Below are 70,432 nucleotides of genomic sequence, written 5' to 3'. Positions count from 1 at the left end.
TCTCCCAGCCAAGAAAAGGGAAAAAATCCTGTTTCCTGGGCCAAAACCGCTTCTCAGGCAAACAGAAACCCACGGTGCACAGAGAGAACCGCGGAAAACCCGAGCAGCGAGGCTTCAAAACGCCCGCGGAATGAACAAGGAGCCTCTCCCCGCCCCGGCCCCGCACACATCCCCTCCCGGGCTGCCGGGGTTTAGATACAATAACCATTCTTTGGGCACAAAGCAGAGGATCATGGAATTACCATCACAATAACTCACTGCAAGAGAATCGTGTATACAATAATCACATGTAAATATTTATCTATAAAAGCATGTACTGAACTCTGAATACAGCAATGTGCTCTAGGACAGGAGTGGAGAGGCTGAACGGAAACCAGGAGAGATGGGGAATATACGGACACAGCAAACCCTCCAAGGTCTTTAACCTCATTCCCAGCTTTTCCGTGTTTCAAGGGCATTGACTGCTGGAATTGAATGAACTGAGATGTCACCGTGAAAAGCAGAGCAGTCTGGAACCAGACACTGCTGCTGGAGTCAAAGTCTGGTCTTGTCACATCTCAGATTTGAAAAGATATTGAGTAAAAAATTCCATTTCCCACGACCTTTCCCGGCACATACCTCTTCGCACATTACAAAATACAACGGAATTATTTCTATAGGGTAAAAAATAAAGTAAAATGAGCATTGAAAATATTCCCTGATAAAAAGTCACGTTGAGAAAATACAAAATAATGAAGTGTGTTTAGAAAAGCCGGCTGTGATTTCTCAGGTATTGGGCTCAGTGTCAGCCCAGAGCCGGGCTCTGTCTCCCAGGTGCCCAAGTGCCCGGGCCAGCTCTGAGCAGCCTCTCCCGGCTCTCCAGCCCGGCTTTGCCCCGGCTCTGCCCCGGGCAGGCACTCGGTGTTTCCGTGGTGCCCCTGCCCCGCTCAGCTCCCCGTGCCCTGCAAAGGCGCCGAGGCTGCGCTCGGTGCCCCTGGGTGTCACTGAGCGAGGCACTGACGAGCCCCGGTGCCCGGGCACAGCCCTGAGGGACACCCCTCGTCCCCGGCCTCCCGCGGGACACGGAGCCACTGCCCACAAGGCCCTGGCACGTCCGGCCCGGCCAATTCCTCCTGCCCCGGCCAGCCCGGGCTGCAGCCCCAGGGCTCTGCAGGCCGGGGCTGGGGCTGCCGGCTCCCACCGTGGCCAAAGCCTCCCAGGGCTCTGGCCATGCCAGGGGCTACAGGGACACGAGGCCGGGGCTGCTCCGGGCCGCTTCCAGGCTGTCCCTCTGCTCTTGGGTGCCGGGGGTGGCCCTTTGTGACACGGGCGTGTGTCAGGGCCCTCGGTGATGCGGGACATTGTGGTGCTGTCATGAATGAGAGCGTTTGAGATCGCTTAAAAATCGGTGACAAGGGCATGAGCAAAAGTCAGATTTAATATTGAGCGACAAAATAAAACAAGTTTAATGGCAAGATTTACTCTACTGCCTACAGAACAGCTGAGGCACAACAAGGGAAAACAAGCAACAACAAAACCAAACAAAATCCAGGCAACCAAAACAGAAATGAACTGAGAACTCACTAGGAGAGTGTGGGTGGGTGTGTGCTGTGTTTAGGTGCATGGAACAAAAGAGAGTGCAGGCAAGGATTAAAAGGAACAGCCTAAAAACTAATCTACACTAAGCAGCACTTTAACTTCTCTCTTAATTTGTCACTTAACTTGTACCTTAGCCCCAGCAATCCAACAGAGGTACAACAATGAACTAATACCTGACTTAGCTTATAACTTAACGTTAACAATTCAACAAAGCACTAACACTTAACAGCATTTAACCTAACTTATAGCTATAACTTCCATGTTGTACTTAGTAATTTAATGGAAGAACAACACTTAGCTTATGATTACATTTAAAAACTTAGCAAAACATTTAACACTTACAGCATTAAAGTAAGTTCATAACTATAACTAAACCTTGCTTACAGGCCTAACTTAGATATCCACAGTACTTCCACATCTAGGAAAGCTGTATTTCTCCCAGATTTGCTATAGCAAATGTGCAGGGGCACACACACAGACAGGAACAGTCAGTGCAAGCAATTCCCCCGAGAGCTCAGTGAAATCCTCCTTTCAGATGTTTTTGCATCTCCCACTGGCCGAAGGATGGGGCCTTGAGCAGTGAGGGTATGGGCCCAGGACACGTCGTGTTTCAGCGATCCTCCAGGCACAGCAAAGCCGAGGGTTTGCTGGCTCTGAGAGGCCCCTCAGAGGGAGACTGCTGGTCACAGCCCACGGTGGCCCAGGAGAGCTCAAAGGTCTCCTTTTGGATTTCTGCTGGCAGGGTCACAAGAGAGTGGGCTCCAGTCATAACCATGTTTCATCCTGGCCTCAGTCTGGGTGGGCACTTTCTCTAGGAGTGGGGGAATGCATCCCCACACTGGGATCTCAGGGGTGCCCATGGCCTGGGTGATGCTGGCTTGATGCCAGGCACCCACCAAAGCCACTCTGACCCTGCCCCTCCAGCTGCAAAGGAAGAGAAAGTTAAACCAGGAGCTCCAGGATCAGATTAAGACAGGATAAGCAAAGACACCAAAGAGCAAAATGGGCAACACAGACACAGCGTGGGCACAGCGAGGGAATTTATTCCCAATCAAATCATAGCAACAGAAGGAAAAGAGAGAGAAATCTCTCCAACAACTTCCCCTCACACAATGGGGATCATCAGGACCACGGACCACCAGGGCTCTGCCCAATGGGGGTCACTGGGGATCATCCAACACCAATCCTCCCATGGGGGATGGAGCTGGAGCAGAGCACGAAGCTCTTCCCACACTCGGGACACTCACAGGGCTTCCCTTAGTGGTGACTCCGTTGGTGTCGGGTCAAGTTAGAGCTCTGTGAGAAGCTCTTCCCACACTCAGGACACTCGTAGGGCCTCTCCCCAGTGTGGATGCGCCGGTGGACAGTGAGGTTGCCATGTTGCTTGAAGCCCTTCCCGCAGTCGGGGCAGCGGAAGGGCCTCTCCTCTGTGTGAATCCGCTCGTGTAGGAGGAGATTGGAGCTTCTCTGAAACCTCTTCCCACACTTGGGACACTCGTAGGGCCTCTCCCCACTGTGGATGCGCTGGTGGTATCTCAGGGAGGACATCCACCCAAAGCTCTTCCCACATTCCAAGCAGGTGTAGGGCCGTTCCCCCGTGTGGATCACCTGGTGCTGGATCAGGGTGGAGCTGTTGCTGAAGCTCTTGCTGCATTCCCCACACTCGTAGGGCTTTTCCCCAGTGTGGATCATCTGATGCTGGATCAGCCTGCACTTGTAGCTGAAACCCATCCCACATTCTGAGCACTTGTGGGGCTTCTCCCCTCCAGGAGGCTTCTCCACCAGCTCTGAGCTCCACCTGGATCTCCGGCCGCCTTCCCGGCTCAGGGAGGGTCTTTCCTCCTCACAGCTCCCTGGGCTGGGTTTGCAGCCCCTCCTCGTGAGAGATCTCTGGGGCTTTTCTGCCTCCTCCATCCCTGCACACCTGGGGAATGAAAATTCCTGGTTTAGGGGGAAATAACAAGAAGACAGCTCCATAAATTGGGTGTTCCTCCTTGCCCAAGTCCATCTCTGGAAGTCATTCAGCATCTTGTGTCTCTAATAACCTCCCAAACAACAAGATTCCCAACCAAAATCCCCCAAACTTTAAGACAGGGATCAAAAACAACCCCAAATATCAAGATTCAGCCAAAATCCCCTCCAAAATTGCGCTGGATTGAAAGCAAAACCAGTGAGACACTCCAAGTCAGAAATACAATTTTATAGGAAAAAAGAGAAGAGAAATAAAATCCATGCAATAGTACAGAAGAAAACAACTGACAGAATCAGAATACAACCTGACACCCCGCTAGTTAGGGTGGTGGTAGCAGTCCCGATGAAGTGGTCTTGTTGTAGTAGTGATGCTGTAGCTCTTGTCCTCTGGAAACCAGTGGGTGAGGGCTGCCTTGGTGTTCCAAATCTCAGATTTTATCTAGGTAGGAAAGGCTTGGCTCCTCCCCCTGGCTGGAGCATCTCCCAATGGGATGTTGGAATTTTATCAGTCATGCAGTGGCACTCAATGGCCCATTAACAGAAGATATCTTCCTGGAGGAAGGATGGGTTGTGGAAAAGATAAAGAACACTGCCCCACCTGGTTTTAACAGATGGCCCATTAGCAGAGGATATCTCCCACAGAGATAAGGATCACTGCTCCACCTGGTTTTTTCCACTACTCTTTGTTCTTTTGTTTCTTCCTGGGACCTCTGACTGGTTACTTCATGTTTGCTGCTGATTTCTTCTTCCTTTTGAAGATGAAAATGGTAAAAGTGTCTTTGACCTGCCTTGCTGGATATTGTGAAGAGGAACAGTCATCTGCTGCAAGTGGAAGTGTCACAGGTGGAGCAGAGTTCTGTGAGTGCTGTATCAAACCAGACCTCGTCAGACCTGACAGAACAACTGGTCCATGCTGCCCTTCACTGCTCTGCCTGTTCCCCACTGTTTCATGCCAGAGTAATTTAACTGCTGTTAATTGGGTGTGTGTTTCACTCGAGCCAGTCCAGCAGAACCAGCAGAAAGCAGCCCCAGAATGAATGGGGCTCTGCAGAGGAGCCCCAGACTATTCATCAGCCTGCCCGCAGAACTGGCTCCAACTCTGAACCCTTGTGACCACACTCTGAAGAAGAAGACACACTTCTGATATTTCTGAGGCACTTATGACTGAGGCACTGCACGTGCTTGTGCAGGTAAGAATCCCCAAGTTCTTTCTGTCAGGAAAATTAATCCACAAACACCAGAGGTTTAGGTCCAAAAAGGAGACAGAGGAGTCCGTTTTGCTTTATTCGAATAAAGGGAGAGGCCATGGGATATTCCCCTGGGATCTCTCAAATTTTTGGAGGACGCAGCCTCCTTTTTATCCTATTTTCCCGGCCGCATTTCCCTCTCTCTTTCCCCATTGGCTGAGGTACTTGAGAGGCACAGACTTCTCGGAACGCCTGATACCTGAAATTCCCCTCTAATGTATAACCCTCCCTTTTCATTTTTATTTTTTATAGAATTCATAGTTTCCCCCCCCCGTTGCTTCTTTCATCTTTTGATATCCAATTTGATTTATCAGCAGCCCTACAGTTTGTTTGTAAAGGCAAATATCTCTTTCCATTCATCAATCAGTGGAATCCATCCCATTGTTTCTTTTATCTCTCAGTGCTAGCCTTATCTACAGGCAGATCCAGAGCTCATTTGTAAAGACAAATTCAACATTCCTCTCAGCCCAGAGGAGAATCTAGCACAAAATATTCTCCCTGTGTACTGCACGACAAAAAATATTCAGAGGAAAATACAGTGGCAGCTGAGGCTTGTGGAACTCCCAGAATACTGAGCCTGCAGAGGAGGCAAACAGCCCTGGCAGTGCCTGAGGGGACTTCTCCTCGCAGACTCCTCTCAAAGTGTGTCACTTCAGCACGGGAAGGCTTTCAAACCTTTGCCTTTCCTTCCTCCTGTGATAAAATTTAAGGCTCCTCCTGAGAAAATACTGACCTACAAGTAGTTCTCCATTCCTCAACAAAGCTACTCAGGTGCTCAACTTAAGAAAGAGCAAAACAAAAGGTATTCAGTAATTTCCCATCAAGGCCTATTTGCAGGGAAATCCCATCATATGGGACCGAATATTTATTAACACCAGTTCACTCAAAAGAAACCCAACCCTGTATTAAGCAGCGTTTTAAACGAACTTGAATTCTTTTTCCTCACATATCAACTGGACTGGTTTGTTCCTTTTTTGTCCTAGAGAGAATATTAGAACGATTTGCTCTTGACAGGACTCCTTGGGTGGTCCCCAGCGCTGGCTCCTCACCACGCCTTGCCTGGGCTGTTAACGCAGCCTGTCAGCACCACCTGACTTTGGCAGCCTGTTCAGACCTCGGGCACGGCTGGTGCCACTGTCCCCTCTGGTGCCACGGTCCCCTCTGGCTCCTGGCGTGTCCCTGCTGCTGGAGGAGCCCTGCTCGTGCTGCTGCCTGCGTTCAACAATGCCGGTCCTGCTCCCCAGGCAAAGAGAGACCAAAATCACTGCTTTGGGCAGCTCGTTTGAACGAGTTGAACACTTACTCATCTCTAACACAGACCTCTTAACACCCACACACCAACACCTGGAAGTCACCTCATCTACAGAGGTGAGGAAGCCTGAGAGAACAGAAGGTCGACGTTCAAGCACATTTGTGGGACACATATTGAGAAAGTAAGAAAATTACAGCCTGAATAATATTCCAGGCTGGAGCTTTTCAGCTCTGTTCCCAGCCGATAAGCTGGTCCAGCTCAAGGCTAGGGAGAATTTCTCCCAGGCTGATAATTTGGTCAAAATAAAAAGGAATTAGTAACAAAGATAGAACAGCTGTTGTGATGTGTGACCAGGCCCTGGGAATGGGGTGTCTTCTCTCTGAACCAATCACCTTTTCTCTACTCTGGGAATTACGAGTCATGCTATAAACCAAGTGTATTTCTGAATAAACTTGTCTCTTTTTTCCTGTCATGAAAGATGACCATGTAGCTGTGCATCTTATTTCCGCCGCACTTAAAGGGTTAAAACCCGATTCCACGGCTACACACATTGGGTTTTTAATTTAGTGGAAGCGCTCACTCGTTCACAAGCCTTACTTGTCAAACTGGATTGTGCGATGCTATTGTCATGCTTGTGTCAGAGAGAAACCAGGGAGAAATTAGCTAAGAAATAAGAACCACACTTGGGGCTCGGGCTTGTCAGACAAAGGGATCAGGGCGGCACCTGCCCGCTTTGCCCGAGTCCCTGCTCCTGCCGGACAAAGGCGGACGCGGCTCCGTGCGGGGCGAGCCGGGCGCTCCGTGCCGGGGCCGGGGCCGAGCGCTCGGGCGGGCGGCGCTCAGGATGCTCGGGCAGCGCCGCGGGCCGGGCGGGCGCGATGGAGCCGCCTGAGGGCTGGGACCCCTCCGGGCGGCCGGCCCGGCGCACGCAGTGGCTGCTCAGCGCCCTCGCCCACCGCTACGGGCTGGAGCGCGGCGTGGAGAACGAGATGGTCGTGCTGGCCAGCGGCCCGGAGCAGTCCCTGCAGGAGATCTTCCAGCAGCGGGACTGCGCCGGGCCGGGCCGCATCCCCGGCGAGGAGTCCCGCACGCTGTGCCGGGCGCTGGCGCCGGAGGAGGCGGCGGAGCCCGAGGAGTGCGCGGGGCTGTGGGACGGGCTCTGGGCCGAGCTCACCTTCCGCCAGCTCCACGCGCGGCTCTGCGGCCACTTCAGCACCCGCGCGGGGCCGCGGCTGCCGCTGGGCCGGGAGGGCGAGCACATCGAGAGCCACATCCGCCCGCGCAGCCCCCGCCGAGCCCGAGCGGCGGCCGCCGGGGCCCTGCTCCCGAGAGCGCTGCGAGGAGATGGTGTTACCGTATGGACTAGAAATCCTGAATATTAGAATATAAAGTGTATAAACCATAATAGTAGTAGTAATGCTAAGGCTTGAAGACTGCAGTTCCCAGAGTAGGCCCTGGGAAACTAACTTAGGAATGTGCTGTGCTGAGAGCATGCAGAACCGTTAGTGATAAGGTTAAAGTATAAACATAAATAAAGTACTGGTGGTGGGCAGTGGCGTAAGAGAGAGATTGAGGGGGAGAACACTATAGTCCTAAGATAAGCAACCATGTAAGATTTATGATGCAAAATGCTATCTTCAAGGTGAATGTATCTACAGAAGAATGTGTACTTCTGCACATAAACCATTTGTAAAAGGGTATAAAAAACCCTCTAAAAAGGGAACCAGTGGGATCCTGACTTTGGACCCGAGTCCGCAGGTCCCCGGGCCCTGAATAAAGCACCGCATAAACTGACACTCTGTTAGTTTGTGTTTTACTTGGGGTTTCGGGCAGCAGTGTGGGGAATGTGGGAAAGGTTTCAGCCGGAGCTCCAAGCTGATCCAACACCAGAGGATCCACACTGGGGAGAAGCCCTACGACTGTGGGAAATGCGGGAAGGGCTTCAGTGAGATCTCTGACCTGCTCCGGCACCAGGTGATCCACACTGGGGAATGGCCCTACACCTGCTTGAAATGTGGGAAAAGCTTTGGATGGAGCTGTGACCTGAAAAAACACCAGTGCATCCACACTGGGGAGAGGCCCTATGAGTGTCCCAAATGTGGGAAGAGGTTTCAGACCAGCTCCAATCTCCTCCTACATGAGCGGATTCACACAGAGGAGAGGCCCTTCCGCTGCCCCGACTGCGGGAAGGGATTCAAGCAAAATGGCAACCTCACTGTCCACCGGCACATCCACACTGGGGAGAGGCCCTACGAGTGTCCTGAGTGTGGGAAGAGCTTCTCACAGTTCACTCACTTGACCCGACACCAACGGAGGCACCACTAAGGGAAGCCCTGTGAGTGCCCCGAGTGTGGGAAGAGCTTCGTGTTCTGCTCCAGCTCCATCCCCCATGGGAGGATCGGTGTTGGATGATCCCCGGTGACCCCCGTTGGGCAGAGCCCTGGTGATCCGTGGTCCTGGTGATCCCTGTTGGGTGAGGGGGAAGTGGTTGGAGAGATTTCTCTCTCTTTTCCTTCTGTTGCTATGATTTGGTTGGTAATAAATTCCCTCGCTGTGCCCAGGCTGTGTCTGTGACGCCCGTTTTGCTGTTTATTGTGTTTGCTCGTCCTGTCTTAATCTGATCCTGGAGCTCCTGGTTAAACGTTCTCTTCCCTTGCTGGAGGGGCAGGGACAGAGTGGCTCTGGTGGGTGCCTGGCATCGGGCCAGCGTCACCTTGTATTGGTTTGAAAGACAGGTATTTTTCTAAGGAAAGGTGAGAACCCCTTTCCTGAGATGCAGAATGCAACCACCTCCCTTCTAATTATTTTAGTTTCAAATCAGAGTTGAAGAGGGCTGGGTGATGGCAGCAGCGGCCCAGGGGTGAGAGGGATGGGGGAGTGACTCCCCCCTCACGGTGTCGGTCGTGGTGCTCAGCAGAGTGTCCGGAGGTAGCAGGGTGAGGTGGGAGAGCAGCAGAGCGATGTCCAATGGCAGGGAGCGTGGATCTCAGCGCTGGGATGGCAGGGGAGATGCCAGATCCGAGCACGGGGCATCCTCCTCTCACTCCATGGGCGAAGCAGGAGAGCAAGAGTCCCCCCCCAGACCCCTCTCCCACCTTTTCCTTTTCCGGTCTCCCCCCATCCCCCCAACCCCCTGCAAGAGAAAACTATTGCTACTAAGGTGTAGCCACAAATACTCAGCATAACAATGGGAAAAATTCCACAGAGAGAAAAGGGAACAATTCAACCCCCAGCAGGAGGAAAGAGTCGTCTGAAGATCTTATTCTGTATTTGCTTTTCTTTCTTTGTGTAGTTAATAAAGTTTTTATACCCTTTTAAGTTTTAGGCCTGACTTGCTCTTTTGCTCCTGGTTCTGTCTCACAACAGAAAATGAGTATATTTAAATTGGCAAGTCAAAACTATAACATTATTTGGTGTGTTGGCTGGGAAATTCAAAAATTCAAATTAAACCAAGACATTAGATTATCCTATCTGGATGAAGATAACCAGAACTCCAGGGAAGGAATTTATTGATGGGGAGTAGGACAGGATGGCTACAAAAAAAGTTGATTTGCAGATTAGGGTTGATGATTTTGAATAATGAAGTTCTATGAATATGCAACACGTTGATGCATTTAAGGATGTGTTTTCTGAGTGTGTGCCCTTGGCTGAATGCCCAGCACCCAGCCACATTAACCCTTTGCTTTACTGTCTTAGTCTCCTATTTGTCTTTTTTTTTAATTAAACCTTGTAAAATTTACCAGGAAAGTGATCCTCGTTTTTCACATCACTATGGGCAGGGAGCTGCTGCTCCTGAAGCTCCCCTTTCCTCGTTCCTTCCAGGAGGAAAGCTGGGTGTGGGAGCGCTGCATGCGCTCCTTCAGAGGCTGCTGAGGGCAGGGCTGGGGAAGGGGAAGAAGTGGATGAAGAACTGCGTGCAGTGTCCTGGCCCTGCTCATCCTCCCCATGAATGACGAGGCCCCCAGGGTGGGCCAGGCACTGCTGCCAAGGCTGAGCACTGACACGGAGAGGGGTGGCTGACCCCCCCTGGGGCTCCAGGCCTTGGGCAGCATTCCCCAAGCACAGCCCAGGGAAGGGTCCCTGCAGAGCCAAGTTGGCATTGCCAGCACCTGCCCTGCCCACTCCAGCAGGGCTCAGCACCAGGCCAGGACACCGAGGTGTGGACAGGTGTGTCCCCAAAGGTGTTGGAGAGCAGGCATTTGGGCCTCAATCCCTGTACCTGGGGGCCATTCCCCGATGTTTTGGCAGCTCCCTAAAGGCAGAGTCACCCCAGGTCAACTTTCCCAGGCCCTGGAGCCATCTCCCAGTTCCTGCTGTTCCACAGGCCTCCAGGAATGCCATCCTTGCTATCGCAGAGCTCCTCAAGTGGAAGGAGCTGAAGCACGTGGTGAAGACAGGGCAGACGTGGAGGATGGCTGACTGCTGGGTGAGGATGTGCCCCAGGGACTGTGCTGGGCCGTGGGCTCTGCAGCTGGGCCTGGGGAAGAGACCCCACAGCCTGGAGCTGCATCCTTGTTCCTGGCTCAAGAACAGAGCCCCAGGGGCTCTCCTCCAGTCCCATCTCCCCTTCCTGCACCCAGTGGGAGGGAGGAGGGCTCTTGGTCATGGGGCTGCTGCCAGGAGGGGCTGCTCCAGCCACCTGGAAGATGTGTGACAATGCCACATCTTTATGGTCCCTCCAGATGGAAAAGGACAGCAGCAGGGCTGAGCAGCACCTTCATCAGAGCCTGCAGTACCTGAGGGACCCTCAGCAATGTGTGCAAGACTGGACCATCAGGTTCATGAGCCCCAGCCCGGGGTCCCTCTTTGGGCAGCCCCTGTCCCCCCCAGCCCCTGCCCAGTGCCACATCCAGGCTGCTGGTGGTCCCTGGTTGTTTGGGATCGTGCTGGGGAACAGCAGGGGCTGACAGAGCTCTGTGCCCAGGGACCATCGTGTGACATCCCCAGGACCAGAGCGAGGAGCTGCCTGCTCTGGATTTCAGTGGGGAGTGAGGGCTGGGAGAGTGGGGGGTCTCTACAAACACGGGAACTCATCTCGGCTCTGTTTTGGTCACAGAACTTCAGGCCTTGCAGAAAGATGGGTGTGAACTCACGCGTTGTCTGGCAGCTCAGAGCAGCTCGATCCTGAGGAGCCGAAGGAGCAGCGGACACCGGGACAGTCCCTGCGAGCTCTGTGGTGCTGGCACTGCTGAGCTGGGGGCCTGTTGTGCCCAGAGTGGGACATTCAGGCTCGACTGATCAGGGACACCCTCCTGCTGATTCACAAGGTGCAGAAAGGACTCCTTGACTTCCCAGGGTTCTTCTCAGAGAAGGCTCTGGGTGTGGCTGGATCCAACCCCAGCCCCAGACTGGGGCAGCACTTTAAGTCTGAAGGGTCACACAGGCGTCCCTGAGCCTGGAGATCACTTTGTCCTAAGGATTATGGATGGCAAGCCAACTATAGTTTTGTAAATAAAGTTAGTTTTTTTAAGTTTTAAGTAATTGCTTTTCAAATTTCTTTTAAGACATCCCAAAGGTACCTGCGGGCAGGTGGGCACACAGGTGTGATGGGGTGGGTGGGATCAGGCCAGGAATTAGACCCTGATTTTGTGATTTACAACAGGACTTCTCCTCTGATCCTAATTCCCAGTGTTATGGTGCTGCCAGGTGTGCTGCTGGTGGGTCTGGGACTCTCACACTGAGATCTGATACCCCTAAACTGGGGTTTGGGTCCCTCACATTGGGGGTTTAGGTCCTGGACTCCTAAACTGGGGTCAGGGGCCCTCAAACTGTAATCTGGGTTCTTTAAACTGGGTCTGGGAGTCTTAAACTGAGATCTGGTTCCCCCAAACTGGGATCTGCAGCCCTCCAGCGTGATCTGGGATCCTCACACTGAGGCCTCAGCTCTCCACCCTGGCACCTGGGCCTCTCAAACTGGGGTCTGGAATCCTCAAACTGGGTCTGGACCCTCCCCCCACCTGGAGTTTGGACCCCTGAAAAAACTGGGGGGACAAGTGGGGGAGGTGAGGTAGGGGTTTATTTGGGGGTACAAAGATTAAAGGGGGATGGGGAGACCTCAGGGTGGAATTTTGGGTCCACTTTAGAGGGGGGAGGTGAGTGGGAGTAGCCCAGGATGGAGATTTGGGATCCTCAGGTTGGGCTTTGTAGAGTCTCAGGGGGGATTTGGGGTCCCAGGGTGGGTTCTGGAGGGCCTCAGGGTGGAATTTTGGGGTCCCAGGGTTGATTTAGGCAGTTCTAAGATAGATTTTGGGGTGCAAGATGGATTTTGTGGGTCCCAGCGCCAGATTTCACAGACCCTTTAGTGGGGGGCCTTTGGGGTTTGAGGATTCCCAGGGTGGATTTTGGAGTTTCACAGTGAGTTTCAGCCTCCCCAGGATGGATTTGGGCATCTCAGGTTGGGTTTTGGGGTTCCAGAGTAGGTTTTTAGGATCCTAGGATGGATTTTGGGGTCCTAGGCTGGGTTTTCAGGGTCAGGGGGATGGATTTTAGGGTTCCAGCACCCGCAGCGCAAAGTCCAGGGCGGGGGCACTGTGGGTCAGACACCCCATGGACACCACGTCGATGTGGGGCCCCAAAAACTGGGGGAGGGTCTCCAAAACGATGCCCCCGCTGGCCTCCACCGTCACTCTGGGATGTGCAGCCTTGACCTGCGCCGCAGCCGAGTGCAGCTCCTGGGGGGACACCCTGTTAGCAGGGAGCACCCCCTCCCCAAAATTTGGGGGTACACTGGACATATGGATGTATACTGGATGCTACATAGTGCAGAATCCCCCCCCAAATTGGCCCAAATCTGCCCAATGTGGGACCTCCCCCACAGGAAACCCCCAATTCAGGGATTGTTCTACCCACTGAGCTCCAAAATTGGGGTGTCCACCCCCAACCCCTCCAAATCAAGGGTTATCCTGATTAAACCCAATAAAAACTCAATAAAAATAGATTCCCACCCAACATCTGCCCAACTGGGGGTACCACCCACCACTGACCTCCAGAACAACCCCAAATTTGGGCTCTCCAATCCAAATAGCTGTCCCCCCACCCAGAACCACCCAAAATTGTGGCCTCCTATTCAACACCTCCAATCCAGGCATTTGCCCACCCCTGACCCCCAAATTACAGTCCCCCCACCTAAACTCCCCAAGTTAAGGGTCCCTTCACCCAAAACCTCACAAACTGGGATTATCCAATCCTCTGACTCCCCCGAAATTGGGATTATCCCTCGTATCTTTGGGGTGGCCCACATTTACAGCAGATTCCCATTTTACTGGTGTAGCCTCACCCCGGGATGTCCCCTGTGTCCCATTTTTGGGATTTATCCCCATTTTTAGAATCTAACCCCCCATTTTTGGGGTCCAGCCCACACTTGGGGTCCCACCACTATTGGCCCCCCTCCGGTTTTGGGGCTCACCTGGGGTCTCAGGTTGTCCAGCAGGACGATGTCAGCTCCAGCCCCAGCAGCCGCCAGCGCCTCGTCCGCACTCGAGCACTCGACCCCCAACCGGCGGGTGAAGCCCCCGGCCCGGCGCACCCCCAAAATCATCTGGGGAAGAGGGGGGTCAGGGAGAACCCCAGAGTGACGCCCCAGTATGGGGCAGGGTAAAATGGGGGCTCCCCCACAGTCATTCACTTAAAATTGGGGTCCCCCCACTGCCTTTCCCACATTGATCCCCAAAAATTGCGGTCTTATCTCCCACAGTCTCCCAATTCAGGAGTGTCTACTCCCCAAAAGGTGGGGTTCTCTCAACTACAAACACCAAAATTTAGAGTTATCCAACACATGATGTCCCGCCAGTTCAGCAGTGACCTCCCAATTTCCTTCCAAAGTTGGGAACCCTGCACCCATCCCCCCCAATTCATAGGTCCTCCCACATCAGTCCAGCTTGCTCCCTACTGACCTGGAGCTTTTCCAAAGCGTTTCCTCTGCAGGTGACCTCGAGGACAGACTGCAGGACACGGTGTCCTGTAGCCTTCCCAAGGCTTCTCTGTTGCAGCTGCCTACAAGGCACAACTGCAGCACTTGCTCATCTGGAGCTTTTCCAAGACATCTCTCCTGCAAGCAGTCCCAACTCCAAACAGTGACATGGAGCAGACACCACCCAGAGTGCCCAAGCTGGCCTGGGTGAAGGAGGAGGAGGAGGCTGCAGCTCCCTCAGCACAGCAGCCTGAAGAGCTGGAGCAGATCCAGCTGCTGCAGGAGGGTGAGTAGCAGAGCTGGGCCACAGGGCTGGTGCCTGCAGCCAGCTTAGCCCCATCCCATCCCATCCCATCCCATCCCATCCCATCCCATCCCATCCCATCCCATCCCATCCCATCCCATCCCATCCCATCCCATCCCACATGCCCATGGATAGGACAGAAGAGGAGCTGGGGCTGAAGCCCAAGGCAGCCACCCCCCATCCCTGGAGCATCCCAGGGCTGTCCCTGCCTGGGATTGCAGGGCTGGCCTGTGTTCTCCAGCCTCTCCCACAGCCCCTCAGCCCTGGCTGCGCTCGCTCTTTGCCAGGTGCCGCCATGGACCCGACACAAGAGCAGGACCCTGCCCGTGGCCGCTTCCGCAGAACAGCACAGGTACTGCAGCCATCCCCACCTGGGCTGGGCCTGCTGTCACTGCTCAGCCCAGCACCGTGCTTGGAGCACTCCATGGATTCTTCCTCTCTTCCTTCCCTTCTCCTGCAGATGATCTATGAATTCATCATGTGCATTTGGCGGGAAGAGACCACCGGTGTGGGCACTGGGCTCTTGGCAAACTTTCCCCTCTTCACTGCTGAGACCGGGGCTGCCATGCTGGATTTGCTTGTGGAGAAGGGGGTCTCCAATCCAAAGCAAGTAAGCAGCCTGTGGCCAGGATTTGTGTGGTGCCTCAAGCCAGCTCTGCTGGGTTCCTTCAGTCTTTGAGGCCCAGCCGAATAGGGTAGGAAGGGCAGCACTTCTCAGGGGAAGCTGGGGAACCTGCTGCTCGGGCAGGTGTCCAAGTCTCCCCGGGCCTTCTGCAGGTACCATGGTGAGGTACATCCACAAGTGGCTCACGGCCAATGAGTCTGCTGGGCACAGGCTGGACAAGGCCCTTCTGGAGCTGACCAGGGAATACCCCTGCGATGTGCTGATGACTCTCTTGCGCTGGGCCCCATCGGGTGACAGGTACGGCAGCCCCACCTGCCATGAGGGTTTAGGGTTCCCCGGCCCGTTACCCTGTAGAGCCTGTCCCTGGTGACTGCCAGACAGGGGGACAGTTCCAGGAGCCTCTGGCTCCTCCGTTTGCCAGTGCTGCCATGTCAGCCCCTGAGCGTGCTGCCACGCTCCCTCCCTGCCCCTCAAGATGCCTGCACCCCCGTGGGCTGGCTGGGTGCTGCCAGTGAGGGCCGGTGGGCAGAGGCAGGGCTGACAGCCAGCGCGGGCCCCTGCAGCAGCCCAGGCCACAGTGCTGTGGCCCAGACCCCCCTGACACAGAGCTCTGACCCCACAGAGCTGCTACGGCCATGTGGGGAGTGATCATGTCCTCCACTGGGACTGCGGAGCCGGCGCTGCAGATACTCCTCAATGTGCTGAACGCCTGGCCAGTGGACAGTGTGTACACCTCCGATGGGGACAGCACAGGAGTCTTTGCCCTGGCTGTGAGTTCCTGCAACTGACCTTGGCTTGCCCCTAGGCCACCTCTCCAGCAGCTAGCTCTCTGTCCTCCCCCCAGCTGCATCTCTCTGCCTCAGGCACTGCGCTGAAACCTGCCTTAGGGGCAAGGTTCAGGGGCACCAGGCTGGGTGACCCCGAGGTGTCTCCCCCGGCCTCTCCCTGGCATGCTCGGGCCCTGCCACATGGATGTCTTGGCACTGAGTGTTGTCTCTGGGTGGTTCATTTTTTACAGGCAACCGTGACACTGTGGAGTGTCTTCAACCTGACCTGGTGCCCACCTATAGTGTTGGAGTATTTTCCCCGTCTCTTTCTGTGTCTGCTCTTCCAAGTTTACATCAGCGCACTGGATACGCCAGAGGAGGTTGATACCTTCTGGAAGGGGTGCCAGGAGCAACTGGGCCTTGCCACCAACCCCCAAAGGTGCTCCATCCCAGTCCTCCCAGTGTCCCCATCCCTTCCAAGGCAGGAGCCAGGGCTGCCAGCATGACCTGGGCTTTGCTCTGCACACAGGTTTGCAGTGCAGACCCTGAAGGTCCTGCTCTGCCGAGTGCAGTGTGAGCGTGTTGTGGTAGCCATGGAAGGCAAGGCTGGCTGGGACACGCTGCTCTGTACTGACACCCACCACTATGCAGTGGGACTCCTGGCCAGGTGAGACCCCCTTCTCCCTGCTGCCCCCGGCACTTGTGCCCAGGGTGCCCCACACAGTTCCCATGGGCATGGGTGAGAGGGCTTTGTCACAAAGAGACGGACGAGCAGACTGGAAAAGGCTGGCACAGGAGGGTGCCCGGGAACAGCCGCCTCCCAAAGCACCCACGGGGTGCTTGGGAAAAGACCAGAGCTCCGTGGGTCACTCCTGGGAGAGCTTTGCCCTCCCGGCTCAGGGGCAATGATGCCTTTTCCCCCCACCAGGGAGATGCGCTGTGTCTCCATGATCTGGTGTTGCAGCTTCATCTCCTGCCTCTTGGAGCTCCTCAGCCAAGACATTTCAGACTGGCAGCTGCCCGCCATGGCGTTCCTTGTGGAGGTGAGCCCCATGGGCAGCACAGCTGAGCTGCCTCCCACCTCTCTGCCCTCTCACAGCCGCAGCTGCCTGGGACGGTGCCCGTGCCCTGTGCTGCTGCCTTGGCTCAGGCCTGTGCAGTTCTGAGCTCCTGCCAGCTGGGCACCCCGGTCACTGCTTTGTGCCTTTCAGGTCCTGGACTTCCTGGACATCAAAGAATGGGGTGACAGCCTCCTGGAGATCATGGCAAGGCGCCTGCAGAGCACGTCCAGGGAGATGCTTCGCCTGGTGCTCAGAGGCCTCGTGCAGCTCAGCAAGGAGCCCTCGATGGTGAGAAGACAGCAGCGGCTGAAGCTGTGCTGGCAGCGTGGGGCTGGGGAAAGCAGCCCCTTGGGCTTGGCTGGGCTTTGGGAGCTGTGGCAGCTGCTCCCAGCTCTCCTGCGTTGCTGTTCAGCTGCCCGAGTGCTTCAGGACAGGCCTTCGGCCCCTGGGCTTCACGGCAGCAGCAGCAGCAGCAGAGTGGGCTTGCCCTGCCTTGTCTTCCATGCAGAGCATTAGAATGTACAGCCTGACAGAAAGCCTTGTGGAGCTGTTGCGGGATGCAGATGAAGACATCGTTGAGATGACCGTCGCGGTGCTCAGCTTTCTGCTCTCGCACAGACACCTCGCAATACCCAGCCCCATCGCCCTGCGGCTGGCTGGCGTGCTCTGGCCACTGCTGGACAACGTAAGGCTCTGTGCCCCCAGCCACGGCCACTGGGTGCTGCCCCCAAGTGTGGGGCCCCGTGGATTTTTGGGCCTGTGCACAGAGGGGTCTGGAGCAGCTGATGAGGAGGGCTTTTGCTTCCTTTCCAACAGGACAACCGCCATGTGCAGCTGCTCTCCATTCGCCTCTTCCAAGAGGTGATGAGGTTGGTAGCGGCCAAGGGTAAAAAGCCCCTCAAGATGCTTGTGAGCAAGAGCCTGCTGCCACTCTTCTTCAACTGCCACGATGAGAACATGCGTGTGGCAGAGGTGAGGACTCCTGGGCGCTGCTGTCCTCCTGGCAGGGGGCTCAGCTGTCTCCCTGCACCCGGGCACCTCATGGGCTCCAGCCTCCTCCTGGCCTTGGCACAGAGAGGCAGGTCCTGTGCCCTGGGCTGCGGTGCCATCTCTGGGTCTCTGCTGTTCTGCAGGCCTCTTGTGAAACGCTGCTTTCTGCACTAAGCTTCCTGAAGAGGAGAGATCTTGAGCACCTGCTGATGGCGGATCAGATGTGGAGGTTTGGCGAGTGCTTGGTAAGAACGCTGCTCCCTTCCCTGGGCTGCCCACGCGGGCTCTTCTCCAGGCTCCTCTGGCCCCAGGGCCGCAGCTGATGGAGCCCCGAGCTCCATCAAGCCCGCGCCTTGCCGGGCCCTCTGCCCCGCTCAGGGCTGTGCGGGCAGGGCAGGCCGGGGCCAAGGGACAGAGCCCGCGCCAACCCTTCCCTCCGTGCCCTGCCGCTCTCTCCAGCTGGCACAGGACAGGAGCCGAGCGGCCGAGCTGCTGCGCCAGGCGCTGCCGTACCTGCGGAGCCCACAGGAGCCCCTGCGAGAGGCGGCCCTCAGGTTTCTTGGTGAGCCACAAGCCCGGCTCCCTCCCCGCCCCGCCGCAGCTCGGCCCCAGCCCCGCCTGCTGCCCCGGCAGCGCCATCCGGGCCGGGGCTCTGGAGCCCCGCCTGCCCTCGGCGCCGCTGCCGCCCTCTCGCAGCCGTGTCCTTGGGCGTCAGGATGCGGCGAGGGCCGGGCCTGAGCCCTGCAGGGGAAGGCGCTGCTGTGGCCGCAGGGCTGGCAGCGCCGCTGCGGGGCAGCTGTGCGGCTGGGGCCGTGACAGGCTCTGTGTTGGCAGGGATGGCCGGGCGGTTCCTGAGAGAGCAGCAGCGAGAGTTGCAGCTCATGTGCAGGGGTGAGTGAGGCCAGCGGGCTGTCAGCGGGGGCTGGCGCTGGCAGCTGCGTTCCCTGCCCCGGCTGGGAGGGCTCTGCTCCCTGCGCGCACGAGGGGCGGCGTGGGCAGAGCACAGAGACCTTCCAGGGGCCTGCGGGAGGGACATTCGTGGCCAGCGCCTTCCACCTGATCCTCGCTGTCTCCTGCTTCCTTCAGGCTATGGCAAGAGCTGCCGTGTGGGAGGGATGGGGCAGGAGGGTCTCCCCAGGTCCCTGCAGATGCAGGCTCTGACTGTGGCTCTGTTCCTCTCTCTTCCAGCCCTTCAGGACATGACAGATGACACCAGCCCTGCCATCTCATGCCTGGCTCTTCAGACTCTGTACATCAACAGAGCTGTACAGAGCATTCCCTCCTCCGGACTCCAGCAGATGCGAGATGGATTCCGCCGCCTCTGGAAGTCACGGCCTTCCCTGTGTCGCAGGGGCTGGTTGTCCTGTGTGAGCACTGTGGAGAACTGATCCGGGAGGCTGCGTCTGCTGGGGCCACCTGAGCCTGCAGGGAACACCTCTGCACTTCAAGGACGTTCTTTCACCCCATTGTAGGATTAGTAAATTGCTGTTGTCATACACAGAGGTCCAGGAGCTTTCTTCTGGTGCCAATGGGGAAGAGGGCAAAAAGGGTGCTTGTGCTCGCCAAGTTGTCCGAGCGTGCGGTGTGGAAGGGAAAGTGGCCAAAAGGCCCTTGGCCTTTGGTGGTTCTGTGGAAGCCTTAAGGCTTCTGACAGAGCGGGCGGGCAGAGGCCGGAGCTGCGGCGGGGATCCCTGAGAGACCGGTCCCTGGAGATGGCCAGCACCCCTCTGCCAGCCTGGAAGCGCCATCTGTGTCCTGCCCGTGTGTTGCTGGCTGGATTGCTGAGGGCTCTGAGGTGCCTCTTGATGCGGCTCCTCTGGAGCTCCTTCAGCAGCCAGGCAGGCCTGGGGGAGGCGTGGAGGGCACGGGACAGTGGGAGGCCATGAAGGGCTGCGGTGCTGCCAAGGCCTGCCCGGAGAAGGCAGTGGGAAGGCGTGAGGGGGATGCGTGTGGCGCTGGGTGGCGGGAGGCTGTGATGGGCCAGGAGGACTTGTGTGGATGGGTTGGTGGGAAGCCCTGAGGAACTGGGTGGCAGAGGCCATAAGCAGCCCCCAGACAGCCACCTTCTTCCTGCCAGCCGGCTGCTCTGGCGCTTCCCCGACGCGTCTCTGGTGCCTGTGGCAGAAGCCCTCGAGGCCTGGCCTCAGCAGGACGGTGGGGACAGCCCCGAGGTGCCCAGGCTGCTTGGCCAGGGACAAGGAGGGACAAGGACCCCAAGCAGGCCCTGCTGGAGCACGGGCACTGGCTGCTGCAGCCGAGGAGCAGTGGGAAGTGGCAGCGCTGGCGATCAGCCCGGGTCCCCAGAGCTGTCCAGGCCACTGTGCTGTGTGGCCAAGACTCCCCTGACACTGAGCTCGGGACCCACAGAGCTGCTGCCACCATGGCAAGAACGATGTCTCCTGGAGCTGGCCTGTGGAGCTGCTGCTGTCAACGTGGCTCTGGACAGCAGAGAAAAATCACCAGAGTGTGCACAGGAACAGCAGCACCCAGAAGGCTTGTACCTCCTCAGGAAGACATCCACACCAGAGGGGATGCTGTGCGCACAATTTTTCGTGGCTTGGCCAAGGGTGTAAGGGAAAGTGGTCACCATGGTTTTCTCTTGACTTGCCAGAATCACAGCAACGCTTGGCAGCTTCAGCTGCAGCCTGTCCCCCTGACTGACCTCAGCGGCTCTGCTCGAGGGCACACTCGCCTTCCAGAGTCGGCTGTCCCAAGGCAGCAGCGTTGGTGCCATCGTTAGAGACTCTGATGGGACACGAGCCCTTAGCTGCAGCTGCTGACACTCTCCTCCATTCAGGCACCTTTCTAAAAACAGCGTGAGCGTCTACACTGGAAATGGAGACCTTGCTGAGAAAGAAGGAAGAAGCAGCAGATGCTGAAGAAAAGCAGGACTCGTGTGGCTGAGGTTCAGGGATAGAGGGAAGTAAGGACTTTGGTGTCTGCTGAACAGATGGCCCAGGTCATAGGCTCAGGCTCTGCTGAGTGAGGATTCTGCTCTGGTCTTGTTGGAGGCCCTCCCTTATTCCTGGATCAAGTCTTGTGGAGCTGTGGGAACAAGTGTGTTCCGTGCCCATCGAACAGAAGAAAGTGGCAGGATACGTTTGCTCTCAGTGCTTGTCTTGGCTGTTCCTTCATGGGGCTGGCACCATCATCGACGGAGACACAAAACAGGTTGTTTCACCCCAGAGTTATCCCTATCTTGCCCAGGTTCCTTGCAAGTTCACCAGGGAAATTCACCGCGAGTTCCTGTCCATTCCCTTGCCCAGCAGGCACCCAGTTGTGTTTGGACGTGAGCTGCTGGCCACAGCCAGACAAGCAGCAACCTCCAGCATTGGGCATCACGTGCTGGGCTGATGTTTTTTACCAGAAAGCAAGAAAAACAGTCAGAAGGACACAAGGAAACTTGAGAGGATCTCCGTAAGAATCTAATTGTGTTGTGAAAGTCAACAGTGGATGGGGTTTTTGTGCTGCAGATAATCACTTCCAAGCAAAAATCATTCCAGGAAGGAGTAACAGCTTCTGACAGAGACCAAGTGTTGCCACCAGGTGCTCCTGCCAACAGCCGCCTGCAGAAAGGAGCACACACACCAATGCACGTGGGCTTTGGCTGTCCTCTGGCAGAGAAGTCCCCAGGGGACACAGGTCTCTGTGGCAGGAGCAGGCACCAGCATTGGCAGGCCTTGGGGGCGGCAGGTCTCCTTTGGCGGAGACTCTGCCACACCTGCTGATTTCACTGCTCCCAGGACTCAGAGCAGCATTCGTGCCCTGGGCCATATGTCCTGTGTCTGTGTGTAAGGGTTGGTCCGAAGTTCCCCTCGATTTTGCCTCCCGACCGTCGCAAGGAGACCTCGAGGACCCCCACCCAGGCTGACTCCCAACAATGGTTTACTGGCCGGGCCAGGTGGAAGCTCATGACTGTGTGCTGGTGTATTGTGTTCACTGGACTGTGCTGTTGTGGCACCAACCAGAGACTGTGTTGTACCAGCTGAGGACTGCTTGTCCGTACCTGTCTCCTGCAGCACCACACAATGGTCCATAAATCTTCCCACCTCTTGGCCAGAAGCCACTCGCTTTGGAGAAGGACTATAAAAGAGCGACCCTCTGGAGAAGACCCTTTGAGATCTCTCCACTGATGAAGACCCCTGAGATCTCCCCACGGACGAGGACTCGTCTATCGGATGACCCGTGAGGACGCCCGTCTCGTCTGTTGGTAGCTATTTCCCCATCCCTTCCTTTCCTTCCCCTTTCCTTATCCTGTACCTCTCCCCTTTACTGTAACTGAATTGTTGGCATTTGATGAAATGCATTGCTGTTGTTGACTAAACTGATTTTCTGTTGTTGAATAAACTGATTTTGTCCCCTGCATTTTGCCTGTTTGCACCTTTGAGATCAAAAGAACCATCACGACCCCCGCTCTGCATTAATAGCGGATCGTGACACACTGGGCTGGCACTGGGAGCACTGGGAGGGAAGTGGTTTGGTAACACTGAGATGGTGACATTGGTATGGGGACAATAGGGTGGTGGCACTGGGAGGGAACTGGAGACAGATTGAACTGGGAGCACTGAATGGTGACACTGGGACACAACTGGTGGCATTGGGATGGAACTGGTGACACTGGGACACAACTAGGAGCACTGGGACAGGGACACTGGGACAGGACGGGGGACACTGGGATGGGACTGGAGACACTGGGAGGGAACTGGGAGCACTGGGATGGTGATATTGGTATGGTGGCAATGGGGCAGTGACACTGGGATGGCACTAAGACCACTGGGAAGGAACTGGGAGCACTGAGCTTGTGACACTGGGACAGGACTGGGGACACTGGGATGGGAGTGGCTTGGTGGCACTGGGTTGGTGACAGTGGGATAGAACTGGTGGCAGTGGGATGGAACTGGGGACACTGGGTTGGTGACACCTTGGCAGCCCTGGTGCCACTGGGCTGGTGCCACTGGGACAGGGCTGAGGACACTGGGATGGCACTGGGTTGGTCACACTGGACTGGTGGCGCTGGAATTGAACGGGTGACACTGGGGTCGTGACACTGGGGCAGCCCTGGGGACACTGGGCTGGTGGCTCTGGGGTGTCCCTGGTGCCACTGCTCAGGTGCCACTGTGCTGGTTGCCCTGCTGCCGTGTCCCTGGTGCCACCTGTGCGGTGTCCCCATGTCCCCGCAGTGTCCCTGGACTCGGCGTGAGCTCGGCTGGGGGTGGCCGAGGACAGTCACCTGCTGCTGGCCCTGGGCACGGTGGCCATGTCCTGCCAGGTGACCCTTGGCGACATCGTGGTGACACCTGGCCACCACCGCCCGTGAGCACTGGGCCATGGCCCAGCGCCTGCGTGACTGTGCCCAGTGGGTGGCGACCGCCAGGGCCAGCGCCGAGGCCACCGCGGCCACCAGCAAGGTCACCGCAATGTCCAGGGGTGGCTGGAGACGGTGACATGGCACCTGGGGACCTTGGTGGACGCTGTTAACTGGGACATGGTGGTGACATGTGGGGGGCATGGCGACAGGGATTCCCCAGAGCTGCCCAGGCCCTCGGGGACATCGTGGTGGCCTTGGGGACAATGTTGGAGGGACACAAGAAGGTGACACGAATGTTGGAGGCGGCTCAGGACACAGCGGTGTGGCAGGGGTAGGGACAGGGTGGGGACACGGGGTGGCACTGTCACCCCGAGGGACACTGGGGACCTTGGTGTCCTTGCCTTGGGGACATCAGGGCCACCCTGAGGTCGCCTGTCCTGTTTTAGGTCACTACAATGTCCCTGCAGTGTCCCCACGTGACCGCAGTTTGTCCCCCTGAATCGTTAAAAACCGGAATAATCACGGACAAAGGCGCTGTAACTAATTAAAGTTACAAAGTGGTGTGTTTATTCACCGGCACGGGAGTCACCTCCCAAAGGCGTGACCGCCCCGAACAAGGTTCTTTGCCCTCTATTTATTGCCCCAGATCTTACATACAATACATGTGCATAACCCCAGTACCTCCCATCCCCATCCCATATTAAAATGAGCCCATTCGTCCTGCACGTGTGCACAGTTCTTCTCTTGAATTGGGTCGGTGGTCTCGAAATGGGTCAGTGGTCCCAATGGATGAAGTCAGGAGAGTCTTCATCAGGTCTCTGTTACCCTCTGACACGATCCAAGGCCTCGTGCTTCATGATTAATGGTTTATTATGTTCTTCTATACCTAAGTTCATAATAGCAGATAATTATACCAATTAGCTCTTGCCTAAGCATCAAGTAATTACCTACCTAACTTACATCTTGGCCATGGAAACTCCTTCTACCCTTAGCAAAAATCTTAACTCTTTAAAACCATGATTCAACTCTCCATGTCTGTGCCCCACCATGTCTTTGTCCCTCTGTATCCCCACCCATGTCTCAGTTCAGTGTCTTTATTTTCACCCGTGTTGGTTGTTTTAAAAGGATGAAGAGAAATGAAAAAGAAATCGAGGCTAAAAGAAAAGGATTTCCTTGTCTGTGTGAGCTGAGGACCAATGTGCTTGAGTGGGAGGGAAAAACATTTTTTGGAGGACTTTCCACCCCACTTTCTCCAAAATCTTGGTTGTTGCCTCAGTTCATCACCATTTGGCTGCGGAAGACAACCTTGGGCAATAGGAAATGAAAATCCTGGAATCAGTGAGGTTTGGAAAAGGTGTCCAAGACCATTCAGTATTCCTGGATGCCACCAGGAGATAGGATTGAACACATATTTTCTGGGGATGTAAGTCAACAAATCTGCTCTCCTCAAGGACTTCCCAATGTCAGATTGGGCCCCGATGCACGTTCTTGCCCCTACATTCATCCAGATGCCCACAGGGAGACAGGATGATGCAGAGCCCCCCCAGCCAGGTGTCTTCCCAACAGGGATCACCAGGACCACGGATCACCAGGGCTCTGCCCAACGGGGGTCACTGGGGATCATCCAACACCAATCCTCCCATGGGGGATGGAGCTGGAGCAGAGCACGAAGCTCTTCCCACACTCGGGGCACTCACAGGGCTTCCCTTAGTGGAGACTCCGTTGGTGTTTGGTCAAGTGAGAGCTCTGTGAGAAGCTCTTCCCACACTCAGGACACTCGTAGGGCCTCTCCCCAGTGTGGATGCGCCGGTGGACAGTGAGGATGGAGTTGTGCTTGAATCCCTTCCCGCAGTCGAGGCAGCGGAAGGGCCTCTCCTCTGTGTGAATCCGCTCATGTAGGAGGAGATTGGAGCTGGTCTGAAACCTCTTCCCACACTTGGGACACTCGTAGGGCCTCTCCCCGGTGTGGATGCGCTGGTGGCCTCTCAGGTTGGAACTATGCCCAAAGCTCTTCCCACATTCCAAGCAGGTGTAGGGCCGTTCACCTGTGTGGATCACCTGGTGCTGCATCAGATGAGAAATAGCCCTGAAGCTCTTCCTGCATTTCCCACACTCATAGGGCCGTTCCCCAGTGTGGATCATCTGGTGTTGGATCAGGTGGGAGCTCCAACTGAAACCCTTCCCACATTCCAAGCACTTGTGGGGCTTCTCCCCTCCAGGAGGCTTCTCCACCAGCTCTGAGCTCTGCCTGGATCTCCGGCCGCCTTCCCGGCTCAGGGAGGGTCTTTCCTCCTCGCAGCTCCTTGGGCTGGGTTTGCAGCCCCTCCTCCAGAGGGATCTCCGGGGCTTTTCCTCCTCCATCTGCCTATGCAATGGGAATGAAAAATCCTGATTTTGGGAAAGAACAAGAGAAGAGAGCACCTTGGACTGGGAGTTTCTCCTTGCCCAAGCGCAACTCACGAAGTCACTGTGCATCTTGTGTCTGTAAGAACCTCCAAAACATCAAGATTCAGCACAAAAGTCCTCCAAACATCAAGACAAAGATCAAAAACTCTCCAAACATCCAGACTCAGCCAAAACCCCCTGCAAAATATAAGGATTCAGGCCCAGCAAAAATACAAAGAACCAACTTTTAGCCCAAAAAAGCTCAGAAACACCAAGATTCACCCCTCTGAAAATCGTGGATCCTCCACTACGGTCACCTACTAAATATTGGGGGGGGACCATCGCCCTGGGACTGGAGGGATGCTGTAAATATAGGGAGGTTTGGAATTTTGTGCTGCTTCCCGTTTCTACTCCCCTCATGTGTCCCTGCTCTTCCTTACATTCGTCTTCCTCCTACCATTCCCCTACTTCCTGCACAATCCCACCTTCTCCGCCCACGTGCATCATTTGACCATTTGATTCTCCAACCCTGCTTCTCCTTCCCTTCTCCTGCTGCCCCCAGGCCCAGCACCCACTGCCGGCTCCCTCTTCCCCCCAAACCCACAGCATCCCAGCGCAGGGGCAGCGATGGAGCTGGGGCAGCTCGGGCTGGGGCAGCGCTGGGCTCTCGGCCGCTCCCGCCCGCACTCGCTCCCCACTGCAGCCGCTGCCGCCACCACAGCGCGGGGGGGCCCGGCCTTGGCGCTCCCCCCCTCCCACCTCCCCAAATTCCCCTCCAGGGGGGCGCTGGGGCCAGGAGACAGACGAGTGACAGATCAGGGGGGCTGGGAAGAGTCGGCAGCCAGAGAGCACTGAAAATCTCAGCAGGGACTACAGTGGCATCTTCGGGGACTAAACATGGCAGGGCACCCATGGAGGGTAGAAAGGGAAAGCCAGGAAGGGCTACCGGCAAAAGGGATGACAATCCCAAAATATCTCTGAAGGATCCCTTGGGAGCATGTTGAGGGAGTTTGCACATTCTCCCAGAGGTAATCAAGGACATGGACGCCAAGGGGGGCAATAAGGGAAGTCGAGAAGGGATTTAGACAAAGGGGGTGGATGCTGTTGGTGTGATGAGAAGGGCTTGGGTGAAGGGCAGTGTGCAGGAATATGGTTCAGCAAGGAAGCAGCAGGAGCAATCTATGTGGGAAGAAAAAGGGTGAAGGGAAAGAGGAGGAAGAGAAAAATTCTGAGGATGGGGATGTTTTTCAGCAGGCTCTTATCCTCAGAAGTTGCCAGCTGCTGCAGATCCTTTGTATCCCCGGTTGCCAGGACAGGCACACAAGGAGGTCAGGATTGCAGGGGGTTTCTCTGTGCTGGGCAGCGGCAGGAGCGGGCGCAGAGGGGCGGCACCGGGAGCACGGGCTGGGGGCCTGTGGGGAGCTGCGGGGCCGGGCCGGGGCTGTGGGGCAGCCGGGGCTCAGCGCCGGGCGCTGCCTGAGCCCAGCACCCCCCGGCAATTGCAGGCCCGGCAGTGGCCCCCGGCCCCCAGGAGGCTGCGGGACGCCCCGGCCGCTGCCCGGCCCCGTGGAGCTGCCGGCCCTGCCCGCCGGGGGGGCCGCGTTTGGACACTGCGGCAGGACAGGCACCGGCTCTGGGATACGGGCTGGCCACGGCAGCCACAGCACAAGGAGCAGCAGGACAAAGGAACAGCTGGGAAATGGGCATTGGACGGGCAAGGATCGAGATAAGCTTTTAAGCATTTTCCTTGGGTCACTGCAGAAAGGAATGATTTAGCAGAAAGCTCCGCAGCTGTCAGAGGATGAGCACCCCCAGGCACTGAGGGGGCTGCAGGAGGGGCAGAAGAAGCCCCTGGAGCACTTGGTCACAAAGGCACAGCAGGGGAATGCAAGAAGGGAGGAGGAAAAGGCCAAGGGGAAGGCAAAGGCCATGGCAGAGTTTCTACAGCCCCTGAGGGATGAACCCCAGGGCCCAAGGGGGCCCCAGCACCCAGGGGCTCTCACATCCTTACACCATCTTCAACCAGGTGCCCTCCTCACACTGACACCATTCAGTCCTTGATGGCAAAGATGCTTTCTGGGGATGCCCACTCACACAGGATGGTAAACTGGATTTTGCCTTTGAGTGGGAACAAGAGGTAGAAGGGAAAATGGGAAAGACATGGACGGTCCTTCTGCAGGGATGCACGGAAGCACCAGCCTTATTGGGGCAAGCCTTGCAGAAAATATCACAAGAATTTACCCCACCCCAGGGATTGGGTTAATGCAGGATGTGGATGACTTGCTGCAATCAGGAGGACAAGAAGTGGTAGAAGAAGCCTCTGTGAAATGGCTGAATATTCAGGCTAAAAAGCATCTTTGAGTATTTGAAATAAAAGAGGAAATGGTGGAGAAAAGGGTTAAATATTCGGGACATATTTTGACTGAGGGTTTGTGGTGTATTGACCCAGAGAGGGATCAGGGAATCTCAGAAGTAATCCAGGACTAAAAAGCAGGTGCAAGAATTCTGAGAATTAATAGGAAATTGCAGGACCTGGATTGAAGATTCTCTGCATATGCAACATGTTGCTGCATTTAGGAAGTGTTTTCTGAGTCAGTGTGTGCCCTTGGCTGAAGGCCAAGCATCCGGCCATTATAATTATAACCTTTGGCCAGAGCCAGGGCAGATATTCAATTCTCTCCCTCGGAATTGATCTTTGCAATTCCTTACCCTGGGAATTCTCCACCTAGTGCGGGCTGGAGATAAGGGATGTATATTTCAAGCAGGCTGTGGCCAGAATCCTGTCTCTTGTGAAATCTCTGCCACAGGAAGCTGGGCTGGCACAGAGCCTGCCTTGGCACTTTGCTGTTCACAGCATCCACCCAGGACTCTGCCTCTCAATTACACTCACACACTGGGCTGCCTGCGATTCCATTGTTGGAAAGTCTACCAAATTTTAAAAGGTTTTTTTTACCTTTCATTTTACTAGTCAGGCTCGGTTTGCCTTTCTCTCAGGAAAGAAATTTTTAAAGGTTTTTTTTAAGAGATGTTGCACCACTCAACAGAGATGAGTTTAACATCTCAACAGACTGGGAATAGCCCAAAAGATTCCCACAAAGAGAACGACATTCAACAAAACATCAACGAAACATCAGCAAACATCAAGGAACACCCACCCCAGACACTGCCCCGGCATAGATGGAGACACCTGGTCTGGAAAAGACTGAGAGGGAAATCCAGGAATGTGGATCTAATTAACCAAATACTAAGAACTACGCAACCTGGAAGCAATAAACATTATTTCAAAGGGTTCGGACAGTAAAAAGTTTAGGAAAAATCTAGTAAAATTCACATCTCATGGAATGATTTTCTCTGCACACCTGGGCTATGCGTGGATGAAATGATTTCTGTTGCTCATCCTGACCACAATCAAGTAATGCCTTGACTCTAACACTAAAGACATTATTGAAGAGTTTTTGTTTTTCCTGCAGTTTCAGTGACAAGATTACACCATTAGAAAATTTTTTCATATTAATCCAACTTTTATTTTATCATTTAGATTTGGACCAGGGGTGTGACAAGCAATTTTTACTCCTAGGAGAAGATGTAGAAAAGACTTGCTTGCACTGGAATATTTTTCTCTATATTTGTGTCTGACTCTTAATGATGGCAGAATTTCGGAATGGGTTTTTCGATGCTCACCTTTAAGTTGCATTTTGCAAACGTAGAAGAGTATTAATAGTAAGGCTTTAACACATAAATAGTTAATGCAAAATCGTTAAAAAAAAAAAAAAAAAAACAGATTGTGAGAGTGCAGGTGTGAATCACCTAAGGGCTGCTCTGGAACAAAGGCATCCCTTCCAGGCAGCCAGCAGAAGACCTTTAGAAATGCAAATTAACATTGCTCTGGAAAAGTGTGGACAATGCCCAAGGGCCTTCTTACCTGGGGGAGGAATTTCCCTGAGTCCATCTGCCCCTCACCCCCAGCTCTGCCTGCTTGCACAGATGGAATTTGCACAACTAAAGGCAGAGCCCATAGTGAGGATATCTGACTGCAACAGAAATTGGTTAAGCTGCAAAGGGAAACAGCAAACGCAGAATGTTGTGGAAGCTTAATAAAAAACAGTGTTTGGGGAGAGGAATCATCCCTCTCCCCAAAGCACAGGGGTGTTTTTGCTAGTCCACAGAAATCAGTTGGGAATCCAAGTATTTGATGATTTAATAAGAAAAAGTGGTCAATTGATGCAGCCCTGGATGGAGGGAGCAACCAAAAATGGGAAAAAGATGAACGGCCACCAGAACAAATGCTACAACACCATGGACCAGCCCCTGGGATCCCTAAAGAATTCATATCAGGACACAAAAAATCCATCCATAATTTGAGTGGCATAATTAGATTTAAAAGTGTCCTTGAAATAATAACCAACCAGACAGCTCCAGCTCCTGACCTTCCTGACGACCAATCCACTGAAATGAGGAACGAGACATTTCACCATGGGATGGAATCAGATTATGTATTAACAGAAAGAGGCGGAGTTTGTGGAAAATTAAATCATTCAAATTGCTGTTTGCAAATAGATGATAACCGAAAAGTGGTGAAACAGATAACAAAGGAAATAAGAATGTAGCTCATGTACCAGTCCAAACAGGGAAAGGATGGGAATGGGACACGTTTTCGTGGTTCCCTGGCAGACCATGGCTTAAACGAATGCTGCTCCTCCTCTGACGTGCTGCAGCAACTCTTAGCTTTTTACCATGCAAGACAACTTGTACGAAACAGGATGCAGGAAAAGAAATTGAGTCAATGGAAATTAAAAGTTTGTAAGCGCTATTCTTGAGAAAAGGAGGGATTGAAAGCAGTAAGATTAATATCATAGTAGGAGTGCATATTAACGAGGACATGCAGTAGGCAGATCGGGAAATCTGAACCTTCCAAAAACGTCAGCAAGAGGGAATGGGAGAGGGAGATGCAGACAGGAAAATGAGGATAAAAAGGAGGCGGCGCTTTAGAGACCGCATGGCAAATGCCGCATGGCCTCTCTCTTTGTTCAGGAATAAAGTCACTTTTACAGGACTCCTCTGTCTCCTTTGGGCACACAAACCTCTGGCCACGGGAATTTTCCCGCACAGCCCCGGGCACAGGGCAGACACCTCTGTGCCACCCACAGCAACCGGGACGAGCCAGCGCTGCTCCGGCACCGGCTCCTGCCGAGGCCCCAGCGGGAAGGAGACCGCGGGCAGCCGCTCCCGCAGCGCCCTCAGCCCAGCGCCAACACGGGCCGGCACCGGCACAACCAACCCGCCAGAGCCCCCTGCCGCCCCCTCGGCCCGCAGCGAGCCCCGAGCCCCCGCACAACCGAGCGCGGCTCCCACCTGCGCTGGGGCCGCCTCCGAGCTCCGCCGCCGCCTCCCCGGGCTCCGGCCGCTGCCGCCGCTGCCGGGCCCGCACAGACGCTGCCACAATGGCGCCTTTGCTGCTCTGCCCAATCAGCGCGCGACAACCAGGAGTGACATTGGCACAATCAGCCAATGGCAGCGAGGGCCGGGCTCTGCACACGGCCCAGCCTCGGCCCGCGCTCTCAGGGCCCCCCGGGCTGTGCGAGGGCAAAGGAGGAGATGAGGAACAGCCCTGGAACGGGCCCGGGCCCGGGCCCGAGCCGCCATTGGCCTGGAAACACAAACAAAGTTCTCCGCAGCTCCCGGCACGCCTTTCCCAGCCCTGCGTGTTTTCTGGCTCAGCGGGAAGCCCTGGAACCTCACTTCTCCTATCCCCTAATTAGGAGCATCATTGCTTGGCTTTGATTTCCCCCAAAAAGGGAAAACTGCCCCAAACCCCAGGGGATGAGTGTGGGAGGGGAGAGATTTCTGGCAGAAAACTCGAAAAACTCAGAGCAGTGTAATGAGAATAAATGAAGACCCATTAAACCAGCTTTCCACACGCCTCCCTCCTTCCAGCTGCACCTTCTACCCCGGCAGTGCAGGGTCGGACAAACGACGCTCACTTTATAAAAAATTTCATAGGTTTATTAAAGCTTAGCAAGAAATGCAACGGAAGACAGAAGAAAGAAAAAAATCAGCACTGGGAGCACAGGACTAAACCCCCACGTGCTCCCCTACAGAATGGATGTTCTGCCTTTTATGCCCCCGGGCCCTCCCAAAGTCTTGTCGCTGAACTCCTTCTCTGCCGTCCATTGCTGGAGACTCCTTTCTTACATCTGCACTGGAGGTCAGGTGTAGGAACAAGCCGGCCCTCCCCAAATGCCCCGACTGCCTGAGCCATGTTGTGACAACAATGCAAGGGAGAGGGGAAAGAGGACTATGGGAGGATATATTACAATAACATCATTATACATCCACAAAACTTATCTTAACATACACACACTGTTCATCCTTTAATTGTGAGAGCCAACCATCACATTACTCATCTATAACAATGGGGACTGCGCCATAATCATAATCATAATCATAATCATAATCATAAATCAGAGGGGGACGGAGCCAGCTCCAGTCCCCCCAAATCGGTGGGGACAGAAACAACCCCTGCCCCACCTGGGTATTTCATCAGCCTAATAGATATGTACAAAATGTTATACATATTCAAACATTTTAAAGTAGTTCCTCCCCCATCCCACCTTTTCCAAGCATGTACAGTTGTCTCAGTCCTGATCATTTGTTACTTTTCAATACATTCAACAGGTTTTGATTCCTTCATTGGTTAAATGTTAACATTACAACCACACTGGTATCACAACACAACATTCTCATTAAAAGATATCTAATCTTTAACAAAACTTCTTTTTCAAAAGTCAACCTTATATAACACATAGTATTCACTCTAACAATTGCTAAAGCCAGCAGTGTAATATATTTATCACAGCAGCCTGGAGTTCGGAGCCAGGCTTGGGCTACGGAGTGTGACTGGAGCTGCCATTGGGCTTAGGTCCAAGAACAACGGTGTTGGCCTTAGGGCAGGAATTGGGGCTGAGTTTGGGAGTTCAGGCTAAAGCTGGCATTGGAGTGTGGGCTTATCAAGGATTGAGAGAGATGGGGACTACTGATTTGTAATCAGAATTCGAATTTTACTGCGAGCCACATATGCTTATATACCATTTTCAGGAAGGTAAGTAATTTTTTCTACATTCATTGGTTAAACATCACAAAGACAAACTTTACATTTCTACTTACATTTCTACTTACATTAAACTTTATATTTCATTTACATTTCAAACTTCACATTTCTATTTAGTTAAATCTTTTCTGTCAGCCAGATTTGATCCCATCTTCTTGTAATCTTCAAAGCTCTGTTTGTTCTTGCCAAGGCATCTTGGTTATCAAACTGCATATGCTAATTAATTTACAGTACTATCAGTCTCAGTTACCACAGCTTAAAACAATGGATTAAGCTTCATTATTAAGCTTACATATTTCTATTGTCTTGCTTAACATATTTTCCTGAGGCCTGTCTCTACATCGTTTCTTGTCCTTGCATCTTCAGCATTCTTGCATTTCTCCATCCTGAGATTTGCTTTCACACAGCTTTCTGAGAGTTTTATACCTTTTCTATTCGCCACAACCAGCACCCCCTGAACCCCCATTTTCAGGCACCAGAACCCCTTTGAGCCCTGACTTCCAGGAAGGAAACTCCCCCTTAACACGCATTCCCCAGAAGGGGAACCCCCTGAACCCCCATTTCTGGGCACGGGGAATCCCTTGCACTTCCATTTCTGGGCAAACCCCCCTTCCTGGGCACAGAGATTCTCCTGAATGTTCATTTCGGGGCACCGACATCCCCCTGTACCCCCTTCCCCAATCCTGAAAACCCCTGCACCCCCTTATCTGGAACCTGGAATGCCCTGGAGCCCCATTCCCGTGCACGGACACCCTCCTGAACCTCCATTTCTGGGCACCGGGACACCCCTGAACCTCCATTTTCAGGCATCGGGACCCCTTGAACCCCAGAACCGGGAAGGGAAACCCCCTGCACCCCATTTCCTTGACCCTGGGATCCCCTGAACCCCCATTACTGAGCATGAGGACACCCCCTGCACCCCCTTATTCGGTGCTGGGACCCGCTCCTGGACCCTCGTCACGTGTACTGGGGCCCCCTGCACCCCCTTCTCGGGCATCCCGCCCTTCCCAGACCCCAGACCCGTCCTTTTCCTTCACCTTTGTACCCCTGGATCTCTCAAATTTCCGTGTCCCTCCAGTTGTCCTCTCCCGGCCCTTTCTTAATGGGGATCCCAGGGGTCCCAAGTGGTTCTCCGAGGGCTCCAAGGAAGTCGCAGCGGGGATCTAGAGGGATCCAGAGGAATTCTCTGGAATTCCCTCGTCCCCGCACCGCGCTCCCTCGGTCTCTTTCGCTTCCGCGTCTCAACCTGCGAGACCGGGATCTACCCGGCGACTGATGACGTCACAGAGAAACATGGCTGCCATTGGCGAACAGGAAATAGCTGCGCCAATGGCGGGGCCGGAGGCTGCTCTGGGGGCGGGGTCAGAGTTGGGGGCGGGGCTAGACTGAGTCTGGTCCGGACGGGCCAGCGGCGGAACGGGGCGATGGTTCCAGCGCTGGGTCTGGCGCTGCTCCTGGGGCTTCTGGGACTCCTGGTGGGCCCGGGGGGCGCGACGAGCGGTGAGTGGGACCTCCCGAAACCGGGGCCCCCCTGAACATTCATTTCCAGGCACCGGGGACCCCCTAAACCTTAATTCCCGAGCAGGGGAACCCCCCCGGGATCACCATTATGGGAACTCTGACGCCGCCCCCATCCCCTTCCCCACCACGAAGATCCCCGTCTACCCCCTCATCTGTCACCAGGACCCCCCTGTACCTCCATTTTTGGGCACCGGACCCCCTTGAGCACCAGTTTCCGGGCACCGGGAACCCCCTGCACCCCTTTATCTGGCACCGGGACCCCCCATAACCCCCATTCCTGGGGATGAGGATCCCTTTGAACCCCGAATCGCAGACCAGGAACTCTCCTGAACCCCCATTCCTGGGCACTGGGACACCCCTGAATCTCCATTTCCGGGTCTGGGACGCCCCTGCACCCCCTTTTCGGGCATCCCGCTTTTGCCAGACCCAGTCTCGCCCTTTGGACCCTCCGGACCTCCCAACTTTCCGTGTCCTCCCCGTTTTCCACTCCCGCCGCTTCCTGAAACGGGGTCCCAAGGGTCTCAGGGGGGTCGCAGCGGGGATCCAATGGGATCCAGATGAATTCCCTGGAATTCCTCTTTTCCCCCCGTCCGCTCCCCCACCACACTCTCTCGGTCTCTTTCCCGTCTCCCAGGCTGCGCCTCTGGGATCTGCTCACCTCTCCCAGCTCCAGACCTCCCTTTCCCGTGACCCAGGGACTCCCTGGACCCCCATTCCTGCTTTTCCCAGCTCCCAGACCCCCCTTTCCCAGACCCCTGGACCCCTTTCCTGGGCACAGAGATCATGTGGATCCCCCATCCCGCCTCTCCCAGTCTCCTCCTTGACCTTGGACCCTTCCCAGCTCTCCCCCTTCTGCTTCTTGCCCTCCCCTAAACTCTGTGTCCCCCGAGTTCTCCATCCCCTGCTCGTCCTGCGGGGGTGTCCCAGGGGGTCCAGGAAGGTCCCTGGAGGGTCATGGAGGATCCCAGGGGGGATTCTGGGCTCTGGGACCCCCTTGAATTTCCAGTCCCGGGCACTGGGACCCCCCTGCACTCCCTTACCCAGTATCAATCCCCCCCTGCATCCCCCTTCCCATCCATCCCGCCTCTCCCAGCCCCAGCCCCGCCTTTTCCTTGACTCTGAGACCCCTTAGACCCCCATTCCTGCTTTTCTCAGCCCCCAACCCCCCTTTCCCTCTGTATCAAGGATCCCCAAGCCCCCCATTCCAGTCATCCCGGGTCTCCCTACCTTGTGACTCCACTTTCTTTGGCACTGGAGTCCCCTGGACCCCCTTTCCTGGACAGAGGGATCCCCTGAAACCCCAATCCCACATCTCCCAGTCCTTGTATCCCCCTTTCCTTGATGCTGAGTCCCCATTCTTGGACACTGGGACCCCATGCAACCCCCATCCCACCTGTCCCAGTTCCTCTTTCCTTGATCCATGACCCCCTCAACACCCCCAAATCTCTGTGTCCCCCCAGTTCTCCACTCTCTGCGTTACCTGCATGTGGCAGTGTTGGAGCCCAGCCCTGGGATCCCTCAGTTCATGATGATTGGGTACCTGGATGGGATCCCCTTCGTGCGCTATGACAGCAAGCGGGGCCGGGCAGAGCCGCTGACACAGTGGATAAAGGATGGAGCTGAACAGGGATTTTGGGATAGGAGGACCCAGACCTGCGAGAGGAGGCAGCAGGTCACTGTCGGGAACCTGCATATACTGCAAGACTGGTACAACCAGAGTGGGGGTGAGTGAGGGGATCCGTGGGGCTGGGATGGGGATCCATGGGGCTGGGCTGGGATTTATGGGGCTTTCATGTGGATTCACAGGGTGGGGATCCATTAGGATCCTATGGGATATCTTGTGATCCATGGGTTGGGATGTGGATCCATGGGGCTGGAATCAGGCTCTGTGGGTCTCCATCAGATTCTGGGGCTCCTTAGGGCTGGAATGGGACTCTGTGGGGCTGGGCACAATTCCATGGGTCTCTGTGGGTACAATCCTCCCAGGTCTCCACACTGTACAGCGGCTTTATGGCTGTGATCTCCTGTCTGACTGGAGTGTCCGTGGATCCTACCGGGATGGCTACAATGGGCAGGATTTCACCTCCTTTGACCTGGGATCCGGGAGATTCGTGGCTGCCGACAGCGCTGCTGAGATCACCAGGAGTCGCTGGGAACGTGAAGGGAACGATGCTGAGAGCTGGACGAATTACCTGGGGCACATCTGCCCAGAACGGCTCCAGAAATACGTCAGATACGGACAGAAGGAGCTGGGCCACAAAGGTGGGAGCAGAATTCCTTTGGGAATGTGGAATTTAGGAATGAGGAACTTGGGAACATTCCTGTGGGAATTCTATGGGCAAATCTCACCCCCATCCAATTCCCATGGAATTCCATGGATGTCTCTCACCATTATCCCATTCCAGATCCCCCTGATGTCCATGTGTCTGGAAAAGAGGAACAGGGGACGCTGATCTTGTCCTGCCACGCGTACGGATTCTACCCCAGCTCCATCGCAGTCAACTGGATGAAGGGGGATGAAATCTGGGATCAGGAGACGGAGTGGGGCGGGATCGTTCCCAACAGTGACGGCACCTTCCACACCTGGGCCAGGATCGAGGCGCGGCCGGAGGAGCGGGAGCAGTACCGGTGCCGGGTGGAGCATCCTGGAATGTTGGAGCCTGGGATCTACGCTTGGGGTGAGGCTGGGAATGTGGAATGTGGGAATTGGGAATTTGGAATTCCCAAATGGAGATTCCCCTCCCCCTCCTCACCATCCCGTTTTTCCCAGAGCCGACAGCTGGCAGGAATCTGGTGACCGTGGTGGTCACTGTGTCCATCATCACTGCCATCATCATCCTCATTGTCCTCATTGGATTAATTGTCTGGAAGCGCCAATCTGGTAACACAGGATGGGGGTCGGGATGGGGCACGGATCCACCTGGCACTGTTCTGGGAATCCTATGCCACCGACAATGTTTTTCCACAGGGAAGAGGAACAGGAATGAATACAACACGACAGCCAGTAAGTACCAGTGGTGGATCCAGCTCTGGATCCCCTCTGTGCAGATCTCAGGATGGATCCTGGGGTTAATCCCAGTGTATGATCCGTGCTGAAATCTCATGGATCTTCTCTTTCTGCAGAAAATGACCTGGGAACAACGGCTTGACCGCAGGTACGGAGCGGGATCAGGGTGGGATATCAGAGGGGGATCGGACAGGATGGACAAATTGGGATCAGGGAGGGCTTCTGAATCAGAGCAGGGGTCCAGAGCAGGATCAGATGGAATTGTGGAGTGGGATCGGGGGTGGATTCTGGAGCAGGATCATTTAGGATGGATGGATGGATGACGGATGGATAGTGGATGGATGGATGGATGGATAGTGGATGGCTGGATGGATGGATAGGTGGATAGGTGGATGATGGATGGATGGATGGATGGATGGATGGATGGATGGATGGATAGGTGGATGATGGATGGGGTAGGATCAGTTGAAATGGATGGGGCAGGATCAGGGAGAGATTCCAGAGAGGGATCAGTTGGGATGGATGGAGAGGGATTGGGTGAGATAGATGGAGAGGTATTAGGTGGGATGGGTGGGTGGGTGGATGGATGGAGCAGGATTGGAGCGGGATCAGGTGGGATTCCGGAGCAGCTCCCGCTCTCCATGGGCTCCAGCCAGGTCCATTCTGCAGGATGGGGACAGGGACAGGGTGACACCGTGACTTTCTCTCATCCCAGCAGGAATCACTGCCTGAGCGATCCACGGAGCTGGATCCGGCCCCTTCCCTCATCCTGGGAAACCGAGATCTGCCAGCAGAGCTCATCCCAGTGCTCCCACCCATGCACAGCTCTTGCTAACGGATCAATTTCCCATTTTCCTGCGTTTTAAAGCCAAGAACTGTGGGAATGCAGCTAAAGAGCAAGACTGGAAGCAGAGCTCAGCTTGTAACAAGTGACATAGATGTGTTAGCCATAGTAGGCTGCAAGCCTTGGCAAGAGTAAGTGGGATTCTGAAGAAGGAATGTAAGAGATAAGAGAGTGCTTGGTACGATGTGGTTAGTGTGCTGTTTTGTGGGGAATCATGCAAGGACTATACATATCTGTTTGTGGACACTGTTAGAAAGCTAGGAAAATTACAGCCTGAAAAATTACTTTCAGGCTGGAGCTTTTCAGCTTCATTCCCAGGCTGATAAGTTGGTTCTAGCTTCAGCTGGGGAGAAAATCTCCCAGGATGATAATTTAGTCAAAACAGAATGAAATCCGGTCAAAACAGAATGGTATTCACAAGAAAGATTAACACCTGGTGTTTTTCTGTGAGACACATTCTAAGGTATGGTCTCATGGATGTTTTTCCCAGTTATCCAACGAGCTACTATCCTGTCTTAACTCTCCATAATATGCTTAAAATATGGGTTTTGCATTCAATAAAGTTAGTCTTTTTTACCCTAAAGAGACCCATGTGTGTTGCTGTCTTTGCTGTCTCCTTTTCCTCTCTCTCTAGCGCAGTAACCACACCTGATGTCTTGGTTTGAAAGACAGGGGTCTGCTAAGAAAGGCAGGAGCCTCTTTTAAAATGGAAAATGTAAATCCCCTCCCTCCAAATTATTATAAATTTGAAATTAAGGGGCTCTCAGGCGAAGATATGGGAATGACAGTTCTTTACTAGGAAAAATTAAAATAGAAATACAGTATTACAAAGAACAAACCCAAAACACTGACCTAGTCAGAATACAACCAGACTCCCTATCAGTCAGGGTGTTGGTAGCAGTCCCATTAAATGGTGGCTGCAGTCCTCCTGGATGATGTTGTTCAGTTGAAGCAGTGGTCCTGTAGAAGGGTGCAGTTTTCTTCTGAAGGTTCAGTGATGATATAGAAGGGTCTGGTTTTCCTCTGGAATCCAGTGGAAAAAGGCTGCTCTGATGTTCCAAATCTCAGTTTTAATCTAGGTAGGAAAGGCTTGGCTTCTCCCCTTGGCTGGAGCATCTCCCAATAGGATGATGGAATTTCATGAGTCATGCAGTGGCACTCAATGGCCCATTAACAGAAGATATCTTCCTGGAGGAAGGATGGGTTGTGGAAAAGATAAAGAACACTGCCCCACCTGGTTTTTAACAGATGGCCCATTAGCAGAGGATATCTCACACAGAGATAAGGATCACTGCCCCACAGATGGTGATAGAATTTGTACTTTTGGTCACATCTGTGACCTAAGACACATCCCCTGCTCGCCAGGGCCTTGAGGGGCAGCTGTCCAGCTGGGCCAAGGTGTGCCAGCAGCTCCAGCCGTGCTGGGGAGCCTTGCCAGCTCTGGGCCCTGCTGTGCAGGAGGGTCCCTGTGTGAGCTGGGGCCTCAGCCACTCCTCTCTCCACACTCGCCCTGCTGCAGCTCCACCATCCCGGCCAAGAAGGCGCGACTCTCCCTCGCCCCCAGGGAGCCCAAGGACCGTCCGGTTTGACAGCTCTCACACACGGCCTCAGCAGCAGCAGTCGCCCAGGAAAGCAGAGCACCAGCCCTCCCTTCCTCCCCCACGGTCCCCCAGCCTGGCCGTGAAGCAGAAGCCCCCCGAGATCCCCCCACCTCCTCCCCTGCCCAGCCAGCCACCCTGGTCCTGCTAGGACAGAAACTGGGCCAGCCACGGCAGGACTTGGACCACCAACAGCTTGGGACATCTGCTCTTCTCTGCAAATAACACGTGTTAGCTATGGATAACATCCAGAGGCAGTTTTCATACTGTTGTGCCTTCAACAGGAAGGGCTAAAAATGCTTCCCCGTGCCCTGTCTCATCCTTTGCTATTTTGACTTGCATACAGCTGGGTGCTGGCTGAAACTCTTCAAAGAACTTTTCTAACACTGCATGACTTACACCAACTATCGAGGGGAAAACAAAAAAATTCTTCACTTCAGACTTTATTTTTAGTGTCGATGGCCACTCATATTTTGAGCAATTGATTTTCTATAGTACCTCTTCCCTTTTCCTTACAATCTATAAAAAGTACATCTGGACATGAAAATCACTACAATTACTGAGATTCACCTCAAAGCCCAGAGGACAATCTAGCACAAAATATTCTCCCTGTGTACTGCACGACAAGAAATATTCAGAGGAAAATACAGTAGCAACTGAGGCTTGTGGAACCCCCAGAATACTGAGCCTGCAGAGGAGGCAAACAGCCCTGGCAGTGCCTGAGGGGACTTCTTCTCACAGACTCCTCTCAAAGTGTGTCACTTCAGCACGGGAAGGCTTTCAAACCTTTGCCTTTCCTTCCTCCTGTGCTAAAATTTAAGGCTTCTCCTGAGAAAATACTGAGCTACAAACAATTCTCCATTCCTCAACAAAGCTTCTCAGGTCCTCAACTTAAGAAAGAGCAGAACCAAAGGTGGTCAGAAATTTCCCATCAAGGCCTATTTGCAGAGAAACCCCATCATATGGGAGCAAATATTTATTAGCATCAGTTCACTCAAAAGAAACCCAAGCCTGTATTAAGCAGCGTTTTAAACGAACTAGAATTCTTTTTCCTCACATATCAACTGGACTGGTTTGCTCCTTTTTTGTACTAGAGAGAATATTAGAACGATTTGCTCTTGACAGGACTCCTTGGGTGGCCCCCAGCCCTGGCTCCTCACCACGCCTTGCCTGGGCTGTTAACGCAGCCTGTCAGCACCGCCTGACTTTGGCAGCCTGTTCAGACCTCGGGCACGGCTGGTGCCACTGTCCCCTCTGGTGCCACGGTCCCCTCTGGTGCCCCGGTCGTCTCTGGCTCCTGGCGTGTCCCTGCTGCTGGAGGAGCCCTGCTCGTGCTGCTGCCTGCGTTCAATAACGCCGGTCCTGCTCCCCAGGCAAAGAGAGACCAAAATCACTGCTTTGGGCAGCTCGTTTGAACGAGTTGAACACTTACTCATCTCTAACACAGACCTCTTAACATCCACACACCAACACCAGGAAGTCACCTCATCTACAGAGGTCAGGAGCCTGAGCGAACACAAGGTCGACATTCAAGCACATCGAGTTTATTAATTAGTGGAAGCACTCCCTCATTCACAAGCCTTACTTGTCAATCTGGATTGTGCCATGCTATTGTCTTGCTTGTGTTAGAGAGAAACCAGGGAGAAATTAGCTAAGAAATAAGAACCACACTTGGGGCTCGGGCTTGTCAGACAAAGGGAGCAGGGCGGCACCTGCCCGCTTTGCCCGAGTCCCTGCTCCTGCCGGACAAAGGCGGACGCGGCTCCGTGCGGGGCGAGCCGGGCGCTCCGTGCCGGGGCCGAGCGCTCGGGCGGGCGGCGCTCAGGATGCTCGGGCAGCGCCGCGGGCCGGGCGGGCGCGATGGAGCCGCCTGAGGGCTGGGACCCCTCCGGGCGGCCGGCCCGGCGCACGCAGTGGCTGCTCAGCGCCCTCGCCCACCGCTACGGGCTGGAGCGCGGCGTGGAGAACGAGATGGTCGTGCTGGCCAGCGGCCCGGAGCAGTCCCTGCAGGAGATCTTCCAGCAGCGGGACTGCGCCGGGCCGGGCCGCATCCCCGGCGAGGAGTCCCGCACGCTGTGCCGGGCGCTGGCGCCGGAGGAGGCGGCGGAGCCCGAGGAGTGCGCGGGGCTGTGGGACGGGCTCTGGGCCGAGCTCACCTTCCGCCAGCTCCACGCGCGGCTCTGCGGCCACTTCAGCACCCGCGCGGGGCCGCGGCTGCCGCTGGGCCGGGAGGGCGAGCACATCGAGAGCCACATCCGCCCGCGCAGCCCCGCCGAGCCCGAGCGGCGGCCGCCGGGGCCCTGCTCCCGAGAGCGCTGCGAGGAGATGGTGGCGCTGGAGCGGGCCGAGGAGCGCATGGCCGAGCTGCAGCAGGAGAAGGGCAGCCTGCGGCAGCTGCTGGAGGACGTGCGGGCCGCCCTGCAGAGCAGCGATGCGCGGTGCCCGGCGCTGCGGCTGAGTCCGGGCCGGCTTCTGCACCGCGCTCCCGGCGGCGCCTCGGGTGGCCCCAAGCACTTCAGGAGAGATGCTGCTCTCGGAAAGTCAGTGTTTAGAACCCCTCCACCTCCGGACTGAGACCGAAGTTGCTCGTTCATCCTCGGCGTTAACTTTCTAGCAAAGTTAATTACAAGGGAGGCTTTTAGGAGAAATGTATGGCATCGCTGTGCCATTAAATATATTTGTGATGAGCACTGTTCAAAGTGTAGGGGAGTTCAGCTTAACAAACCCACGTGTACAATGCTGCTGCTGCTTCTCCTGCACGTGCAGCCAGGATGTGCTGATAGCAGATGCTGGGTATGCACTGCTGCAGGGTTTTTCCTGAAGTAAGAAAGAACTTTGGGATTCTTCCCTGCACAAGCACGTGCAGTGCCTCAGTCATAAGAGTCTCAGAAATATCAGAAGTGTGTCTTCTTCAGAGTGTGGTCACAAGGGTTCAGAGTTGGAGCCAGTTCTGCAGGCAGGCTGATGAATAGTCTGGGGCTCCTCTGCAGAGCCCCATTCATTCTGGGGCTGCTTTCTGCTGGTTCTGCTGGACTGGCTCGAGTGAAACACACACCCAATTAACAGCAGTTAAATTACTCTGGCATGGAACAGTGGGGAACAGGCAGAGCAGTGAAGGGCAGCATGGACCAGTTGTTCTGTCAGGTCTGACGAGGTCTGGTTTGATACAGCACTCACAGAACTCTGCTCCACCTGTGACACTTCCACTTGCAGTAGATGACTGTTCCTCTTCATAATATCCAGTAAGGTAGGTCAAAGACACTTTTATCATTTTCATCTTCAAAAGAAAGAAGAAATCAGCAGCAAACATGAAGTAACCAGTCAGAGGTCCCGGGAGAAACAAAAGAACAAAGAGTAGTGGATAAAAACAGGTTGAGCAGTGATCCTTATCTCTGTGGGAGATATCCTCTGCTAATGGGCCATCTGTTAAAACCAGCTGGGGCAGTGTTCTTTATCTTTCCCACAACCCATCCTTCCTCCAGGAAGATATCTTCTGTTAATGGGCCATTAAGTCCCACTGCATGACTGATAGAATTCCATCATCCCATTGGGAGATGCTCCAGCCAGGGGGAGGAGCCAAGCCTTTCCTACCTAGATAAAATCTGAGATTTGGAACACCAAGGCAGCCCTTACCCACTGGTTTCCAAAGGACAAGAGCTACCAGACCTTTCTACAGCATCACTACTACAACAAGACCACTTCATTGGGACTGCTACCACCACCCTAACTAGCGGGGTGTCAGGTTGTATTCTGATTCTGTCAGTTGTTTTCTTTTCGACTATTGCATGTATTTTATTTCTCTTCTCTTTTTTCCTATAAAATTGTATTTCTGACTTGGAGTCTCTCACTGGTTTTGCTTTCAAACCAGAACAAGTCTGGAGGGGATTTTGGCTGAGTCATGATATTTGGGGAGTTTTTGATCCGTGTGCTAAAGTTTTGAGGATTTTGGGTGGGAATCTTGGTGTTTGGGAGGTTATTACAGACACAAGATGCTCAATGACTTCCAGAGATGAACTTGGGCAAGGAGGAACACCCAGTTTATGGAGCTCTCTTCTTGTTATTTCCCCCTAAACCAGGATTTTTCATTACCCAGGTTTGCGGGGATGGAAGAGGCAGAAAAGCCCCAGAGATCTCTCAGGAGGAGGAGCTGCAAACCCATCCCAGGGAGCTGCGAGGAGGAAAGACCCTCCCTGAGCCGGGAAGGCGGCCGGAGATCCAGGCAGAGCTCAGAGCTGGTGGAGAAGCCTCCTGGAGGGGAGAAGCCCCACAAGTGCTTGGAATATGGGAAGGGTTTCAGCTACAGCTCTCATCTGATCCAGCACCAGATGATCCACACTGTGGAGAAGCCTTTCGAGTGTGAGGAATGTGGGAAGAGCTTCAGAGGCAGGTCCCATCTTATCCGGCACCAGAGGATCCACACTGGGGAAAAGCCCTATGAGTGTGGGAAATGTGGGAAGAGCTTCACAACGATTTCTCACCTGATGTGGCACCAGGTGATCCACACAGGGGAACGGCCCTACACCTGCTTGCAATGTGGGATGAGCTTTGGGTGGAGCTCTGCCCTGAGAAAACACCAGCACATCCACACCGGGGAGAGGCCCTACGAGTGTCCCAAGTGCGGGAAGAGGTTTCAGACCAGCTCCAATCTCCTCCTACATGAGCAGATTCACACAGAGGAGAGGTCCTTCCGCTGCCCCGACTGTGGGAAGGGATTCAGTCTCAACTCCACCCTCATCAAGCACCGGCGCATCCACACTGGGGAGAGGCCCTACGAGTGTCCTGAGTGTGGGAAGAGCTTCTCACAGAGCTCTAACTTGAACCGACACCAACGGAGTCACCACTAAGGGAAGCCCTGTGAGTGCCCCGAGTGTGGGAAGAGCTTCGTGCTCTGCTCCAGCTGCATCCCCCATGGGAGGATTGGTGTTGGATGATCCCCAGTGCCCCCCATTGGGCAGAACCCTGGTGATCCGTGGTCCTGGTGATCCCCATTGGGTGGGGGAAGAGGTTGGAGATATTTCTTTCCCTTCTCCTTGTGCTGCTGTGATTTGATTGTAATAAATTCCATTGCTGTGCCCAGGCTGGGTCTGTTGTTCCCATGCAGGTGCTCGGGGTGGGATCTCTCCCATTGCTTCTCTCAACTCCCGGGCCTCTCCTCAGCCAATCAGAGAAAGCGCCAAAATAATTGAGCCAATCAGAGCGCGCGGCGCTGATGACTCCTCAGGCAGTCCCAGAGCACCCAGGGCTCCTCACCTGGACTCCACCCACGCCCCGCCCCCAGCGCCCCCCGCCAGGAGAATTTGGGGAAGGGGAGGTGTCAGACCCTGCCAGGCGCTGGCCATGGGGCTTGTGGGGCAGCTGGTGCCCTACTGGTGCCACTGGGAGCCCCCCGGGCTGGGGGCACGGAGCTCTCGGGTGAGCGGGAGGGCCGGGAAGGTGTCCCAATCCACTGTTAGTAGAGGGGGGAGTCCTGATGCTTCATTTTGATCTCAGAGGTACAAAAGACAAGAACAGAAGGACAAATCAGGTTGCTCTAAAAAAATTGCACTTTATTGAGGGCGAACAACTCAGTTTTGTGACAGAAGGAGAGTTAAAGAGAGAGAGACAGAAAGGGGTGAATCATGGTTTTAAAAAGTTAAGATTTTTGCTAAGGGTAAAAGTAGTTTCCATGACCAAGATGTAAGTTAGGTAGGTAAATGCTAAGTTAATAATTACTAGATGCTTAGGCTAGAGCTAATTGGTATAATTATCTGCTATTATGAATTTATGTATTGAAAAAGGTAAAATAATAAACCGTTAGTCACAAAGGACAAGGCCTTGGATTGTTCCAGGAGGTCACAGAGACCTGATGAAGACTTTCCTGAGTTCATCCATCAAGACCACTGACCCATTTCGAGAGCACCCACCCAATTCAAGAGAAGAACTGCGCACACGTGCAGGACGAATGGGCTCATTTTAATATGGGGTGGGGATGGGAGGTGCTGGGGTTATGCACATGTATTGTATGTAAGATCTTGGGCAATAAATAGAGGGCAAAGAACCTTGTTCGGGGCGGTCACGCCTTTGGGAGGTGACTCCCGTGCCGGTGAATAAACACACCACTTTGTCACTTTAATTAGTTAGAGGGTCTCTGTCCGTGATTATCCCGGTTTTTAAGGATTCAGGGGGACAAACTGCGGTCACGTGGGGACACTGCAGGGACATTGTAGTGACCCAAAACAGGACAGGCGACCTCAGGGTGGCCCCGATGTCCCCAAGGCAAGGACACCAAGGTCCCCAGTGTCCCTCGGGGTGACAGTGCCACTTCCATGTCCCCACCCTGTGCCTGCATCCCCGGCCGCCTCCAGCTTTCGCATCACCTCCTTGTGTCCCTCCACCGATGTCCCCAAGGCCACCACGATGTCCCCGAGGGCCCGGCCAGCTCTGGGGAACCCCTGTCGCCGTGTCCCCCACGTGTCACCACCAAGTCCCGGTTAACAGCATTCACCAAGTACCCCAGGTGCCATGTCACCGTGTCCAGCCGCCCCTGGACATTGTGATGACCTTGCTGGTGGCTGCAGTGGCCTCGCCACTGGCCCTGGCCATCGCCACCCACTGGGCGGTCTTGCAGGCTCTGGGCCATGGCCTGGTGCTCACGGGCACTGCTGGCCAGGTGTCACCACGATGTTGCTGAGGCCTGCAGGGTCACCTGGCAGGACACAGCCACCGTGCCCAGGGCCAGCAGCAGGTGACTGTCCTCGGCCACCCCCAGTGCAGCGTGCACCGAGTCCAGGGACACTGCAGGGACATAGGGACACCGCACAGGTGGCACCGGGGACACGGCAGCAGGGCAACCAGCACAGTGGCACCTGAGCAATGGCACCAGGGACACCCCTGAGCCACCAGCCCCGTGTCCCCAGGGCTGCCCCAGTGTCACCACCCCAGTGTCACCCATTCAATCCCAGCGCCACCAGCCCCGTGTCCTCAACCCAGGGCCATCCCAGTGTCCTCAGCCCTTTCCCAGTGGCACCAGCCCAGTGGCACCAGGGCTACCAAGGTGTCACCAACCCACTGTCCCCAGTTCCATCCCAGTGCCACCAGTTCTATTCCACTGTCACCAGCCCAGTGTCACCAACCCAGTGTCACCAAGCCACTCCCATCCCAGTGTCCCCAGTCCTGTCTCAGTGTCACCAGCCCAGTGTTCCCAGTTCCTTCCCAGTGGTCCCAGTGCCAGCCCAGTGTCACTGCCCTACTGCCACCATACCAATATCACCATCCCAGTGCTCCCAGTTCCCTCCCAGTGTCTCCAGTCCCATCCCAGTGTCCCCCATCCTGTCCCAGCGTCCCTGTCCCAGTGCTCCTAGTTGTGTCCCAGTGCAACCAGTTCCATCCCAGTGCCACCAGTTGTGTCCCAGTGTCACCTTCCCAGTGCTCCCAGTTCAATACCAGTGTCTGTAGTTCCTTCCCAGTGCCACCACCCCATTGTCCCCATACCAATGTCACCATCTTAATGTCACCAAACCAGTTCACTCCCAGTGCCAGCCCAGTGTCCCCCATCCTGTTCCAGTGTTTTTGTCTCAGTGCTCCCAGTTGTGTCCCAGTGCCACCGCCCCATTGTCACCATACCAGTGTCACCAACCCAGTGCCACCAGTTCTGTCTGTCACCACCCAAGTGCCACCAGCCTGGTGTCACTAACCCAGTTCCAGCCCAGTGTCCCTAGTCCTATCCCAGTGCTACCAGTCCTGTCCCAGTACCACATCCCCAGTGTCCCTATACCAATGTCATCACCAGCCCAGTGTCCCCAGTGCCATCCCAGTGTCCCCCATCCTGTCCCAGTGTTCTTGTCCCAGTTCTCCCAGTTGTGTCCCCGTGCCAGCCCAGTGCCACCCGTCATTGACCTATACCAGTGTCACCAGCCCAGTGCCACCAGTCCTGTCTCAGTGCCACTAGTCCAGTGCTCCCAGTGCCAGCTCAGTGTCACCATCCCAGTGTTCCCAGTTCCATCCCAGTGCCACCAGTTCTGTCCCAGTGTCACCAATCCAGTGTCACTGGTCCTGTCCCAGTGCCCCCAGTGCCATCCCGGTGTCACCACCCCAGTGTCACCTGTCCCTTCCTAATGTCCCCATCCCAACGTCCCCTCCCAGTGCTCCCAGTTCCATCCCAGTGTCCCCAGTGCCATCCCAGCATCACCACTGCCACCCATGGCACCACCCCAGTGTCCCCGTTCCCTCTGCCCCTTCGAGCCATTTCGTCCCTGGACCCTTCGAGAAGGAATAAACTCCGCCTTGGATCACCACACGTGGCTCCCGTCCCTCTCTCCACCGTCGGCAGAAGCGGGGCTCGCACAAGAGAGCTGAAATCCCTCTCGTCCCGAGAGCGGGAACGTGCCTGTAACCCCCAGGCCGTCTTTCTAAAGACGCTTCTCTGGAAGGTCTCGGCACCAGCGCTCGCCCCGCGCCCACCGGCTCCTTCCCGCCGGTGCCGCCGCGATAACCGGAGCCCAAAGACCGGGACCTCCGCGAAAGAGTTCCTGGAGAAGCGTCTCCTGCAGCACCAACGGCAGGACACAAGCTGCTTTTCGGGACGGCCAGCTCCCCGAGCACAGCTCTCAGTGTTCGAGTGGAAGCCGTCTGAGGGGCGACTGGGACCTTCCGTGGAACATCTCTGGAGACCAATCGCCGGCCCGACGACCTTCCCAGCAGCTTTTCTGTTGACCCAGTGGGCTTTGCTTAGCCCGAAGAAATGACTGAGTTAAGATAAACCGGGGTCTTCTTCCCTTAGTTTTTTCTTTTACTGCTGGGTGGGAGATTGGAGTTTTGAGGATGGGAAATTTGATCAGTAGTGCTAAGTTCAGCCCTCCTCAAAAGGACGTTTATTACCAAGTTGTGAACACCCTTTTTCTTAAGTTATCAAAAGGGGAACTTGAAAGATTTTTTCTTTGTGTGATAATTGATAAAATATTTGTGTTAATCACAAAAGCATTGGGGTTTGTATAAACCAGAATACTAAGCTCTGAAGTGAAGCATGGACACTAGATAAAGGACATTATATGATAAAATCATTCTGTTAAAAATCACCTTGTTATGTTATATTATGTTGTATTATGTTACATTATAATATGTTATGTTATATTTCCAAATAAGTTGTATCAGCTACCACCTTGCAAAATCAGACTTCCCAAAAAGCCCATCTGGCCTTGTCTAATGAATACTGCCTATCTCAAGCACCAGACTTCCAGAACTTCTCTGGTGGTTATCTCAAGGACCAGATGGCTATCTGTGACTGATTATCACCCAAAGGCTTTGTTTAAAGATGTTTATTCAACCACCAGTGCTTATCACAACAAAAACCCAAAATTATTGATTACAACGAAGAACTACAGTATAAGAAGAGGCTGCAAACCAAAGTTCGGTGGAGCGTGGAGTGGGCAGTGACCCCTCACGTTCCCCAGCGCGCTGCTTGCTCTTTCTATATCAAATAAAGCAATCTAAATTTTGCTGAATATCGAGACTTTTGTCTCTCATTTATAACAATTTGGTGCCGATACCCGGGACGTCCTTGGAGCCCTGAGAGGCACTGCGATTTCGGGGAGGCGCCCCACTGCTGTGGCCCCGGTTCGTCAGTGATTCTCGGGACCCATCGACGTCCCGCACCATAGAGACTGAGCAAGGAAAATCTCCCCGGAAGACCGCGGCAAAATCACCTGGAATTCTCGTGCACGGAGACCCAGACAGGAGCATCGGACTGTGAGTATCTGTGTGGTTTGGTGGGGATGACTGTGTGCTTGCCTGAATGAGACGTGGCCTTTGCTGCGAAGCGAGAGTGGAGTCCTTCTATCCGCGTTTCCAGCATCCCGCGAGGGACCTGGCCGGTGACCGGACGAAGCGAGTGAGCACAAAGGGAGAGACTGCTTTTCTTGTCCTAGCCCAGGTAGAGGCTGGGTCCTTCCCATCCTAGCCCAGGCAGAGGCGGGACCCGGGAAGGGGGGGGGGAGGGGGAGGAAAAGAAAAGCAGATTGCAACACACCAGTCACGGAGGGAGAAGGGAAAAGCTGCTTTTCCCATCCCAGCCCAGGTAGAGGCAGGTTCCAGTCCCTCCTGACCCAAGGAGAGGCAGGGGTTCGGGCGGAATACATGAGCCTGCATCAGGCCATTGATCATACTGTCCTAATGTCTAAGTTTGTTGATGACAGAACCCACTGTTTCTGTGCTGCTGTCAGCACTAACCATTGCAGTACAGATGGTGTATTGAGATGGCCCCAGGTTTGCCATCTGCCCCTTGCACCTGACCTTGTCAGGGTCATTGTCATGCTGTTTGTCCCACCCAAAGAGCACCTCCAGCACTGCCACTTCTCTCAGCTGTTGGATCCCTTCCTCAAGGGTCTTCCAACACATTCTATGATGGTGCTCCTGCATTCTCTCTCTGTGGGGAAACTTCTCTATTACACTCATTAAAAGCCACTCCCATAGGGAAAGGGGCCGTGTTGGGTGCCAAAAATCTGTCCTGGTTTGAAAAAGGACAGGTGTGTGCTGGAGAAGAGCAGGGCCTTCCCTGGAAATGGAGCTAATAAATCCCTCCCTCTGAATTAGTATAATTTTGGAATTATGGGGATTTCAGGCAAAAATACGGGGATAGGAATAACAGTTCTTTATTAGTATGTGTGTATATATATATATATATATATATATATATATTTAACAAGGTAAACAAAACAACTAAGAAGTTAACAACAAACAGAAAACAGGAACCCAGTAACAGTTTTTCTGGTTGTGGACACCTTTCCCCTCTGCTGCAGTTACCGTCCCAGTTTGGCAGTCAGTGCCAGCCGGCTCCCGGTGGGCAGGGGCAGATGCGGTGATCCCGTGTGGCTGCAGGAGTGCTGGGGGTGATGGCGGCTGTGTCCTGGGTGGGAAGGGCGGAGGAGAGACTCTGCTCATGGATCCTTGGAGGCAGTGTCAGTCCCAGTGCTCGAATAGGTTGTGTGGAGGTGGCAGGATAAAGTGGGAGAGTGTCCGACCAGGAGGGTGCGGGGTCCCACAGCCAAGCTCCCATCATTGGGATGGCAGGGCGAGGTTTTCCAGTGGCCATCCATCTCCGAGCCAAACGAGCGAGAGAGCGAGCAGCTGCACACACCTCTCCTTTTCCTCCCCTGATCTTACGGTGTTCTCCCTCATCCCCCCCATCACCCCGGCCCTATGAGACAAACTCCAAAAAGGGTCAGGGAGTCTCCCCCTATCACTAGTCATCTTAGCATGTCAGTGGGAAAAAATTCAAGTCAGCGAGGAGAGGGAAAAAAGAAAAAAAACAACCCCCAACAGAAACTTAAACCAAACTTTACTGAAACAAGCCCGCATTGGCTGCCTGTCACTGCGGTGTCGCTGTTGATGTGTCCCTTTACCCAGTCAGCTCTCTGATCATGTGGTGTCCACGCATCTCCCCAGCCCATCATTGCCTCACACACGAGGTGACCACCAAGCCACTCTCCGGCCATCTGAGCCGCAGCTGAGCCCTTCCCAGAGTGCCCGCACCCGCAGGGAGCGCAGGGCTGGATTTGGCCGCCAGAGAGTTGGTGACCCTCGTGAGATCCTCGGTGCATTTAGTTCCTACAGGAGTGTGGGGACCACTGGGAAATGATCTGCATGCCTTGTTAATTGGATGTTCTTCCACCGCTAGCCTGGGGCAGGATCTCTCCCGGTCCTCCTCTCAACTCCCGGGCCTCTCCTCAGCCAATCAGAGAAGGCACCAAAATAATTGAGCCAATCAGAGCGCGCGGCGCTGATGACTCCTCAGGCAGTCCCAGAGCGCCCAGAGCTCCTCACCTGGACTCCACCCGCGCCCCGCCCCCAGCGCCCCCGGCCAGGAGAATTTGGGGAGGGGAGTATCACGTTTTATCTTTTATTCTTCCAGAGTCAGGATTAAATGCTCGAGAGACGGAATTTCATGTTTGGACTCAGATATTTATTATTTCTTATCTATATTACATTGAGTTCTACAGCACTTCTATCTAACAGGCTAAAAATGGACACGTATCTCTCTCTCTCTACAAGGCCTTTTAAGGGCCAATCTGTCCAATTAAGAACGGACAGCTAAATTCTTTTTACTTTTAACCCAACAACCAATCACCCATGACGTGCAATGTGGAATATTCTATCCAATTACAAAAGTACCACCAAGACCTGTGAAGAAGGTGAAAAAGAAAGAAAACTCCACCCTAAAACCTCCATCTCGTTTTATATGTATTAATATATTCTAAACCCACAAATTCTAAATTTTCCACCATGGGACATTACACACTTCTATTCAAACTACACACCAGTGATCCCAGTTCTATCACACAATTCTGGAAAGCGTCTTCATGCCCTCTGGTAAAAAGCAGTGTTTTCCTGGGGGTCAGTGCCTGTCAGCAGAGAAAGCCCAAACCCCTCAGTTTCCAGAGTTCCAACAGGGGGGAGGTGTCAGACCCTGCCCGGCGCTGGCCATGGGGCTTGTGGCGGGGGCCCGGAGCTCTTGGCTACTGTGGGCTGCTGGGGGGCTGCTGGGGGGACACCCCCGGACCTGTGTCCTGCACACACAGCGCTGTTCCAGGAGATGGTTTAGGCCGAGTGTCACTTCATTCACGGCACCGACCGGCTGAGGTTCGTGGAGAGGAACATCTCCAAGCGGGAGCAGTTCCTGCACTTGGGCAGCGATGTGGGGCTGCACGTGGGGACACCTCCTTTGGGGACAAGGCTGCCAGGCACTGGAACAGCGACCCGCAATGGATGGAGTACAGACGGGCTGCGGTGGACAGGCACTGCCGGCACAACTACGAGTTGTCCAGCCCGTTCCTCGTGGAGCGCAGAGGTGAGCGTGGGGCAGAGCGTGTCCCTTCGGGCCCTGCCCTGGGAATGACCCTGGAGCCCCTCAAAACCTCCCTGGGAATCACCCGAGACACGTCAGCCCTTCTTGTGCCCATCCCCGGGGCCTCCTGTCCCCTCACCCCAAGTGACTCCGGTGGCTCTCCCAGTCCATCCCAGTCTCTCCAAGTGTCCTCACGGTCATTCCCAGTGCCACCAGAGTCCCTCCCAATTCCTCGCAGTCCACAGCCATTCCATTCCCAGTCCACTCCCAGTCCTTCTAACTCCACTCCCAAACGTCCATCCTCTCTCCCAATGCCCTGCCAGTGTCCTTCCAAATCTCTCCCTTCTCCCCCAACGACCCCCCAGTGCCTCCCAGTCCTTTCCAAGTCCTTCGCAGTCCAATCCCAAACCTCCACCCTCTCTCCCATTGCCTCAGTCCAATCCACTCTCTCCCAGTGTTCCCCCACTCTCTCCAATTTCATTCCCAGTCCCTCGCAGGGCCACACCAGCCCTCTCCTGTTGGGGACCTGCTCCTGGTGGCCACCACATGCCCTGAGAGCTCCTGCTGGCACTGGAACCACCTCACCTGGATCTCAGCAGGGTAGAAATCCATGGAGCAGAGCAGGCAGCTGGGGCCGGGCTGGGAGCTCGAGGGCCACAGTGAGATGGACACACTGGGGGGCACTGGCAGAGAGTGGGGACACACTGGGATCAGCTGGGGGGAACAGGGAGGGATTTGAGAGAGCCTGGAGGGGATGGAGAAAGATCAGGAACTGGAAAGCAAGGGTTGGAATAAGGTTGGCTGTGATGGGAAGAGACTGGGAGGAGTCCTGGTGAGTCCTGGTGAGACTGGGTAGGGACAGGGAGAGGGTTTGGGGGTCCTGAGGTGGTGGGGCCAACTGGGAGGGGATTATGGGATCCTGAGAGGGACAGCAGGAGCGTTGGCGGGTCCTGGGGAGACCGGGAAGAGATTGGGAGGAGGATTCAAGAAGTCCTGGGGGGGCTAGAGGTGACTGGGAGGGTGATTGGAGTAGCTTGGGGTGTCTGTGAGAGATTTTGGGAGGTCTTGACGCCTGTGGACCCCCAGAGATGCCGCCAGACACCACCCGCAGCAAGGTACTGATGGGGATCGGGGGCTCCGTGTTGGGTTTCGTCTTCCTGGAGCTGGGGCTCGGCTTCTACCTGTGCAAGAAGGGTGAGGGGAGGGTCCCGGGGGTCGTGTTCCGACCCTGGAGCGTGTGCACTCCCCATGGGGCCCCCAGTCAGGTGCTGCCCCCTTTTCTCTGCCCACAGAGCTCCTGACCCAGCAGCGGCTGCAGCCCCTCCCCATGGCCTCGGGTGCGGCCGGGACCCCCCGCTCCGTCCCCGCGCTGATTTTGGGGGGGTCGTGTGTTCCCCCCAGCCCTGCTGTCACTCTGCCCCGGCCTGGCTGCTCCCAGTGTTCCCAGTAAAGTTTCCAAGTTCACCCCGTCCCGTTTATTGTGGGGCGGGACTGGGGAGGGACTCGGGGGGACCCCGGGGGGGGATCGTGACTGGGCGGGGAGGGTGGGGTCCAGGTGGGGAACACTGGGTGCTGCGGGTCTGCCCGGCAACCGGTGAGTCATCACAGCTGCTCTCTCTCATTGGCTGAATCTTCTTCATCGCATTCTCTGATTGGATGAGGAGAGGCCCGGGAGTGAGAGAAGGAACAGGAGAGATCCCGGCCCGAGCACCGGCACGGGAACAACAGAGCCAGCCTGGGCACAGCGAGGGAATTTATTACCAACCAAATCACAGCGGGACAAGGAGAAGGGAAAGAAATCTCTCCAACTCGTTATCCCCACCCAACGGGGATCACCAGGACCACGGATCACCAGGGCTCTGCCCAACGGGGGTCACTGGGGATCATCCAACACCGATCCTCCCATGGGGGATGGAGCTGGAGCAGAGCACGAAGCTCTTCCCACACTCGGGACACTCACAGGGCTTCCCTTAGTGGTCTCTATGCTGGTGTTGGGTCAAGGCTGAGCTCTGTGAGAAGCTCTTCCCACACTCCCCACACACGTAGGGCCTCTCCCCAGTGTGGATCTTGTGGTCCTTGATGCTGTGGGGGTTCTTGCTGAAGCTCTTCCCTCCTTCCAAGCACCAGCAGGGATATTTCCTAGTTTGGGTCTCCTAGTGCCGCATCAAGTGGGAGCTCTGGGTGGAGCTTATTTCATGTTCTAAGCTCTTGTAGGGTGTCTCAGTTTGAGAGATGGTTTTTAAGAGGACACCCTGGAGTGAGTGTCATCTCCTCTACAGGGTTCCAATAATCCCTTTCCACCAACACGAAATTAATATTAATACATGAAAGTGGAAAAAACTTCAACAGTTTCTTAACAAACAGTAAGCCCACAGGGCAAGGGGGAAAAAAGTAAATAACTGCTAGATATTAAATGGTCAAATCTTATCCCACACAGACACCTGGGACAAAAGACCCAAAATGCCAGAGAAATCCCCGCTCATGACACACGGTACAGCCGCCGACTTCTTCCCCAGGGGAAAAACCAACCAGGGGCTGTCCCGAAGGAGATGAAAGCCCGGGGCTCGCCTGCCCTTGAACTCCTCCCCAGCCGGGCTCCGCGGGCACGGTCCCGGCAGGCGAAGCAGCGGGGCTGAAGCCTCGGGCTGTTTTCTCTCCCGGCTCGGCCCGGCTCGCAGCGGCTTTGGGCTGCAGCGGCGCCGCTCCGCTCCTGCCGGCGCGGAGCCCCCGGGCTGCGACACAGCAGCTGCTCAGTTCGCCTCCAGGCACGGCAAGGCTTCCCCTGCATCCTCTCCCAGCCAAGAAAAGGGAAAAAATCCTGGTTCCTGGGCCAAAACCGCTTCTCAGGCAAACAGAAACCCACGGTGCACAGAGAGAGCCGCGGAAAACCCGAGCAGCGAGGCTTCAAAACGCCCGCGGAATGAACAAGGAGCCTCTCCCCGCCCCGGCCCCGCACACATCCCCTCCCGGGCTGCCGGGGTTTAGATACAATAACCATTCTTTGGGCACAAAGCAGAGGATCATGGAATTACCATCACAGTAACTCACTGCAAGAGAATCGCGTACACAATAATCACATGTATCTACCTATAAAAGCATGTACTGAACTCTGGATACAGCAATGTGCTCTAGGACAGGAGCAGAGAGGATGAACGGACACCAGGGGAGATGGGGAATGTACGGACACAGCAAAGCCTCCAAGGGCTTCAACCTCATTCCCAGCTTTTCCGTGTTTCAAGGGCTTTGACTGCTGGAATTGAATGAATTGAGATGTCACCGTGAAAAGCAGAGCAGTCTGGAACCAGACACTGCTGCTGGAGTCAAAGTCTGGACTTGGCACATCTCAGATTTGAAATTATATTGAATAAAAAACGCCATTACCTGCAACCTTTCCCAGCACATCCCTCCTCACACATAACAAAATACAATGGAATTATTTCTATAGGGTAAAAAGAAAAGTAAAATGAACATTGAAATAGATAGAAAGTTGCGTTGAGAATATACAAAATAATGAAGTGTGTCTAGAAAAGCCGGCTGTGATTTCTCAGGTATTGGGCTCAGTGTCAGCTCCGAGCCGGGCTCTGTCTCCCAGGTGCCCAAGTGCCCGGGCCAGCTCTGAGCAGCCTCTCCCGGCTCTCCAGCCCGGCTTTGCCCCGGCTCTGCCCCGGACAGGCACTCGGTGTTTCCGTGGTGCCCGTGCCCTGCAAAGGCGCCGAGGCTGCGCTCGGTGCCCCTGGGTGTCACTGAGCGAGGCACTGACGAGCCCCGGTGCCCGGGCACAGCCCTGAGGGACACCCCTCGTCCCCGGCCTCCCGCGGGACACGGAGCCACTGCCCACAAGGCCCTGGCACGTCCGGCCCGGCCAATTCCTCCTGCCCCGGCCAGCCCGGGCTGCAGCCCCAGGGCTCTGCAGGCCGGGGCTGGGGCTGCCGGCTCCCACCGTGGCCAAAGCCTCCCAGGGCTCTGGCCACGCCAGGGGCTACAAGGCCACGAGGCCGGGGCTGCTCCGGGCCGCTTCCAGGCTGTCCCTCTGCTCTTGGCTGCCGGGGGTGGCCCTTTGTGACACGGGCGTGTGTCAGGGCCCTCGGTGATGCGGGACATTGTGGTGCTGTCATGAATGAGAGCGTTTGAGATCGCATAAAAATCGGTGACAAATGCATGAACAAAAGTCAGATTTAATATTGAGCGACAAAATACAACAAGTTTGATGGCAAGATTCACTCTACTGCCTATAGAACAGCTGAGGCACAACAAGGGAAAACAAGCAACAACAAAACCAAACAAAATCCAGGCAACCAAAACAGAAATGAACTGAGAACTCTCTAGGGGAGTGTGGGTGGGTGTGTGCTGTGTTTAGGTGCATGGAACAAAAGAGAGTGCAGGCAAGGATTAAAAGGAACAGCCTAAAAACTAATCTACACTAAGCAGCACTTCTCTCTTAATTTGTCACTTAACTTATACCTTAGCCCCAGCAATCCAACAGAGGTACAACAATGAACTAATACCTGACTTAGCTTACAACTTAACATTAACAATTCAACAAAGCACTAACACTTAACAGCATTTAACCTAACTTATAGCTATAACTTCCATGTTGTACTTAGTAATTTAATGGAAAAACAACAATTAGCTTATGATTACATTTAAAAACTTAGCAAAACATTTAACACTTACAGCATTAAAGTAAGTTCATAACTATAACTAAACCTTGCTTACAGGCCTAACTTAGATATCCACAGTACTTCCACATCTAGGAAAGCTGTATTTCTCACAGATTTGCTATAGCATATGTGCAGGGGCACACACACAGACAGGAACAGTCAGTGCAAACAAGGTACCTGTGAAAAATTCTCCTCAGAGCTCAGTGAAATCCGCCTTTCAGATGTTTTTGCATCTCCCACTGGCCGAAGGATGGGGCCTTGAGCAGTGAGGGTATGGGCCCAGGACACGTCGTGTTTCAGTGATCCTCCAGGCACAGCAAAGCCGAGGGTTTGCTGGCTCTGAGAGGCCCCTCAGAGGGAGACTGCTGGTCACAGCCCATGGTGGCCCAGGAGAGCTCAAAGGTCTCCTTTTGGATTTCTGCTGACAGGGTCACAAGAGAGTGGGCTCCAGTCATAACCATGTTTCATCCTAGCCTCAGTCTGGGTGGGCACTTTCTCTAGGAGTGGGGGAATGCTTCACCACACTGGGATCTCAGGGGTGCCCATGGCCTGGGTGATGCTGGCTTGATGCCAGGCACCCACCAAAGCCACTCTGACCCTTCCCTTCCAGCTGCAAAGGAAGATAGAGTTTAACCATGAGCTCCAGGATCAGATTAAGACGGGACAAGCAAAGACACCAAACAGCAAAATGGGCCACACAGACACAGCGTGGCCACAGCGAGGGAATTTATTCCCAATCAAATCATAGCAACAGAAGGAAAAGAGAGAGAAATCTCTCCAACAACTTCCCCCCACACAATGGGGATCATCAGGACCACGGACCACCAGGGCTTTGCCCAACGGGGGTCACTGGGGATCATCCAACACCAATCCTCCCATGGGGGATGGAGCTGGAGCAGAGCACGAAGCTCTTCCCACACTCGGGACACTCACAGGGCTTCCCTTAGTGGTGACTCCATTGGTGTCGGGTCAAGTGAGAGCTCCTGGAGAAGCTCTTCCCACACTCAGGACACTCGTAGGGCCTCTCCCCAGTGTGGATGCGCCGGTGCCTGATGAGGGTGGAGTTGCGGTTGAATCCCTTCCCGCAGTCGGGGCAGCGGAAGGGCCTCTCCTCTGTGTGAATCCGCTCATGTCGGAGGACATGGGAGCTGGTCTGAAACCTCTTCCCACACTTGGGACACTCGTAGGGCCTCTCCCCGGTGTGGATGTGCTGGTGTCTTCTCAGGTCAGAGCTCCACCCAAAGCTCTTCCCACATTCCAAGCAGGTGTAGGGCCGTTCCCTTGTGTGGATCACCTGGTGCTCCATCAGGTGAGAAATCGTTGTGAAGCTCTTCCCACATTTCCCACACTCGTAGGGCTTTTCCCCAGTGTGGATCCTTTGGTGCCGGATCAGATGGGACCTGTCTCTGAAGCTCTTCCCACATTGTCCACACTCATAGAGCTTCTCCCCAGTGTGGACCACCTGGTGCCGGATCAGATGGGAGCTCCACCTGAAACCCTTCCCACATTCCGAGCACTTGTGGGGCTTCTCCCCTCCAGGAGGCTTCTCCACCAGCTCTGAGCTCTGCCTGCATCTCCGGCCGCCTTCCCGGCTCAGGGAGGGTCTTTCCTCCTCGCAGCTCCCTGGGCTGGGTTTGCAGCCCCTCCTCCTGAGAGATCTCTGGGGCTTTTCTGCTTCCTCCATCTGCGCACACCTGGGGAATGAAAAATCCTGGTTTAGGGGGAAATAACAAGAAGAGAGCTCCATAAACTGTGTGCTCCTCCTTGACCAAGTTAATCACTGGAAGTCATTGAGCATCTTGTGTCTGTAATAACCTCCCAAACACCAAGATTCCCATCCAAAATCCTCCAAAATTTAACACACGGATCAAAAACTCCCCAAATATCAAGATTCAGCCAAAATACCCTCCAAAATTGTGCTGGTTTGAAAGCAAAACCAGTGAGAGACTCCAAGTCAGAAATACAATTTTATAGGAAAAAAGAAAAGAGAATTAAAATACATGCAACAGTAGAAAAGAAAACAACTGACAGAATCAGAATACAACCTGACACCCCGCTAGTTAGGGTGGTGGTAGCAGTCCCGATGAAGTGGTCTTGTTGTAGTAGTGATGCTGTAGAAAGGTCTGGTAGCTCTTGTCCTCTGGAAACCAGTGGGTAAGGGCTGCCTTGGTGTTCCCAATCTCAGATTTTATCTAGGTAGGAAAGGCTTGGCTCCTCCCCCTGGCTGGAGCATCTCCCAATGGGATGATGGAATTTTATCAGTCATGCAGTGGGACTCAATGGCCCATTAACAGAAGATATCTTCCTGGAGGAAGGATGGGTTATGGAAAAGATAAAGAACACTGCCCACCTGGTTTTAACAGATGGCCCATTAGCAGAGGATATCTCCCACAGAGATAAGGATCACTGCTCCACCTGATTTTTTCCACCACTCTTTGTTCTTTTGTTTCTTCCCAGGACCTCTCACTGGTTACTTCATGTTTGCTGCTGATTTCTTCTTCCTTTTGAAGATGAAAATGGTAAAAGTGTCTTTGACCTGCCTTGCTGGATATTGTGAAGAGGAACAGTCATCTACTGCAAGTGGAAGTGTCACAGGTGGAGCAGAGTTCTGTGAGTGCTGTATCAAACCAGACCTCGTCAGACCTGCCAGAACAACTGGTCCATGCTGCCCTTCACTGCTCTGCCTGTTCCCCACTGTTTCATGCCAGAGTAATTTAACTGCTGTTAATTGGGTGTGTGTTTCACTCGAGCCAGTCCAGCAGAACCAGCAGAAAGCAGCCCCAGAATGAATGGGGCTCTGCAGAGGAGCCCCAGACTATTCATCAGCCTGCCCACAGAACTGGCTCCAACTCTGAACCCTTGTGACCACACTCTGAAGAAGACACACTTCTGATATTTCTGAGGCACTTATGACTGAGTCACTGCACGTGCTTGTGCAGGGAAGAATCCCAAAGTTCTTTCTTACTTAAGGAAAAACCCTGCAGCAGTGCATACCCAGCATCTGCTATCAGCACATCCTGGCTGCACGTGCAGGAGAAGCAGCAGCAGCATTGTACACGTGGGTTTGTTAAGCTGAATTCCCCTACACTTTGAACAGTGCTCATCACAAACATATTTAATGGCACACCGATGCCATACATTTCTCCTAAAAGCCTCCCTTGTAAGTAAACTTTGCTAGAAAGTTAACGCCGAGAATGAACGAGCAACTTCAGTCTCAGTCCGGAGGTGGAGGGGTTCTAAACACTGACTTTGCGAGAGCAGCATCTCTCTTGAAGCGCTCAGGGCCCCAGAGCCGCCGCCGGGAGCGCGGTGCAGAAGCCGGCCCGGACTCAGCCGCAGCGCCGGGCACCGCGCATCGCTGCTCTGCAGGGCGGCCCGCACGTCCTCCAGCAGCTGCCGCAGGCTGCCCTTCTCCTGCTGCAGCTCGGCCATGCGCTCCTCGGCCCGCTCCAGCGCCACCATCTCCTCGCAGCGCTCTCGGGAGCAGGGCCCCGGCGGCCGCCGTTCGGGCTCGGCGGGGGCTGCGCGGGCGGATGTGGCTCTCGATGTGCTCGCCCTCCCGGCCCAGCGGCAGCCGCGGCCCCGCGCGGGTGCTGAAGTGGCCGCAGAGCCGCGCGTGGAGCTGGCGGAAGGTGAGCTCGGCCCAGAGCCCGTCCCACAGCCCCGCGCACTCCTCGGGCTCCGCCGCCTCCTCCGGCCCCAGCGCCCGGCACAGCGTGCGGGACTCCTCGCCGGGGATGCGGCCCGGCCCGGCGCAGTCCCGCTGCTGGAAGATCTCGTGCAGGGACTGCTCCGGGCCGCTGGCCAGCACGACCATCTCGATCTCCACGCCGCGCTCCAGCCCGTAGCGGTGGGCGAGGGCGCTGAGCAGCCACTGCGTGCGCCGGACCGGCCGCCCGGAGGGGTCCCAGCCCTCAGGCGGCTCCATCGCGCCCGCCCGGCCCGCGGCGCTGCCCGAGCATCCTGAGCGCCGCCCGCCCGAGCGCTCGGCCCCGGCCCCGGCACGGAGCGCCCGGCTCGCCCCGCACGGAGCCGCGTCCGCCTTTGTCCGGCAGGAGCAGGGACTCGGGCAAAGCGGGCAGGTGCCGCCCTGCTCCCTTGGTCTGCCAAGCCGGAGCCCCAAGTGTGGTTCTTATTTCTTAGCTAATTTCTCCCTGGTTTCTCTCTAACACAAGCAAGACAATAGCATCGCGCAATCCAGTTTGACAAGTAAGGCTTGTGAACGAGTGAGTGCTTCCACTAAATTAAAAATTCGATGTGCTTGAATGCTGACCTTCTGTTCTCTCAGGCTTCCTCACCTCTGTAGATGAGGTGACTTCCTGGTGTTGGTGCGTGGATGTTAAGAGGTCTGTGTTAGAGATGAGTAAGTGTTCAACTCGTTCAAACGAGCTGCCCAAAGCAGTGATTTTGGTCTCTCTTTGCCAGGGGAGCAGGACGAGCTTTGTTGAACGCAGGCAGCAGCACAAGCAGGGCTCCTCCGGCAGCAGGGATATGCCAGGAGCCAGAGGGGACCGTGGCACCAGAGGGGACCGTGGCACCAGCCGTGCCCGAGGTCTGAACAGGCTGCCAAAGTCAGGTGGTGCTGACAGGCTGCGTTAACAGCCCAGGCAAGGCGTGGTGAGGAGCCAGGGCTGGGGACCACCAGAGGAATCCTGTCAAGAGCAAATCGTTCTAATATTCTCTGAAGGATAAAAAAGGAGCAAACCAGTCCAGTTGATATGTGAGGAAAAAGAATTCAAGTTCGTTTAAAACGCTGCTTAATACAGGGTTGGGTTTCTTTTGGGTGAACTGATGCTAATAAATATTTGCTCCCATATGGTGGGGTTTCTCTGCAAATAGGCCTTGATGGGAAATTTCTGACCACCTTTAGTTTTGCTCTTTCTTCGGTTGAGCACCTGAGTAGCTTTGTTGAGGAATGGAGAATTGTTTGTAGCTCATTATTTTCTCAGGAGGAGCCTTAAATTTCAGCACAGGAGGAAGGAAACGAAAAGGTTTGAAAGCCTTCCTCTGCTGAAGTGACACACTTTGAGAGGAGTCTGTGAGGAGAAGTCCCCTCAGGCACTGCCAGGGCTGTTTGCCTCCTCTGCAGGCTCAGTATTCTGGGAGTTCCAGAAGCCTCAGCTGCCTCTGTATTTTCCCCTGAATATTTCTTGTCGTGCAGTACACAGGGAGAATATTTTGTGCTAGATTCTCCTCTGGGCTGAGAGGAATGTTGAATTTGTCTTTACAAATGAGTTGTGGATCTGCCTGTAGATAAGGCTAGCACTGAGAGATAAAAGAAACAATGGGATGGATTCCACTGATTGATGAATGGAAAGAGATGTTTGCCTTTCCAAACAAACTGTAAGGCTGCTGATAAATGAAATTGGATATCAAAAGATGAAAGAAGCAACGGGGGGGAAAACTATGAATTCTATAAAAATTGAAAATGAAAAGGGTAGGTTGTACATTAGAGGGGAATTTCAGGTATCAGGTGTTCCGGGAAGTCTGTGCCTCTCAAGTACCTCAGCCAATGGGGAAAGAGAGAGGGAAATGCGGCCCGGAAAATAGGATAAAAAGGAGGCTGCGTCCTCCAAAAATTTGAGAGATCCCAGGGGAATGTCCCATGGCCTCTCCCTTTATTCGAATAAAGCAAAAAGGACTCCTCTGTCTCCTCTTTGGACATAAACCTCTGGTGTTTGTGGATTAATTTTCCTGACAATTTGGGGGCTCGTCCGGGATCTTTCCACCGTCCGGGGCAGCGAATGGAGCTGAAGGCGCCTCACCCAGTTTGGGTGATCAGCTCCCCTTGGTGCCGGCTGGTACCGGGCGATCCATTGGGTTCCCGAGACTGTCCAGGAGACAGACGAGTGGCGGAGCAGGGGGGTCCGTGAAGAGTCCGCAGGGAAGGACCACTGAAAATCTCACCGGTGAGTAAAATGGGATCTTCGGGGAGCAAACCTGGGAGGGCACCCATGGAGGGTAGCACAGGTAAAACGGGGCACCCAGAGAGGGTTGGAAAGGTGAAGCCGGGAAGGACCCCCAGCAAAAGGGATGACGATCCCATAGTACGCCCGGAGAGTCCCTTGGGGTGAATGCTGAGGTCTTGGGACAGATTGTATATTCACCCAGAAGTAACTATGGAAATTATGGTAAAATATTGTTATTTTGTGTGGCCAGAGTATAAGCTGGCAAGGGGACTTATATGGCCACCTTATGGAACAGATAAAATTCATTTGTGTCGAATTTTGTGGAGGTATCTAGAGGAGAATTGGAAAGGATGGATTGAAAGGGAATGTGGATTAATATGGGTCAGACAAGAAACAAGAGTAATTTATGTGTTAAGAAAAAAAGGAGAAGAGGAAAAAGAGGAGGAAGAGGAAAGTGGTGAGGATTGGGATGTTTTTCAGCACCTTCCCCCGTCTTGTCCTCCAGTGTTGACAGCTGCAGGTCGTCTGTATCCTCAACTTTCAGAGCAAGGGGATCAGGAAAATGTTATTCCTACAGCCCCACCTGAAAAGGATAATGGTGTAGGGGGAGGGGAGCAGCATGTTGTATCACCCCCCAGAACTAGAATTTGAACTCAGTTTAGGGCATCAGAAGCCCCCCAAGAGACAGGGGTACACCAGATGCCACTCTGTCAAGTTCCTTTGGGGGGGTCAAGGGGGAGGATTTGGGTTTGTAATTGTACCACTTACTACCCAGGATATAAGAGGGTTGAAAAAAGAATTACCCCCATATTTGGATGATCCCATAGGGGTGGGGGAAAAGATAGAGGAATATTTGGGAAATGCAGATTATACATGGAAGGATTGGGATTTTCTTTTGGGAAGTTTGTTTGTGTTATCAGAGAAACGAATGATTTTGCAGAAAGCTCGGCAGCTGTGGGAGGATGAACACCCACAAGCAGCAGGGGGGGCTGGACCCAATGCACCTACGGTGGGTGATGCCATCCCCCAGGCAGACCCCCAGTGGGACCCAAATAACCAGGCCAGTCTGGCTCACCGTGATTGCCGTGCTTATTTGATCAGGGCAATCAAGTCAGCAGCTCCCAGAACTAACAACATAGCTAAGGCTCTGTCGTTAGAACAGGAGAAACAGGAAAGCCCTCATTGGTTGGAGAGGATTAGGGATGCCTTGAGGAAGCACGGGGGGATGGATCCTGAAGGGCCAGCCTTCAACACATTGCTTGAGGTGCAATTTGTTACTAAGGCCTGGCCTGATATAAGGAAAGGAGTACAGAAAGATGAAGAGGGGCAGAATAAACCTCTACAGGAATTGGTTAGAAAAACACAGCAGATATATGTAAGAAGGGATGAGGAAAAGGCAGAAGCTAAAGCAAGGATGATGGCAGAGTTTTTGCAGCCCCAGAGGAATAAACCACAGGGTCCAAGGGGTCCCCAGGGACAGAGGGGACGGGGTCGGCCACAAGGAAGTGGCAGAGGGATTCCCTCCTCGGCAGGGGACAGCCGACCCAAACAGCGGCTGGGGAAGAACCAGTGTGCTGTCTGCAGGGCAGAAGGGCATTGGAAAAACGAGTGTCCGCAGAAACAACTGGACCCTCAGGAGGAGGAAGTCCAGAGGATAACGGAAATGGATTGTTAGGGGTGTCAGGGGCTCCTATTATACCAAGGACCCACCACTCAGGAGCCCTTGATAACTTTTAAGGTGGGTCCGGATCGAGAGGAGGTGTGTTTTTTGGTAGACACGGGGGCCTCTTGGTCCACCTTAAATTTTATACCTAAGTGGGGGAAATTGTCAAAAAGATCCTAGGTTATTGAAGGAGTAAGCGGGAAGGATGAGCGAGTGCATTTTATTCAACCTCTGTTAATAGATGTGGGGGACAGATTTGAACTGCATGAATTCTTGTTTGTTCCTAATTGTGATTGTAATTTACTGGGAAGAGATTTGATGGCTAGAATGGGAATGCAAATTAGCATTGTAAGAAGTGACACGGAGTCCGAAACTGTGATATCTTTGTGTAAAATGTCTGAAAAGGCTTATGCTAAAATAAATCCGGAAGTATGGGCAGCTCCAGGGAAATATGGGAAACTGGACATAGAGCCTCTCCAAATTACTTCGAAGCAACCAGGACAAGTGGTGTCTAAAAAGCAATGCCCTGTTTCAAGGGAGGGAAAGAAAGGGTTACAGCCTGTTATTGAGTCCCTGCTAAAAGCAGGTCTTTTAGAGCCGTGTATGTCTCCCTATAACACTCCTATCCTGCCGGTTAAGAAACCAGATGGAACCTACAGAATGGTGCAGGATTTAAGAATAATAAATGAGATTGTCAAACCAAGGCATCCCACAGTGCCAGATCCATACACAATCCTGAGTCAAATCCCTTCTTCACATCAGTATTATTCTGTACTGGATTTGAAGGATGCTTTCTGGGGGTGTCCAATCACAGAAGATAGTAAACAGTATTTTGCTTTTGAGTGGGAACAGGAGGAAGGAGGGAAAATGATAAAACAACAATTGCCATGGACAGTACTCCCTCAAGGATATACAGAGTCACCAGTTCTGTTTGGGCAAGCTTTGCAGAAAATATTAAGAGAGTTTACTCCACCCTTAGGAGTCAAGTTGTTGCAGTATGTAGATGATTTGCTCTTATCAGGGGAACAGGAAAAGGTGGTTGAAGAGGCTACTGTAAAGCTGCTTAATTTTCTTGCAAAAAAGGGACTTAGAGTATCCAAAAAGAAAGCACAGTTGGTAGAAAAGAAGGTCAAATATTTGGGACACATTCTGTCCGAAGGGTTACGGTGTATTGATCCAGAAAGGATACAAGGGATTTTACAGGTACCGTTACCCCAGACTAAAAAGGAGTTACGGCAGTTTTTAGGGTTGGTGGGGTACTGTAGAGCATGGATCGAGGATTTTTCTGTGGTGGCCAGACCTTTATATAACTTTTAACCCAAAACAGTCCTAATGTCGTGGTATGGACACCAGAACGAGAGAAAAGCTTTAAGAAATTAAAAGACAAATTGGTTAAGGCCCCAGTCTTAGCTCTTCCAGATGCAGAAAAAGAATTTCAGCTATATGTGGATGTCAAACAGGGTCATGCTAAAGGAATTTTGGTGCAAGAGCATGGGGGAACACGGAGGCCTGTTGCCTGTTTTTCTAAGTTGTTAGACCCGGTGGCCAGAGGCGGCCCCATTGTCTGCAGAACTGTGCAGCCACAGCTCTGATGGTGGCTGAGGCCCGAAAGCTGACAAGGGGAGGGGATCTCATTGTTAAAGTCCCACATCAGATTAAAGCTTTGTTAACTGAGAGAGCCTCTAAGTGGATGACGAGTGCTCGATTATTACAGTAGGAATCTTGTTTAATGGAACAGGAGGATTTAGAATTTAAAGGTGGGGAAATTTTTAATCCAGCCTCTTATTTAAATGGCCCTGGAGAAAAGGGGGGCCAGGAAGAAATCCATGATTGTATCCAGGTTATAGACCTCCAGACACGGGCTAGGGAAGATCTACGGGATATTCCCTGGCCTGAGGGAGAGAATGTGTTCATTGATGGGTCCTCCAAGGTGGTAGAAGGGAAACGATTTACAGGATACTCTATCGTAAATGGGAAGCAATTAAAGGAAGGGGGGAGGTTACCACACACCTGGTCAGCTCAGACAGCAGAGCTGTACGGGCTTGTGAGAGAGAGCCTGTGAATTATACCAGGACAAGACAGTAAATATATTTACTGATTCTAAATATGCATATGGGGTAATACATGCATTTGGAAAACTATGGGAAGAAATAGGTTTATTAAGCTGCAGAGGAAAGACGTTAGCTCACGAGAACTTAATCTCTCGCCTATTGGAGGCAGTGAATTTACCAAAAAAGGTGGCAATACTCCACATTAAGGGGCATCAGGCAGGATGGTCGGAGGAGGCAATAGGAAACCGACTGGCTGATGAAGAAGCTCGCAAAGCTGCATTGTTGCCAGAAGTCTCTAAGATCCTGCCTTTGCTCCCAGTAACTGCACCGCTGCCAGAGAAACTCTCTTTTCCACCAGAGGAACTTGAGATAATTAAAAAGAGTGGGGCAGAGGAAAGAGAAAATAATTGGTTTACAAGGGATGGTAAGCAGTGGATACCAAAAGCTCTAGCCTTACAATTGTTAAAACAACTTCATGAAGGGAGTCATTGGGGCTCCCGAGGACTGGCAGAAGCCTTCCTCAAAATGAACACTGCTGTTGGTCTCTTTAGCCTGGCAAAGCGAGCCACTGAAGGCTGTTTGACTTGTGCTAAAACCAACAACAAAGTTACAAAGAAACTGGCCAGGCGAGGGAGGCGTTGGGCAGTACGTCCCTTCCAGAGATGCCAGGTGGATTTTACTGAAATGCCTCGAGTGGCAAGATTTAAATATCTTCTGGTAATAGTATGTCAATTAACCGGGTGGCCAGAAGCATTTCCAACTGTGTCAGCAACAGGATCAGTTGTTAAAGTATTTTTGGAACAAATAATTCCAAGATATGGGATGGTGGAAGCAATAGATTCAAATAGGGAAACTCATTTTACAGGAAAAATTCTTCAAGGAGTTATGACTGCTTTAGGGATACAGTGGAACCTCCATACCCCCTGGCACCCACAGAGTTTGGGTCAGGTTGAGAGGATGAATGGAGAAATAAAGAAACATCTCCTGGAGCTGGTGATAGAAACTAAAATGCCATGGGTGCGGCTCCCGCCCCTGGCTTTAGCAAGGATAAGAGCCAGACGAGGGGAGATATTCAATTATCTCCCTTTGAATTGATGTTTGGAATTCCTTACCCTTGTAATTCTCAGCCTAGTGGGGGGATAGAGATAAGTGATGTGTATTTGAAACAATATGTGGCTCGGATACTGTCTCTGGTGAAATCTCTTCGACAGGAAGCTCAGCTGGCACAGACCCTGCCTTTGGACTTTGCTGTTCACAACATCCAACCGGGACACTGGGTCCTGGTTAAGGAGTGGGAAGAAGCACCACTGGTGGCCAAGTGGCGTGGACCTTTCCAGGTGTTGCTGAGCACAGACACAGCCGTCAAGACAGCTGAACACGGCTGGACCCATCACACTCGGGCCAAGGTCTCTGCAGCCCCAGAGATTTGGACATCTCAGCTGGAGGAGAAGGACGGGAAGCCGCGACTGACACTCGGCAGGAGGGGACTGGAGCAGCAGCCAGGGCGTCGACATCGGGGGAAGCCTCGTGTGCCCACCCACAGAGTGCCTGCTGAAATAGTCTGTGTGGGCATCCCTCCTCTCAGATCTCCAGGCACTGGGGGCCAACCCTTGCTGTCATTGTTTTCTTTATGTTAAGCTGTTTCTGTGCCTTCACTCGCCACAAGCGGTGTGGAAGACAAGGTGAAAGTAAAAATTAAGTTAGGAAATTAGATTACACAATCAGAATGTTTCTCTTAATAATGTTACCTTTATATTATCAGTTAGGTTGGGGCCAAGAATGGGAAAATAATTTTTGACCTTAGGAGAAGTAGCAAAAACCTTTAATCTTAGCAATTGTTGGGTCTGTGGAGGGCCAGGAGAATCTGAAAACTGGCCATGGGTGGCCAGCCCAGTTGAACCTAAATGGTGGATTAGCACCCTGAGTGAGGTCCGTAATGGAACAGGAGTTTGGGATGAAGAAGGAAGTCCATGGCTGCTTCATTCTTCTGAAAGAGGCACTTAGGACAAGAAGCATATACATGGGAAAAAGCGTTTGTGACTGGACTTTATCTTTGGGTTTAGATTGTTGGACCCCCAACTGCCTTCCTTATGATTGTTCCAGATATCAAGGCAGATGGAATCAAACACATGTTAAGCTCACAAATGGTAGCTGGGTAAAGTGCTCCTACCATAATTACCAGAAAGATTTAGAAGGCTGTAAAGCAGTGGGGAAGGATAAGTTTTTTGACCCCTTATTTTTAAGCTGCCCCCGAGATAATTCCACAAGTAGGACACCTGTTATCCGTGACTACCAGTGGAAATGGCAACATCGAAATGGAACTCGAACCCTTTTTAATAGGTTCTGGTCCAAATCTAACAAAACAGATCTGGGATGTAACTGCAGGTGGAAACCTCATGTGGGAGCTTGGAAATGCAACTACTGTGATTCTTATGGTGGGGCAACCATTGTTGGGGGACCACTGGGCCCAGGGAGTAAGCTGTATTTTGACTCTCCAATTGACCATGAAAATTGGGAAGGTCCCTTTGCCAATGGGACCTGGGCTTTAAAGGGGCATTACTGGATTTGTGGCCAACATGCATATCGCAGGTTACCCCCAAACTGGTCAGGAATATGTTGTGTGGGGTATATCAGACACTGCTCTTTCTGCTACCACAGGTTCAGGGAAATCACTTAGGAATCAAGGTACATGATGATCTAATTAGAGAAAAGCAGTCAATTGATGTATCCCTGGCTGGAGGGAGCACCCAAAGATGGGGTGAAGATGAATGGCCACCTGAACGAATCATACAACACTACGGACCAGCCACTTGGAATCCTAATGAATTCATATCAGGTGCCAGAGAACCCATTTATAATCTAAACCGGATAATTAGGTTACAAGCTGTCTTTGAAATAGTAAGTAACCAGACAGCTACAGCTCTTGACCTTCTTGCTGACCAGGCTACTCAGATGAGAACTGCAATATTTCAACACTGGATGGTATTAGACTATTTATTAGCAGAAGAAGGGGGAGTGTGTGGCAAATTTAATGACTCAAACTGCTGTTTGCAAATAGATGACAATGGAAAGGTGGTGAAACAAATAGCAAAAGGAATAAGAAAATTAGCTCATGTGCCAGTCCAAACATGGAAAGGATGGGAATGGGACATGTTTTCTTGGCTACCTGGTGGACTATGGGTTAAACAACTACTTTTTTTCCTCTTATGTGCTGTAGCAACTCTAATCTTCTACCCATGCATGATCCCTTGCTTAGTACAACTTATTCAACATGTGATCAAAGGGATGCAGGTAATAGCCACGCCTACAGATCCAGAGATGGTTACAAAATGACAGAAATTGATGTCACTCCAAATAATTACAAAACCAAAAAGGACTCAGGAACAAACAAAAATTAAGTCAATGATAGCTAAAGTTTGTAAAGACAATTATTGAAAAAATAAAAGAGGGGGGATTGCGAGTAATGTTGAATTTGTCTTTCCAAATGAACTCTGGATCTGCCTGTAGATAAGGCTAGCACTGAGAGATAAAAGAAACAATGGGATGGATTCCACTGATTGATGAATGGAAAAAGATATTTGCCTTTACAAACAAACTGTAGGGCTGCTGATAAATGAAATTGGATATCGAAAGATGAAAGAAGCAACGGGGGGGAAAACTATGAATTCTGTAAGAATTAAAAAGTAAAAGGGAGGGTTATACATTAGAGGGGAATTTCAGGTATCAGGGGTTCCGGGAAGTCTGTGCCTCTCAAGTACCTCAGCCAATGGGGAAAGAGAGAGGGAAATGTGGCTGGGAAAATAGGATAAAAAGGAGGCTGCGTCCTCCAAAAATTTGAGAGATCCCAGGGGAATGT

At 53.7% G+C, this 70,432-nt stretch overlaps 1 protein-coding gene across 4 annotated transcripts; it reads left to right on the top strand.

The window, feature by feature from the left end:
* Positions 1-33,891: 33,891 nt before the first annotated feature.
* On the top strand, positions 33,892-38,460 carry LOC148217950 (class I histocompatibility antigen, F10 alpha chain-like). 4 transcript variants are annotated; one of them, XM_088158346.1, is made up of 8 exons: positions 33,895-34,005; positions 35,487-35,750; positions 36,013-36,288; positions 36,432-36,704; positions 36,797-36,907; positions 36,995-37,030; positions 37,150-37,181; positions 37,752-38,460. In XM_088158346.1, exons 1-7 carry the CDS (start codon positions 33,930-33,932, stop codon positions 37,173-37,175), a joined length of 1,062 nt encoding a protein of 353 aa, XP_088014472.1. In that variant the 5' UTR covers positions 33,895-33,929; the 3' UTR covers positions 37,176-37,181; positions 37,752-38,460. The 4 variants fall into 4 exon arrangements, with proteins under 4 accessions (XP_088014469.1, XP_088014472.1, XP_088014471.1 ...); XM_088158345.1 differs by having other exon boundaries at positions 37,749-38,460; XM_088158343.1 differs by having other exon boundaries at positions 33,892-34,005; positions 36,797-37,030; positions 37,749-38,460.
* The last annotated feature ends 31,972 nt before the right edge of the window (positions 38,461-70,432 follow it).

This window comes from Sturnus vulgaris, unplaced genomic scaffold, assembly GCF_052056855.1.
Source record: "Sturnus vulgaris isolate bStuVul1 unplaced genomic scaffold, bStuVul1.hap1 Scaffold_198, whole genome shotgun sequence".
NCBI classification, from domain to species: Eukaryota; Metazoa; Chordata; class Aves; order Passeriformes; family Sturnidae; genus Sturnus; species Sturnus vulgaris.
This window is presented reverse-complemented; position numbering and strand designations above follow the sequence as displayed.

What these genes read in the sequence shown, in the direction of transcription:
- LOC148217950 (XM_088158343.1), top strand. Translation starts at nt 33,930, where the DNA reads ATGGTTCCAGCGCTGGGTCTGGCGCTGCTCCTGGGGCTTCTGGGACTC. An exon ending in GAAGGAGCTGGGCCACAAAG is followed by an intron (nt 36,289 to 36,431) that starts GTGGGAGCAGAA and finishes ATCCCATTCCAG; the next exon opens with ATCCCCCTGATGTCCATGTG. An exon ending in TGAATACAACACGACAGCCA is followed by an intron (nt 37,031 to 37,149) that starts GTAAGTACCAGT and finishes CTCTTTCTGCAG; the next exon opens with AAAATGACCTGGGAACAACG.